This window comes from Osmerus eperlanus, chromosome 19 (genome assembly GCF_963692335.1).
Source record: "Osmerus eperlanus chromosome 19, fOsmEpe2.1, whole genome shotgun sequence".
Classification (NCBI taxonomy): domain Eukaryota; kingdom Metazoa; phylum Chordata; class Actinopteri; order Osmeriformes; family Osmeridae; genus Osmerus; species Osmerus eperlanus.
Genome location: NC_085036.1, coordinates 13,050,185 through 13,109,531, shown reverse-complemented (window position 1 = coordinate 13,109,531; position 59,347 = coordinate 13,050,185). Strand labels below are relative to the sequence as shown.

Below are 59,347 nucleotides of genomic sequence, written 5' to 3'. Positions count from 1 at the left end.
CCTTATCAAGCTTCACACTCAAGACATCAGGTAAAAATGATCAGGGCCTTTACAGTAAATGGCAACTTATTTTTCAGATTTGTTTTATTTATCTTACTTTCATGTCTATCTTGCAGTCAGATGAGCAACCATAAAGAAGATTATGCTTGTTTATTATAAATATTTGAAGACAAAACTCATAATAACGTGAGGCTAATAACATCCCTAAACATTCTTGTTCGTGTTTGCAGTGCATTTGTTGGTTGTGTCTAACAACATAACATCTAACAATGTCAATGTGTTTTCTTTCTTTCAGATGCAGCTGTGAGATGTCAAACGTAACACAACCCAAGGACAACATCACAATAGGTTTCACAACAAATTTAATCTCTGGACCTGTGTCGATACCACCATTATTAATCTTTCTTTATATCAATGGGGTTGTATTATTCACTTTAAGGAGCAAGCCAGTCTTTAGAGAAACACCTCGATACGTCTTGTTGTACAATCTTATTTTTTCTGACACCTTCCAGTTAGCAGTGGGACAATTACTGTACATACTGGCTTACGCCCGTGTGTATATGATTCGCTATCTCTGTTTCTTAATTCTCCAAATATCCTTCCTTACTACTGACATCTCCTCTTACAACCTGGCGGTGATGTCACTGGAGAGGTATGTGGCTGTGTGCTTCCCACTGAGGCACTCTGCCATCGTCACCGTCAAGAACACAGGTGTGTCTATTGCTGTGGTGTGGGCCATCTGCGGCATGTGCACCATCATCCGAATATTTATGTTGATCCTCCTCCCCTCTACGCCTCTAGATCAGTATATGCTGGATTTCTGTTCTAAAGAAACATTTTATGAACACAAAGTGTTATATGATTTTGATAAAGCCTTCACTGGTGTCACTTTCACATCTGTGGGAATCGTAATCTTGTACTCCTACTTTGGTGTGATGATAGCAGCCAGATCTGCTTCCTCAGGCAAAGCCTCGACCATCAAGGCTAAAAAAACAGTTCTGCTGCACATGATTCAGCTGCTTCTCATTCTCTCCTCCACTCTCGTCTCCCCTATTCTATCAGCCTTTGTTGGAAAAGTAGATCGAATAACATTTATAACTATCTATTATGCCCTGTTTGTTGCCCTTGTGAACTTTCCCAGGTGTCTGGGTGGTCTGATATTTGGCCTGAGAGACCAAACCATCAGACCCTTTCTTCTGTACAACCTCAGTTTTGGTCTCAGTCACCCAGTCATGGTATCTGGTAAATAGACTGCATCACCTGTTTTTGTCCCTCACCAGCACTCAAAGCACTTTACATTTTCACCACACACACACACACACACACACACACACACACACACACACACACAGACAGAGCTGCCATGCAATGCGCTGGCCTGCCCATCAGGGGTAACTTGGGCTTCAGCGTTTTGCTCAAGGACACTTTGACACACAGACAGGAGGAGGCGAGGATCGAAACACCAACCTTGTGATTACTGGATGATCCTCTCTACCTCCTGAGCCACTGCTGCCCCAATGCCCACTGTCATTTATGACCACTGTAACTTCTAATAAACACTAATTACAATGCTTTATACTAAAATATTATGTATTATGTCTTCTTGTGAATGAAACATTATTGTCTGGATACATTAATGCATGATAGCTGTATGTTGTTTGGTTTTAATTGTAATAGGGGACTGAGAATGTAAGTGTTATTGAGAATAGAAGACATCAGGTTGCATGTATTGCTCAATGCTTCATGAAATTGGCTACAAATTATCTTTATGTAATAGGCTATTGGTCTGGAGATGTGAGGTACAGTTTCTAAATGCCCTGTTTGTATGGCGCTAAGGATAAAAGCGATTGTTAAATAAATAAAATGTCAATGTCAATCTTTGGATTATAATGAAAGTTAAAGCTCACTTATAATAGTTTCAAACTGGAACATTGTAATTCCTGCATTTCTTTTACCACTCTGAGGAGCAAGTCAATATTTAGAGAGAGCCCTCAATACCTCCTGCTGTATAATCTGCTTTTCACTGACACCTTCCAGTTGGCAATGGGTCAACTGCTCTTGATCTTGTCTCTACCTCCAGTGTTTGTGACTCACTATACATGTGCAATAATGGTCTTGATAACTGTCACAGTGACTGCTGTGTCTCCCTTGATCCTGGCGGTGATGTCACTGGAGAGGTATGTGGCTGTGTGCTTCCCACTGAGGCACTCTGCCATCGTCACCGTCAACAACACAGGTGTGTCTATTGGTGTGATGCGGGCCTTGTGCACCACTGACCCATTGGCCCAATCACCTCCAGGGATGAATTAAATCCAGAGTGCCCAAATCTCATACCCCACACCAACACTTCCCCTCTCCTATCCCAACAACACCCTCTCTCTACCCGAATGATTGGTTGCACTGAATAAAAGTGTCAACCTGTCACCTCATTGTCTTGTCTCCTCTGCCTGGTTTTAGGACTCATTCCTGCATCACTTTATTTTATGTTGATGCCGTTGTTGACGTAAGCAAAAAATGGGGTGTCATTTTCCCCATTTGGATATATTTAAAACTTATCAGTCTCCAACCAAAAATGGCATTAAAAGCTATTATTTTGAGCCAGGTTTGAGAACAGATTTTTAAAAATTATTTATGGAGATATTTTTTGATATTTAGACTGGAGTTGATAAGAGAAAATGACTGGGACGAGCCAGGTGCCAAAACGGACATGCAATACCACCAAGATCCACCAGGGGACTTTGCTCCAAACTGAGCGGTTGGGCCTTGTACAAACCACAGTGAAACTTGCTTGTTATTGCACACTGATACGAAGCCTTGTCCCCTCATTAAAAATCATTAATATTTAATGTAATTTTCGACTTTAATTATTCCTTTAGGTCTTCATTAAAGTTCTGAGTAAACATTGACATCATTTATGTTATGTATGGTTTTGTTGACGAGGGATCAATGTTTCCTTGTGGACAGATGATGTAATCTAATCTGTGACAATAGAGAGTAAAGCATGTATGTGGCCTTCACCATGACATCACTGCGGTCCTCCTGATCTGACCACAAGACGAGAATTTATCTACAGTCAATCACAAACAACATATTAACTGTTTTGTGTCACAAGTGATAAGTTGGAGAAGACGTCAATTTCACAATCTAATATAATTTAACTTTGACCTCTAACTGTGCAACTGTTTATTCTGTATATTTTTTCAATAAAGTATATTATACAAATTATAAATGTTTGCAAAAAGGACTTCAGAGAAGCGATCCATGTCAGACAATCCTTTCTACTTTGATACAAACAATCCTACACCTACACAAACAGACACACTTTAGATATCCCTGGTGTACGCCACAGTTTGCGCCCAAACCACACACACACTGTCTCATACACACAGACACACACACACATACAGACATACACACACTGTCTCACACAAACAGACACACACATACACACACACACACTGTCTCACACAAACACTGTCTCTCTCTCTTTCTCTCTATCTCTCTTTTTCTCTCTCTCACACACACACACATTAGATTTCACTGATGATGCAATCAAATTGATGTCTATGTTATTGGTGGCCTCAATAAGGATATGAATGAATTTAAATAGGAGGATTTCATGCACGCCTCTCAGATCATCTGCTGTAATCCCAGCACCACCACCTTATCAAGCTTCACACTCAAGACATCAGGTAAAAATGATCAGGGCCTTTACAGTAAATGGCAACTTATTTTTCAGATTTGTTTTATTTATCTTACTTTCATGTCTATCTTGCAGTCAGATGAGCAACCATAAAGAAGATTATGCTTGTTTATTATAAATATTTGAAGACAAAACTCATAATAACGTGAGGCTAATAACATCCCTAAACATTCTTGTTCGTGTTTGCAGTGCATTTGTTGGTTGTGTCTAACAACATAACATCTAACAATGTCAATGTGTTTTCTTTCTTTCAGATGCAGCTGTGAGATGTCAAACGTAACACAACCCAAGGACAACATCACAATAGGTTTCACAACAAATTTAATCTCTGGACCTGTGTCGATACCACCATTATTAATCTTTCTTTATATCAATGGGGTTGTATTATTCACTTTAAGGAGCAAGCCAGTCTTTAGAGAAACACCTCGATACGTCTTGTTGTACAATCTTATTTTTTCTGACACCTTCCAGTTAGCAGTGGGACAATTACTGTACATACTGGCTTACGCCCGCGTGTATATGATTCGCTACCTCTGTTTCTTAATTCTCCTAATGACCTTCCTTACTACTGGCATATCCCCTTACAACCTGGCGGTGATGTCACTGGAGAGGTATGTGGCTGTGTGCTTCCCACTGAGGCACTCTGCCATCGTCACCGTCAAGAACACAGGTGTGTCTATTGCTGTGGTGTGGGCCATCTCCGGCATAAGCACCATCATCCGAATATTTATGTTGATCCTCCTGGAGTCTATGCCTCTAGATCAGTACATGCTGGATTTCTGTTCTAAAGAAGCACTTTATAAACACAAAGTGTTCTATGATTATGATAAAGCCTTCACTGGCGTCACTTTTGTATTTGTGGGAATCGTAATCTTGTGCTCCTACTTTGGTGTGATGATAGCAGCCAGATCTGCTTCCTCAGGCAAAGCCTCGACCAGCAAGGCTAAAAAAACAGTTGTGCTGCACATGATTCAGCTGCTTCTCATTCTCTCCTCCACCCTTGTCACCCCTATTCTATCAGCCTTTGTTGGAAAAGTAGATTGAATAACATTTATAAGTATTTATTATGCCCTGTTTGTTGCCCTTGTGAACTTGCCCAGGTGTCTGAGTGGTCTGATTTATGGCCTGAGAGACCAAACCATCAGACCCTTTCTTCTGTACAACCTCAGTTTTGGTCTCAGTCACCCAGTTATGGTATCTGGTAAATAGACTGCATCACCTGTTTTTGTCCCTCACCAGCACTCAAAGCACTTTACATTTTCACCACACACACACACACACACACACACACACACACACACACACACACACACACACACACACACACACACACACACACACACACACAGAGCTGCCATGCAATGCGCTGGCCTGCCCATCAGGGGTAACTTGGGCTTCAGTGTTTTGCTCAAGGACACTTTGACACACAGACAGGAGGAGGCGAGGATCGAAACACCAACCTTGTGATTACTGGATGATCCTCTCTACCTCCTGAGCCCTTGCTGCCCCGATGCCCACTGTCATTTATGACCACTGTAACTTCTAATGAACACTAATTACAATGCTTTATACTAAAATATTATGTATTATGTCTTCTTGTGAATGGATACATTATTGTCTGGATACATTACAGTTTTTGCCTATTGCTTACACACTTTTTGCAGAATTTGGCTCGTTATGTCAAAACTCTACACACAAGCCAATCAGACATAGCACTTGGAGATTAACAACTCACATCTATGCCAAAATGAAACACTGCAATCAAAACATAACACTCCTTTCTAAAAATCAAATTCTTGCAACAAATCCACACACACAAGCACCATTTGAATTACTCTTTCATGTCACCAGCAACGCACTGATGGGCTTCATATAAAACACTGCAGTCTTTGTGTTTCTATTTTTATTTTCATTTTCTCAGACTTAGTCTTCTGTAAAACTCAAAAGTAGAATTTATGCAGTAATCAAATAAGAGTTTTTACAAAAAACCTTCTTGCAGAAAGAAAAATTAAATCACAAATCAAATTTAGCAACAAAAAAGTAAAAAACATGTAATTACTGGATAAATTGCTATTGAAAAAAACCCATATACTTGTGTGCGTGTGTGTGTGGTTGGTGGCTGTGGAGGGGGGGGGGGCTGTGGAGGGGGGGGGGGGGGCTTATGGTTGCCACCTTCTGTTTGGATCTGGCCACAAGACCTCGTCAACATCCCAGGCAACGTCCTTGCGGGCATCGGGGAAAATATCGCCTTGTGTGCCGAATCCACCCTTGGATTGATCCCACCTCAATGTCTCCGCATGCCTTTTCCATTGCTTGCAGAAGAGGCATGCGGGCGTGTGGTTGCCGATCATAAACTTTCCACCGCCATGCTGAAAATAATTCCTCGATTGCATTTAGAAAGGGGCTGTAAGGGGACAAGTATAAAGGTGTGAAATGGTTATGGTTGTTGAACCAATCTCGGACCAGAGCAGCCTGGTGGAAACTAACATTATCCCAGATGACAACAAACCTGGGCTGCTCTGGTCTGTCCTGCACAACTGCATGCAGTGCATCTAAAAATGCTATGATCTGTCCTGTATTGTAGGGACCTAGAGTGGCATGGTGAAGCAGGGCTCCTTGGACACTAAGTGCAGCACACAAGGTGATATTTCCCCCACGCTGACCAGGGACATTTACAACGGCCCTTTGTCCAACTAAGTTACGACCCCGACGCCTGGTTTTGGCAAGATTGAAGCCTGCCTCATCCACGTAGATGAACTCATGTGGCAGTTTGGCGGCATCAAAATCCAGAACTCTCTGTAACAGAAAATATTGAAAAGTGTTACTGAAAACACATACACTAACTACAATGTCTATATTTTCAGTAGGGGGTGGGTTGGGTTGGGTCAGTATAGACAAAAACTACACTCTCATTGCCTCCATGCTTGCAAAGTTCTCAAGATGGCTTACCTGAGGCCTATTTGTAGTGCTAAGGCTCAGACCGATTGGTGTTCTGTTTTTAGTGCAAGCGTTTTCAGGTGTGTATGTAAGTGCCTACATATGCCAGATGAGTTTTGGATTTTGAACAGAGTGTTTTCCCAATGATAACAGGAGATTTTGTACAGTTTGTAAATGCCCTGTTTATATGGCATTTGTCACACACACACACACACACACACACACACACACACACACACACACATACAGACATACACACACTGTCTCACACAAACAGACACACACATACACACACACACTGTCTCACATAAACACTGTCTCTCTCTCTCTCTCTCTCTCTCTCTCTCTCTCTCTCTCTCTCTCTCTCTCTCTCTCTCTCTCTCTCTCTCTCTCTCTCACACACACACACATTAGATTTCACTGATGATGCAATCAAATTGATGTCTATGTTATTGGTGAGCTCAATAAGGATATGAATGAATTTAAATAGGAGGATTTCATGCACGCCTCTCAGATCATCTGCTGTAATCCCAGCACCACCACCTTATCAAGCTTCACACTCAAGACATCAGGTAAAACTGATCAGGGCCTTTACAGTAAATGGCAACTTCTTTTTATTTCAGATTTGTTTTATTTATCTTACTTTCATGTCTATCTTGCAGTCAGATGAGCAACCATAAAGAACATTATTCTCTAATGTAAAACTATTTTTTGTAAGATGCTTTAAGATTTGAAGACAAAACTCATAATAATGTTTGCAGTGCATTTGTTGGTTGTGTCTAACAACATAACATCTAACAATGTCAATGTGTTTTCTTTCTTTCAGATGCAGCTGTGAGATGTCAAACCTAACACAACCCAAGGACAACTTCACCCTCGCTTACAGAACGAGTATCCTCTTTGCAACGCTTTCTGTCACACCATTGTTAATCTTTCTTTATATCAACGGGGTCATATTATTCATTTTAAGAAACAAGCCAGTCTTTAGAGAGACACCCCGATACGTCTTGTTGTACAATCTTCTTTTTGCTGACACCTTCCAGTTACTAGTGGGACAATTTCTGTACATACTGGCTACAGCCCGCGTGTATATGATTCGCTACCTCTGTGCCATAATTGCCATGTTGGGCATCCTTACCAATGACATCTCCCCTTACAACCTGGCGGTGATGTCACTGGAGAGGTATGTGGCTGTGTGCTTCCCACTGAGGCACTCTGCCATCGTCACCGTCAAGAACACAGGTGTGTCTATTGCTGTGGTGTGGGCCATCTCCGGCATAAACACCATTATCCGAATATTTATGTTGATCCTCCTGGAATCTTTGCCTCTAGATCAGTATATGCTGGATTTCTGTGCTAAAGAAACACTTTTCAAACAGAAACTGTTCTATGATTTTGATAAAGCCTTCACTGGTGTCACTTTTGTATTTGTGGGAATTGTAATCTTGTGCTCCTATTTTGGTGTGATGATAGCAGCCAGATCTGCTTCCTCAGGCAAAGCCTCGACCACCAAGGCTAAAAAAACCGTTCTGCTGCACATGATTCAGCTGCTTCTCATTCTCTCCTCCACCCTCGTCTCCCCTATTCTAACAGCCTTCTATGGAAAAGTGGACAGAATCACACTTATAACTATTTATTATATTCTGTTTTTGTGCCTTGTGAACTTGCCCAGGTGTCTGAGTGGTCTGATATATGGCCTGAGAGACCAAACCATCAGACCCTTTCTTCTGTACCACCTCAGTTTTGGTCTCAGACATCCCAAACTGGGACAAACATCCACTGTGCCTTCTAACAAACATTAATTACACCCCTTTGTACCACTATATCATCTATTATGTCTTCTTGCAAATGTTTACATCATTGTCTGACTAAATGAATGCATGATAGCTGCTTTTTTTTCTTGTAGTAGGTTGCAGAATGTAAGTGTAATACAGAATAGAAGGTTGCATCAATTGCTGATTGTTTCACGTAATTGGCTACAAATAGGTTTGTAAACCTGTGGATTATATTGAAAGTAGAAGCTTGCTTAAAATAAATACTATCAAACCGTGACATTGTAATTCATGCGTTTCTTTTATCCCTCTGTGGAGTTTATCGAGAGTCTCCTCCTGCTGTATAAACTGAAACAAACCATTTCTGGTCTGGGAAATCAAGTAAATGACATTTGTTACTAAATAATGGATTTACTAACAGCTAAAAAAAAATCACCAACTGTACAAAATGTATGACATCATTGATGTACTATTGCATGGTTTTCTACACAACAGTAGTTCACCTGTTTGTTAGTTGGGGTCTTTTTGAATTTTAAATCTAAATTTAAATCTTGTCTAGTGAACAAGACAAACACTCTGATCCTGTCCCCTCATTAAAAATCATTAATATTTAATGTAATTTTGAATCATTAAAGTTTTGAGTAAACACTGACATCATTTATGTTGTGTATGGTTTAGGAGAAGTAAGCGTAAGGAGTTAATTAATATAACTTAACTTTGACCCCTAACTGTGCAACTATTTATTATTTTAACTTATTCAATAAATTATTTAATGCAAATTATAAATGTTGGCAAAAAGAACTTCAGAGAAGCCGTGCTCGTGTATCAGACCATCCTTTCCACTTTGATGCAAAGAATCCTACACCCACACAAACATGCACACTTTAGATATCCCTTATGTACGCCACAGTTGTCACCTAAGCCACACATACACTGTCTCACGCAAACACACACACACACTCACACATACAGAAATATACACACTGTCTCACACAAACAGATACACAGACACACACACAAACTGTCTCACACAAACACACACACATACACACACTGTCTCACATAAACTCTCTCTCTCTCTCTCTCTCTCTATCACACACATTAGATTTCACTAATGATGCAATCAAATTGATGTCTATGTTATTGGTGGCCTCAATAAGGATATGAATGGATTTAAATAGGAGGATTTCATGCAAGCCTCTCAGATCATCTGCTGTAATCCCAGCACCACCAATTTATCAAGCTTCACACTCAAGACATCAGGTAAAACTGATCAGGGCTTTTACAGTAAATGGCAACTTCTTTTTATTTCAGATTTGTTTTATTTATCTTACTTTCATGTCTATCTTGCAGTTAGATGAGCAACCATAAAGAAGATTATGCTCTCATGTGAATTATTTATTTACAAAGATGCTTGTTTATTATAAATATTTGAAGACAAAACTCATAATAATGTGAGGCTAATAACATCCCTAAACATTCTTGTTCGTGTTTGCAGTGCATTTGTTGGTTGTGTCTAACAACATAACATCTAACAATGTCAATGTGTTTTCTTTCTTTCAGATGCAGCTGTGAGATGTCAAACGTAACACAACCCGACGACAACTTCACCCTCGCTTACAAAGGGCTTTCTGTCACACCATTGTTAATCTTTCTTTATATCAACGGGGTCATATTATTCATTTTAAGAAACAAGCCAGTCTTTAGAGAGACACCCCGATACGTCTTGTTGTACAATCTTCTTTTTTCTGACACCTTCCAGTTACTAGTGGGACAACTTCTGTACATTCTGGCTACAGCCCGCGTGTATATGATTCGCTACCTCTGTGCCATAATTGCCATGTTGGGCATCCTTACCAATGACATCTCCCCTTACAACCTGGCGGTGATGTCACTGGAGAGGTATGTGGCTGTGTGCTTCCCACTGAGGCACTCTGCCATCGTCACCGTCAAGAACGCAGGTGTGTCTATTGCTGTGGTGTGGGCCATCTGCGGCATAAACACCATAATCCGAATATTTATGTTGATCCTCCTGGAATCTTTGCCTCTAGATCAGTATATGCTGGGTTTCTGTGCTAAAGAAACACTTTTCAAACAGAAACTGTTCTATGATTTTGATAAAGCCTTCACTGGTGTCACTTTTGTATTTGTGGGAATTGTAATCTTGTGCTCCTATTTTGGTGTGATGATAGCAGCCAGATCTGCTTCCTCAGGCAAAGCCTCGACCACCAAGGCTAAAAAAACCGTTCTGCTGCACATGATTCAGCTGCTTCTCATTCTCTCCTCCACCCTCATCTCCCCTATTATAACAGCCTTCAGTGACAAAGTGGACAGAATCACACTTTTAAGTATATATTATTTTCTGTTTTTGTGCCTTGTGAACTTGCCCAGGTGTCTGAGTGGTCTGATATATGGCCTGAGAGACCAAACCATCAGACCCTTTCTTCTGTACCACCTCAGTTTTGGTCTCAGACATCCCAAACCGGGACAAACATCCACTGTGCCTTCTAACAAACATTAATTTTGCCCCTTTGTACCACTATATCATTTATTATGTCTTCTTCGGAACATTTACATCATTGTCTGATTAAATGAATGCATAGCTGCATTTTTTTAAATTCTTGCAGTAGATTGCAGAATGTAAGTAATACAGAATATAAGGTTGCATCCATTGCTGATTGTTTCACGAAATTGGCTACACATAGGATTTATGAAATAGGCTGCTGTGCTGGTGATTTGAGGTACAGTTTGTAAATTGCCTGTTTGTATGCTATCGATGTATGCTATCGCTATGGATGAAAGCGTCTGCTAAAAAAATAAAATGTTTAATTGAATTATATTGAAAGTACAGACATGCTTAAAATAAATGTAATTCATGCGTTTCTTTGATCACTCTGTGGAGCTTGGTGAGAGGGTCCTCCGGCTGTATAAACTGACACAAAGAGCAGGGCTGTGTTTGTTCCTGTTCCTGATCCTGAACAGCTGCAAAATACCCGGTCAGGTGGGGTTATCAATATATAAAGACTGAGCCACAAAGGATAATCTGGAAATGCCCTGGTAAGCAGAACGCTTGCTTCAAGTGATACATCTTTTAATAACCACACAAGTAACTTTTAGCGTGTTTTTTCAATAACTGGGTCAAAGTCTGACACTGCTGCCTTATATCCTTTGCTATTTAAATTCGTAAATATGTTATATTCACAAAAAGGGGACATACATGTTGACAGAAATGACAGTAGGAGAGCTGGCAAGTAACAACTTTGTTTATTACAGACACACACACACACACACACACACACACACAAACAGTCACATCTAAGGCAGATAATGCAGCTCAACATCAAGTCCAGACACACAACACAAAACAACCAGTCAATGAAAAGACAAAGTTTACTATGTATGTACAACGTAGAGCATAACAGCCCTTCTGGCCTGATTACAAAATGTCTGGACGACTTCTGAAATCAACACCTTTGCTTGTGTAACATTCACAAACAGCCCTCAAATTCATTTAAAATCCAAATTGTTTATATTAAAATGCATCCACTAAACTGTGTTTAAACATTCCATGTTAGATAAGATGAAACACATTCCATGAGTATTAATGTTTGTTACTATTTACTGTAGTAAAATATTGTAAGTGTCTTGATTTATCATTAAGTTAATGATGTGGGCAGACTACCCAAGGCAGCACTGAGATGTGTTTATGAAAATACTTCACTGGTTCACATTTGAAAAAAATCATAATCACTGTGAATCTACACTGTTGCTTTAGCATGATTCATGATTCACGTGAATGACATGTCAGCGTCACAGGAAAGCTAAAACACTGTTGCCCTCTGGTGGTCACTCTAGAAAATTACATGTGGAAGATAAGAAGAAGATGATGTGACCTGTGGTATTAAGGCCTATCCTTCTTAGTCACACAATATTGTAACAAACACAGATCATAGCCAGAGAGCATTGTAATCCTCCTTTGACCCATTTCTGTATGAATGTGAACAGATGTGACAGTAAATTCATTTGTAATATCTGCTATAAATCCATGATCTTGTCATAGGCTTTGTTAGCTGGGCTTTTAGCCACACCATGCTAGCCAGTTAACTGTCAGTTAAGTTTAAATATCAGGGCAAACGGTTGAAACAATCAACCGACGGTTTAAACATCAACTTAAAAAAAAAAAATCTTAATTCTGAAACAAATTTACACCACTACACGACCAATTACAAATTTTGTAATTAAGAAAAAAAATGCATACATTGTCTTTGGAATATACAGTGTACATTTCATATGCAAAAATATATTGTGCATTTCAATAAATAATCTTTTTTCCATTCACAAAGAGGACAAAAAGATTTTGAAAGAGAACTACATCAATATGACAAACACCACGTCAAACATCCACAATAGCAGTTAAGAGCCTTGGGTTCATAAAAAAAAACTAAACACTAAAATAAGGGGATAAATTAAAGCATATTAAAACACACCGTTCTCATAATCTTCACAAAAATCACAAGATCATCCCCCCTGGCTCGACTAGGAAACACAAACACTCAATATACTGTGAAAAACGTAACTGTGGCACATTTGACACCCGATCACAACGTATACACTGCCCAAAAAGCGTTCTTCCATGCAGTGATGACCTGGGGCTGAGCCACTCTGAGGAGCCCTCTTCAGCAGACCCAGAAGGCTGCCTTGCGGTGCTGTGGCTGGACCTCGGGGGCGCTGGGGAGAAGCTTCTGCCCCTTCCGTCTCCTCCTCCCAGGGAGCCGCTGGCGAGGAGGCCTGGGGGCCGGACGCCTGCGTGGGGGCGGTCTGCAGCTCCGCCCAAGTGTCCAGGGGGTGGAGGGGTTGAACGGGGAGCGAGGGAGGCCACGGCGAGGCCGGTTGGAGGAGGGGGGAGCGCCACCAGGAGCCTGTGTCCTGGCGTTGTCGCGGCTGTTCAAGGCTCCGCCTGGTGGCGCCGGAGCAGCTTCCTGTGAGACTGTCTCCGGCTGAGCCTCCGATTGGGGGCAGAGGAAAGAGCCAAAATGGCTGCCGCTCCACTCCACCACCCCCACCGACACACTGTAGGAGGAGGACACTTTCACATCCGGGGACTCCTGTAGGATACATCCAAAACAAAATGTCAGTCACTGACTTAACATCAGATAAAAAGCTCATAACCAATCACTGGAACCGGGAAAAGAGTTACTGTACACAAATGATGACATGGTATGGGTTCAAATGTAACTGTTTCCGTGATAATGTTTGTGATGTACCCTACAGCAAGATGAGGGAGATGCAGAAATGTGATTGACCAAGTTCATTAACTGAAAACAGTTTCCCTTCTCCAAAAGTTGACTAGAGGAGGCTAGATTTTTTTTCTCGTAAATATATATATTTTTTTTACACCTTAAAATTTTCAACGGTTTCTGTCGATTTGGTGTACAGATGTCAATCATACGGGTGTGTTCGATATAGGATCAGTCACGGACTGGGCAGTCACCTCACTACCACTCCATGCAAGTCCAATCCTCCTCTTCAATAACATCATCCTCTTCACAAAACATGGCCTCCGGCTTCTGTCCCCAAAACAAAAGAAGAAGAACTTGGTAACAAGAGAAGAAGAACTTGGTAAACCAACACCTCTGTAGACCGCCGGCGTGACGCCTGGGTCACTGTGGCCGTCGGAATGGTTACGCTGCTCTACACAAGACGTCCGATTTCTAACATCTCCGTTTTCACGTGACCAAAATGAAATGAAACGTACGGATGACACGATTAAAAGGGACATTCCACTGCAATAAGAAAGAAAGGACAGAGCGTCCCATGCTGCTGTTCCACATGTCCTGTCCCAGCGTCACACTAACCAGCACAGTGCAGGTGTGGTAGGGAGGTCCAGGGAAGGGCACGTGATCCAGCCCCTTGTCCATGTCCACTATGATCTCGTTGTTGTGCATGGGGAGATCTTCCCCGCCCGGCTCCTGCAGAGCCAGCACGATGACGGTGGTGTTGTCGGCACGCAGCATGCGCTGTTTCCAAAACAGAAGGGCCGTGCATCCCAGCCGAGTGGCGCAGGACATCCCTTTAGGACCCTGCGGAGCACACAGAACCCCGGGTCAACCAGTAGAACTACCGTACAGACACACACAGCTCACAGGTGCTCTGGGTGAGGGGCTGAGGGGGAAGGGTATCACTCAGTGGTGGAGCAATTACCTGCAGATCTAGACCCTGCAAGTTTGAATGTTTGAGGAAGAGGCGAGCAAAATGATAACGAGAGATGGAGAGACTGGGGGAGAGACGGGGGGAGAGACGGGGGGAGAGACGGGGGGAGAGACGGGGGGAGAGACGGGGGGAGAGACGGGGGGAGAAACTGGGGGAGAGACGGGGGGAGAAACTGGGGGAGAGACGGGGGGAGAGACGGGGGGAGAGACGGGGGGAGAGACGGGGGGAGAGACGGGGGGAGAGACGGGGGATGGGCACCTACCACCATCTCGTCGTGGCTCTGACACATGCGCACAGCCTCCCTGGGGGGCACCATGTTCCACAGGCCGTCACTGCCCAGGATGACGTAGCGGTGGCGCTTAGGGTCGAGGGTCAACACCGCGGTGTCAGGCTCCGGTGACACTACGAACTCCCCGCTGTAGAAATCGTAGCTCCACAGATCCCCTGAGAAAGAGCAGACACCGACGTCAGTAAGCGCTGTGATTGGATGCGACGACACGCTGTGATTGGATGTGACGACGCGCTGTGATTGGATGTGACGACGCGCTGTGATTGGATGTGACGACGCGCTGTGATTGGATGTGACGACGCGCTGTGATTGGATGTGACGACGCGCTGTGATTGGATGTGACGACGCACTGTGATTGGATGTGGAAATGTTTGTGTGGCACACTCAAGGTCAGATTCTACACACGTATTAAAAGACGTGTGTGGAACATAAACGGACAGATTCTAGAGACAGCAGAGACAGAAACTGTAGTCAGCTGTACGTGTTAGGACAAATATGTGACATGCGTACCCAAGGCTCGAGCCACAGCCAGGAAGGGGATCTGGTCGATGACTGTGCTTCTCCTTACTGGCCCATTGTGGGTCAGTCTGGGTCTCTTCCACACCACACGGTTCACCCCAGACTTCTTAACTACACTGAAGTAAGAGGGAAAAAGCAGGACAGTTAGGACTGAGCTTCAGCTGGAACTTGGCTCCAGTTAGCTGGCTAGACAAAGGTTTCATACAGACAATTGCAGAGGAAAACCCTCTTGCTTGACACCACACTCACACCATCATCATCATCATCGTCATCGCCTGTGACTTCCTGGTAAACAGGACAGTCTCTCTCACCTGCCACCAAGTCGCTCTATCCTCTCTCTTTCTTTGGGGAGTTCAGGTTTGTGGTCTTGTGTGACTTCCAATGCCTCCATGGGCATTTTAGGATTTTCTTTCTCTCCGATCACCACCGCTGAATCCCCTACATGGGCCACATACATTTGCCTGCCCCGGATCACGACGACGCTCGCTGTTGTGCCTGACGTACTGGGTAAACCGGTGATGGTCTTCGGCCACTCAGCTTTGAGTAAAAGTAGCAATAAACTCGTCAGAGACTAGGTAGAGATGTGAAACCTGTACGATGTAATACTAGCCAATAAGATACTTACGTAGCTTTTTCCACATCGCATGATGACAAGCGATAAAGCCCTTGCGGAGGGCTGCACACACTTCTTCATGGTCTTTGGACCAAAAACTCCGTTGTCTCTTTAGAATATTCCACAGATTATTTTGCGCAAAATTTGCGGCTTCCCCACCTCCATGTCCATCAAATATAGCGAAAAACGCAACCGACTTCCGAGTGTCAACAGTGTGCTGTCCATGTTCCTGAAAGGATGGTGACACTCTGCCTTCGGCCACGGATTGACCGCCCTCTTCTTTATCTATGGTTTCTGTCCACATTGCAGTCACGGGGCCATCGGTTTGTGCGTTGTCGGTTTCACTGTTTTGAGTCCGCTCAGTAAAATCGACTTCAGAATCTCCATTTTCCGGTGTCGGCGAATCTGGAAGATTATCCTCCATCGTTGGAATCGGCTCGTACTCCACTTTAATCTCGAACAGATCCTCCATGTATCTCCTACCTCCACGCTCTGAGAATGCACTCATTCTAAAAGTTATTGCGTCGTCCATAGTAATGAAACTGTTGTAAAATTGATAAGATACTTCGAATGGGTTAATTAAATAGGCAGCTTGGCCATTTGAACAACAATTTTGCCGCGATGTCAGAGGTCGAATCGTTAGCGTTCCAGCTTTCTTCCTTTTTGTTTGTTTTCTACAATAACGTGCTGGCGTCGTACGTACTGACGTCAAGGTACGCGACAGAGGAAAAGGGTGGAGAGGAGCTGTCAAATTTTTTTGTGTATTTCCCTGCCTGGCGATGGCATGACAGATGGTGAATATTGGCTTCTTAACAGTTTAGCTGTTCAGCTACATGAGAAGGTACAAGGTAAGGCGATTCCAGCTTGACGAGGTGGCTAGCTAGCTACCATCGATCAAGAAGGGGGTATTTCTGCTAGCAAAGACCTGGTTGCTGGCCAGAAATCCAAGGAAAACAACATGGCTGCCTTGGAGCTCGAATGGATCCCGGAGACATTGTACAACACTGCAATATCTGCAGTAGTGGATAATTACAGTCGATCCAGAAGAGATATACGTTCCCTCCCAGAGAATATTCAGTTCGATGTTTACTACAAGGTATGTCCTCTGTGTGATCTTTCTCCACGCGCTGATGGCTTGAGACCATTTAAATATTGTGTGCTATTACCGTTAGCTTGCTAGCTACCGATGTCTTCGGACTGTGGCAGTTCTGACGTTCTGTGTTAGCTACGAGATATGATGGTATCGGTAGGTACAGCTATATAGACCAGGTGACTGACTGTCAACATGCATAGTTGCTTAAGTTTATTGACTACTGCTTAATGTTAACCCTTAATAATACGTGGTATGATAATCTGGCTACGTTGTGCTAAGGACAAACGGCGTCGCCGACCCTTAAACGATAGCTTATTAATTTATTGTTGACGTCTCTCGTTTTTATATGTATTCTTTATCTCCCTTCCACGTGTTCCAGCTCTACCAACAGGGCCGCCTTTGCCAGCTGGGAGGCGAGTTCTGCGAGCTGGAGGTTTTTGCCAAAGTTCTACGAGCGTCAGACAAAAGGTACTCGACTTATATCAAACTCAGGAATAACAATTCATAATATGAGGAGTAATGTGAGAGGATGTGAACTGAAATAACGAGAGTGAGCGAATCAACTTGTACAGAACCATGTTGAGAGGTTGCCTGCGACTTGATGTCTAAGACTCTTTTGCGACCGTTGTTTGAGAGTTGGCACTTCTGTTCATTCAAAATGGAACGTTGTGTAATTTATTTAAACTCTGCTTCCAGGCATCTCCTCCACCACTGTTTCCAGGCTCTCATGGATCACGGTGTGAAGGTAGCGTCAGTTCTGGCCAACTCCTTCAGCCGTCGGTGCTCCTATATCGCAGAGTCAGAAGCCCATGTGAAGGAGAAGGCCATCCAGTTCGGCTTTGTTTTAGGTGAGTCTCCTTCATGCCTCAGTGCGTTTGTGTCTGAACCTAAGAGAAGACGACCAATCAGATCATATACAGTGTGTGAGTTCAGTGGCACCTGTCACTTGCAGGTGACTTTAACCCCCCCTGCCTGCTACCAGCCACTTTGTCAAGCCTTCTTAGATCTAAGTTAAGAGGGGAAATCCCGCAAGATATGATTTTATACGTGTACGAGGAACGAGACCTTAGCCACAACGTTTGGTTGACTCTGTCGCAGGGGGCTTCCTCTCGGACGCTGGTTGGTATGGCGACGCGGAGAAGGTGTTCCTGTCCTGCCATCAGCTGTGTACGCTGCATGACGAGGTTTTACACTGGTACCGTGCCGTGGAGTGCTGCGTCAGGTCAGATATCAGACACTCATTTACATCTATTAATTTAGCAGACGCTTTTATCCAAAGCGACTTCCAAGAGAGAGCACTCATCAGTAGTCCACCATTGATTCAACTCCTAGATTATCGTCACAAACTCTATTTTCAGTGCCACACGGGCTCGGTCCGTGCCGTAATCACGACTGATTTGATTGGTCCTGTGCCCCCAGGTTGCTGCATGTCAGGAATGGGAATTGCAAGTATCATCTTGGCGAAGAGACGGTGAAGTTAGCCCAGTCGTACATGGACAAGCTCGCCACACACGGTCACCATGCCAACAAGGCTGCGCTGTACGGAGAGCTGTGCGCTCTTCTCTTCGCTAAGAGCCACTACGATGAGGTACGTGTGTCAGTCGTCATAGAAACACCAGAAAAAAACAAACATATTTTTTGTATTTTTTCTTGGAATTACGATTAATTTTAGCAGGCTTGCACTAAACAACTCATGTTTTCATGTATGCTTCGCCTCGTCTTTGCAGGCGTACCGCTGGTGTATAGAAGCTATGAAGGAGATCACAGCAGGTTTACCTGTGAAGGTTGTGGTGGATGTCCTCAGACAGTCTTCTAAGGTATGGTTGTTCCCCCTTGTTTCATGTGGGCCTCGTGTTTCTGGCACACCCAGGGAATATTCTGATCACTGGCCATTTAGGACATCACTTTTGTAAAGTAAGATGCGTTGCACATGGTGAAACCACAAGTTTGTGATATTTTCAGAGAATACTATGTCCTAAAAACCTCTTGAACATGATGAACTCTGTCTGAATTTTGACCCTTTTCTTGGCAGGCCTGCGTTGTCAAGAGGGAGTTCAGGAAAGCCGAACAGCTGATCAAACATGCCGTCTTTCTGGCACGGTGAGTTGTCATCAATTATATTTTCTCAGTTGTCGGATGTATTTCCTCTTGTGATTTCATGTCTTACGTTGTCTCAAACTGTTTCCATTTCCTGCTACAGGGAACATTTTGGACTCAAGCACCCAAAGTATTCAGACACACTCCTTGATTATGGATTTTATTTGCTGAATGTTGATAACATCTGCCAGTCCGTTGCAATATACCAGGTAAGTTAGCGTATGAGTCCCTTTAGGCTATACATGCCTTAAGGGCACATGCCTATAATCTCATGTTAAAAATTGTGTTTCTGTGGTTTCAGACCGCTTTAGATATCAGACAGTCTGTGTTCGGAGGGAAGAACATCCACGTAGCCACAGCACACGAGGACCTGGCCTACTCCTCCTATGTGCACCTGTACAGCTCCGGGAAATTTGACAATGCGCTGTGAGTACTCATTATTTGGAGCAGATATCTTGTTCTTGTCTATATTATTTTATTTTATATGTATTGTAACTTTATTTTGTATTTTTATATTATATTGTATAGCTCTGCCAGTAGTTTATTTTATATTGTTGTACATTTTCTTTTTGTTCATTATGTTTAAATGTTCACTGTTTGCACCTGCCCACCAAAGTAAATTCCTTGTTTGTGACCACTTACTTGGCGATTAAACTTAATTCTGATTCTGATTGTGTAATGTGTTTTGACCGTGTCCCAGTGTGATTTGATGTCCTAGGAAATGTTTGTGCTTTCACCCCTGACGTACTTTGTGTCACTGGGTGCAATCTTCTCCCTCCTGGTATCCCCCTCCAGATTCCACGCAGAGCGAGCGATAGACATCATCACCCACATTCTCCCAGAGGATCATCTGTTACTGGCCTCCTCCAAAAGGGTCAAAGGTACTGAACCACAAAAGCTGTTTCCTCCAAACCTACAGTTTGTTGTTGCTGTTGACATCAGAGCACTTGGGTGTATACTCACGGTTCTTGAAGGAAGGAAGTGTGTGTGTGCGTGCGTGCGTGCGTGCGTGCGTGGAGGAGGGGTGGGGACATGGCATCAAATGTCATTTTTCTGTAACTTTGCTGCTTCACGGTTGAGTTAGTGTCCCGTCCTAACGCCTGTGCTCCCTCAGCTCTGATCCTGGAGGAGATCGCCATCGACTGCCACAACAAGGAGACGGAGGAGCGACTCCTGCAGGAGGCTCACGACCTCCACCTCTCCTCCCTCCAGCTGGCCAAGAAGGCCTTCGGGGAGTTCAACGTCCAAACGGCCAAACACTACGGCAACCTGGGCCGGCTCTACCAGTCCATGCGGAAGTTTAAGGTCAGATCATCGTGTTTTCGTCCCCACACAAGAGATGAGCGTCCGTCTGAGAGGATATCGGTACAGAGTGTGTCCGCCCTGTGACACACTTTAGTCACTCTGCAATCTGTGTTGTTGTTCATTCATGTGTCCTACTGGCACAGGAAGGGGAGATACTGTACGCATGTGTAGCTCGGTGGTTAGTTTGACCGCAGATCAGAAAACCTCAGGTTCAAATCCCCTCCTTTACGTTGCTTTGGATACAAGCATCTACTAAGTGAAAATAAAGAGTATATTAGACTGTAGTTAGTCTACGTTAAAAGAAAGTCAATTAGACATAAGCCAGTCTACATTCAAAAGAAAAAGTCAACCTGAGGTTTCTGCACCAGGAGCGCTGGGAGCTTTGTCAACGTTAGGTGGCTTAGCGGTTAGGGAATCGGGCTATTAATCAGAAAGTTGCTGGTTTGATCACCGGCTGTGCCAAATTATGTTGTGTCCTTGGGCAAGGCACTTCACCCTACTTGCCTCAGGGGGAATGTCCCTGTACTTACTGTAAGTCTCTCTGGATAAGAGCGTCTGCTAAATGACTAAATGTAAATGTTGTGGTTGTGTTCCAGGAGGCAGAGGAGATGCACATCAAGGCGATCCAGATCAAGGAGCAGCTACTGGGGCAGGAGGACTATGAGGTGGCCCTGTCCGTGGGTCACCTGGCCTCCCTCTACAACTACGACATGAACCAGTACGAGGACGCAGAGAGGCTGTACCTGCGCTCCATCGCGATTGGTCAGTCTCTAGACCGGACGCCGCGGGGCCTATCCAGATACATCGTTTTTGTCTTCTCAATAATTCAATTTCTTATATTCTTCTGTCTCACGTCAGTTGTTTCTTCTTTGCTTTTCGTCACGTAGGTAAGAAGCTCTTCGGCGAAGGTTACAGCGGACTGGAATACGACTACCGAGGGCTAATTAAACTGTACAACTCTGTGGGAAACTATGAGAAAGTCTTTGAGTATCACAATATTTTATCTAACTGGAATCGCCTCAGGGACCGACAGTTTGCAGTGGCAGACGCCCTGGAAGACGTCAACACCAGCCCCCAGGACACTGAGGAGGTGGTTCAGGCCTTCCTGCTGTCACAGAGCCACAGGGCTGGACCTCCTGCATAGGAAAAACACACTCATGCACATCTAATACACACAGGTTTAAAAAAAAAAAAACGAAAGAAAAAAAACAAAGAAGAAGAAGAGAATGCATTAGTATTCACAGTACATGTATTAAATCTACATCCATATCAGAGTTTTACAACGGGAAACCCCCGGTATTGGAGAGAAGCGGTAGCATTCATGGAATGCTTTTGGATCCAAACTCTCAGTTCTGTCGCTGGACTGAGTTCCCCTGGGACTCAAACGGAGGATGGCGTTACGGAAGGAAGACACCTATGCCATGCACGTGGAGTCACTTCAAATTTTCATCGTCACCCTGTAAAAGTGGACACGAGAAGGGGAAAACCTATGTACATATGAGTCGTTTTAGAATATCAAATTTGTTTTATGGTTGCCTAATAGGATGCCCCCTCGCAACTGATTATGCTATGGTTTGCCACAGATTCAGATGGTCTAAGCTTTTACTGCGTGCACCTGCAGATGTTACTCATGTATACTTTTTAGCGGAAGTCACATATTTGATGTTCAATGTTACAAAGGAGTTTTAAAAAGGAGCTTCAGTTCATCGACACATTTTATTTTTAATTTTTTCCTCCTTCAGAGTGGCTGCTTCAGCCCCAGTCCAAAGTCTTTAATGTTTATAACTTTTAGTTGTTTTTATTTAGAAAATACAACACAGCCGTTCAATTGGAACATTATCCTACTCAAATTATGTTTTTATAAGACTTGCTGATTTGAGGGATTTTAAGATCCTTTTATTACACCCTAAAACGACAAGGTACAATGGGAAATGCCAAGTGTTCTTAAGGAATTTCACATGCCTAAACCAAAAACAAGAAAGCTGAACATGGCATCTACATTACTTCCCCCTCTTCAGTATGTACACTTCTGGCCTGCAAACACAATTGGCTCTACTTTATTTTTGGCCTTGTGTTAGCCTCCAATGCAATGTTGTCTAGCTGTGAAAGTAGAAGTTGTTGTGTAGTAAATGGGTATGTTAACTTGTCCAGTCATAACTAACGTGACCCCTGTTTTAACTGACTACTGTAGGTGCATTTGATTTCTTGCCTTGCTTTTGAACAAATGCATGTCGGTCACATGGGTGTTGATGTTACTTGTGCTGTAATGTTCCAACTGAAGTCCAAGCCTTAGTCTTAAAGGACGCTCAGCACACTGCTCTTGAGTCTTGATCTGGTTGTCACAGACAACGTTTGCTCTCCACACCTCCACCAAGAGAGTGAAGCCTAGCCATGCTGTCTCCCTCACTAGGACGCCTGTTCTATCTGTTGAACAACCAGCTGCCCGTTTTTACAACTAGCCGAACAGGCATCGTTTTTAGGAGTTAGAGGAATTAATACTGTGTCAAGGGGTGGGTTAATTTTGAGGCAGTTGAAAATGTTTGGTGATTGGTGAGAAACTTTTTAATAATTATTTAAAAAAAAGACGACTTTGTAAAAGCTAAAGTGAAGCTCATAGATTTCTGTACATTGTGATGATGTGATTCCCCCCCCCCTCTTCTCGTTTCAACCCTTTTATCCACATGCGCTTTGTGTACATACACCTGGCAATAGTATAAGAGGATCTAGGAAATTAGATGTGCATCAAGTTAATCCACCTACTTTTTTTTTTTTTTTAACAGGCCGCGTGGCCAATGTGTTACTTGTTTTGTTTACATTTCTAATCTAATTGTTACTGGTGAATGTGGCGGTAAGGGCTCCCCTTGGACACGGATTGTGTTTGATGGGTGCCGAATATGATGGAGATATATCATCCCGGGTCCTGCTCATCAAAATGTTGTATCACTATCACCCGTGATTCAGTGCAGGTGTCTCTGTAATGTCTATATATATATATATATATATATATATATATATATATATATATATATATATATATATATATATATATATATATATATACTTTCTATTAGTGCTAACCTTTGATTAAAATATATCAAAGGTTAGCACTAATAGAAAGTCGCTCCTGCAAGTAAAATTTATGTACAGAACAATCCTATTCACAGTATCATCAGTTAAGCCATTGGTCACTCTTAAATCCAGTTAGATTTTACGCAAGGGGATTTAGAAACCCGGAGTAAGCCTATTGTTGGACTGAAGTACACTTCTAGTGAAGACTGTCCCGTCCAAGCTGATGTGTATGGATGGATAAGGTGATGATGAGGAAGAACATAATTCTTTTATTGGATCCTTGGCAACAACATTTTAAACCAAAAACTTTTGCAACAATTGGACTGTGTCTGTAAATTGTACCACGTGTCTCCTGGTTACATCTGAAAACATAGGCTTTACATTGATAGAAAGATGCAATATTTTAAGCTATGTTTTTAGATGTAGCTAATATTTTAGGAGGGAACCATTAAAGAATGTGGCGTTCATTGAAGTGATAACTTAATAATGGACTTAATACTGCAATATTATTGCTACCAGCATATAACATGCAGCTGTTGAAATGTGAACAAGATTGTATTGGATTGCGCTTTATTAATACTATGTACACGGATTGGGAGAATGACAGGATCCATGATATGAACTATCTCTGTCGCTGTACAGTTTTGTTCTATATTTCCCACGAAGACTATACATATGGATCGTGTGTTCTGAAAATCTTAAAATATTTGGTCAGCTCTAAAGTATGAGAAAAAAAAAGAGAAAGTGCATTGTTTATGACATTGACTATACGACCCGCAATTGTAACATTTGCCACCTCCCTGTTCCAGCACCTCCGTTACATTAAACTGGTTTATACATCATGTAGTACATTTTCCAAGTTTTCTTTATTACGTTATCTGTAACTGTGCAAAGGTAATTTTGTACATGTGGATGAAAATTATGTAAATATATAGTGTCATTATTTGAATGTGCAAACTGGTAGGTCGAGAGGCCTAATTTTGACAGCTCTACTGTCACATGACAGGTCGGTAGAGGAGGCGTCAGTGTTGAGCATCCAGCTAGTGCTAGCAGGGTCAGTTTGACAGCTAGTTTGCTCGCAAAAGAAACAAAGCAGACCGCGCCAGCTGATGACATTCGTTCGTGTTGCAGCTATCATGAAATGAAGACAGCATGGGAGCCAAAGAGTCGAGGATAGGGTTTCTCTCGTATGACGAGGCCATTAAAAGAGGTAAACAAAGCGAAAGTATGAGACCTGCCTAGTTAGCTCGTACTCTCTGCTAAACCAGCTAGACGGCTAACCAGCTAGTGACAGCTAGCTAGCCGTAAGCTAAGTTAACAATAACTGGCGTTGAGTGTTAAGTGTGCAGCGGTGTAACGTTACCAGTACAATAACAGAGTTGCATTACGTTAACAGCAAACTAAAGTTGCCATTAACTAGCTAGCTGGCAACCTATGATGATCAGGGATCTTGCAAGGTAGTGGCTTAGTAAAACTAAAAAATCTAGTCTGGTTGCGAGGAACCAACACATTGCACTGTTGCCCTCTGTGTCACTGTCAACTAGCAAGTGCTAGCTCGCTTAACGGTATTACGAGCTAGCCACCTCACATAACCCTATACCATGGCATTACTGGGTCTGTGAATGCTTAGCTATGTTATGATCACTTAATTGACGCCAGTTACCCATCTATGTAGCTCATCTCGCCAGATAACTAGGTTGGGCAAGCATTAGCTATACATATGAACTGCTAAGGACGACAAAAATATAGCTAGCAAGTTAACCAGTTAGCTAGCTAGCTAACTACCTGGAACCTGGACGTAGCGACGGCATATTGTCAATATACGTACAATTGATGCTGATCAGCAACACTTGCTGATCAGCATCAATTGTAGTTGGCGGGTTTATAAGTATATATGATAACAACGTATTTCGGCCCATATTATTGTTACAGGGAGCCTATTTTGCTTGATAACTCTGGTCCTGTGTTAGAATCAAGGAAGCTATTATGGTAATAAACTGTCAGTGATGTTGACGCCCGCTAGTCCAGCTTTGTTTTTTTACGTTTGTTAAACTTGCGGCTGCCACTTCGTTTGGGCGGTGTGGTGTTTAAAGTATGTTTACGTACGTCTTTGAGTGTCTGTTTCTAAACCCTGTTTCATCCCCCCCCCCCCCCCCCCCAGTCACAGATGTAGAACTCCAGCGTCTGAAAGATGCCTTTCGCAGGACAAGTGGACTGTCCTATTACATGAGCCAGCAGTGCTTCCTAAGGGAGGTGCTTGGAGATGTTGTGCCGCCCAGGGTTGCTGAGGTGAGCGTTTTGTGAACACTTTGGGGTAATGTGAGGTCTGGTGAGAGAATTGTGTTGCAGTTAGACACTACGCCCCGGTTATTTGATATTCTGAATGCACAGTCACAATGCAGAGGGTGCTTGATTTGATAGTTAAGAAGCGTTCTGTTATGCAAGTCACAGCTTGTGCCAATTGAGTTTCCCTTTCTTTGACCTGTAATTTCAACTCCTACGATGGATCTTTGGTCAAGATGTTTGTCGAAAGGAGAAGCAAGCCTATGTGCAGTACACCCAAGTATTTCGAAAGATGCCAATGTGCAAAATAAGCATGGACATCTTCCACCTTGCATCTTGTCTAGGTAATTTACAGCTCATTCGGCGGTAATTCAAAAGGACTACACTTCAACAATCTCATTGTTGGATTGGTCCTCCTGACCAGAGGAAGAGATGAGGAGAAAGCTAAATGTGAGTCTACGAAACAACCGCTCGTGTTTATGTCATTCGTTTGCTGTACAACATTCTGCATCTGACCCACACTGGTCCCCCCACCCCCCCCCACCCCAGACATTTTCAGCCTCTTCGCCAGTGATTCGGGCAGCCATGCAACCCGAGAGGATATGGAGAGCATGCTGCAGGCAGTGGATGGAGAGATCCCTCTCTCTCTCAGGAAGTGTTTTTCCGAGGTTAGTTGACATGGACCAATCAGTGTCCCTCTCCGTCACCAGCTTCCTGTTAAGGTTCTTTTGTTTCTCTCCCAACTATCATATGCGTTATCCACCATGTCTCATGTGCTATCGAGCTGCGAGCTAGCGATTACCCCATTTGTTTGACCAGGTGTCCTGCCTGTTTGTCTGATTTATTTAGTTTCATTTTCAGACGTTGAGTGAGGTTGGGATCGCCCCAGAATTAAGGTCATATCTCTGTTTGTTTGGGTCTCTGCCAGGGAGAGAAGGTGAACTATGAGAAGTTTAAGAGTTGGCTCCTCCAGAACAAAGAAGCCTTCACGTTCTCCCGCTGGCTCCTGTCCAGCGGGGTGTGTGTCACTCTGACAGATGACAGCGACATGCCCACCTTCTACCAGACCCTCGCTGGAGTCACACACTGTGAGTGACGAGCACGGACACCGTCCGGATTAGGGGGCGTTCAGCAGTGGCTGGTGACTCAAAGAATTGGGGATGACAGGAAGAAAAACACAGCTACGTAGCGTAACATGTTCGAGTTAGTTCTCATGTTCATCCTCCTCTTCCTCCCCCGAGGAGCCTCTACTGTGGCAGTCTTTCCTAATTAGATGTGTAATTCGATATCTGACCTTGTTGAATCAGGTCTCGCAGATTAAAGTGCTTGATGCAGTGATCTGGGTGTAACGCAGATTGCTTACTGCACATTGCACAAGATGTGACCAACAAGAAACGGGTGTGTCGTTATGAAGTCAATAAAAGCATTGAGTTTAGACTGAAGCTTTGTTCCTGGAAAGTTGTCGGTAATGTTCTTGGTACGCTTCCTGTGTGGTTTTTCTCAGTGGAGGAGTCTGACATCATTGACCTGGAGAAGCGGTATTGGCTGTTGAAGGCCCAGTCTCGGACCGGCAGATTTGACCTGGAGACCTTCGGCCCTCTGGTTTCTCCTCCTATTCATTCCTCCCTGAGTGAGGGTAAGAGAAGAGATGACACGTTTAGTCACCCTGTTCACCTGTTTGGGGGTCAGATTGCTGAGCAGTTAGGGAGTTGGGATATTAATCAGAAGGTTGCCAGCTGTGCAAAATTACGTTGTGTCCTTGGGCAAGGTACTTCACCCTACTTGCCTCGGGGAGAATGTCCCTGTACTTACTGTAAGTCGCTCTGGATAAGAGCATCTGCTAAATGACTAAAATTACTTAGCCGGCTGTGTTGAGTTTTAAGACCAATACAGTTTTTTTTTTGCTTGTTTTGGTATCGCATTCTTGTGTTTGACTCTGAAATGCTGTTCTCTCAGGATTGTTTCACGCCTTCGATGAGAACAGGGACAATCACATCGACTTCAAGGAGATCTCGTGTGGCCTCTCTGCTTGCTGTCGGGGCCCACTGGCAGAAAGGCAGAAGTGTAAGCCGGAGTCTGTTCCCTCTGTTGTGATCAGACCTTCCTGTTATTAAAGAATATAAAGTGACTCTGATTTGCCCTTGTGTCCCCCTTCCTCAAGTCTGCTTCAAAGTGTTTGACGTCGACCACGACGGCGTTCTCTCTCGTGAAGAAGTCTGTGACATGATTGGGGCGTTGCTCGAGGTTTGGCGAGACAACCGCACGGACCCTCTCCCTGTAAGCAGTGCTCCTCGGAAACCTAACAATCCCCAGAATGCCATTCAGTTTGCACACGTTAACATGAATCTCATGTGGATGCAAGATGTAACAAACAAATATACATTTACGACTTTTTGTTAAAACCGTCATGTCTGTTTTGTCAGGAAGCGCAGAGTAATGTCTCTGACATCGTGGAGGACATTCTGACAGAGCACGACACCACTAAGGTAGGACATTCTGAAAGAGCACGACACCTCTAAGGTAGGACATTCTGAAAGAGCACAACACCACTAAGGTAGGACATTCTGAAAGAGCACAACACCACTAAGGTAGGACATTCTGAAAGAGCACGACACCACTAAGGTAGGACATTCTGAAAGAGCACGACACCACTAAGGTAGGACATTCTGACAGAGCACGACACCACTAAGGTAGGACATTCTGAAAGAGCACGACACCAGTAAGGTAGGACATTCTGAAAGAGCACGACACCAGTAAGGTAGGACATTCTGACAGAGCACGACACCACTAAGGTAGGACATTCTGACAGAGCACGACACCAGTAAGGTAGGACATTCTGACAGAGCACGACACCAGTAAGGTAGGACATTCTGACAGAGCACGACACCAGTAAGGTAGGACATTCTGACAGAGCACGACACCAGTAAGGTAGGACATTCTGACAGAGCACGACACCAGTAAGGTAGGACTCGAGTGTGCGCACGGTCTAGCAACTGTACACAACCCAGGACTCCGATTCACACGGGAATATAATCTCCTGTTTTGTCTTGCATTCCTCAGCAAGGCCATTTGACCCTCGAGGATTACCAGATATGGAGTGTGAAGAGTGCCCTTGCCAATGAGTTTCTCAACCTGCTGTTTCAGGTGATCACCGGTGTCTGAATACCTGCTGTGTCGTGCTGTTACGGTTCTCCTGGAATACAATCTTATGTGTTTAATCTGTGTTAATCTTCACCCCAGGTGTGCCATATTGTTCTTGGACTGCGACCCGCCACTCCAGAGGAGGAAGGCCAGATTATCAGGTGTGTGTCATCATACACAGTGTACACACACACACACACACACAAGATGATGTACCCCTGACTTGTTTCTGAGTGTGGCTGGGTCTCTGTCCTGCAGGGGCTGGCTGGAGAGAGAGAGCAGACGCGGCCTGCAGCCTGGAGACTACTGGTTCCTCATCGCCGTGTCCTGGTGGCGACAATGGAGAGACTACGTCAAATATGTACGCAGCTCCCTGTTTCTGCTTCGTAGCTGCTCGCTTCTGCCAGCATGAGTGGTAGATAGTTTGCTTTCCACCTCCTAACCCTAACCCCTTAGCTGTCACCTTAGCTCAGAGTTATGTTTTTGTCTTAGAGGTCATGACCTTAGCAACCCCTTCCATGTTCGGGTTAGGGGTTAGATGTGCTCCTGTTGTGGAGGTCATGACCTTAGCGACCCTTTTCCATGTTGGCGCATGAGCTTACACTTCGCAGCTGTCTTCCTGTGCCGGAGGTCATGACCTCAGTGCTGTGACGTGTGTGTCGTCAGGACGACAGGCGGATCGTGGTGGAGCAGCCGTCGGCGTTCGGCGGGGGGCGGAGCTTGGGGGGAGGCGCGGAGGCGGGGCCAGGCAGGGAGGGAACCCCCGGCTCACACACATCGTCCGACGACAAGTTCTCCGACAACGTCTCCAGCGCCTCCGAAGCCTCAGAGACCGCCAGCCCCAGTGAGTCTCACCGGGGGGGCAGCTCAGTGGTTAGAGCATTTGATTGTACGTCGAGGTCGCAGGTTATAAATGCAACAATCGTCCTCCGCGAGGGCGCCGGGTGACTGAAGTCCGTTCCCTCCTCAGATGTTCTCCCGCTCAGCTCCACGGACATCTGCTTCCCCCGACAGCAGGACACTCCGGACTCAGACCGCCAGTGTGTCCTGGGGGCCGATGGGGCCACGGCGGTGTCGAGGCCAGGGGCCATAGACAACCAGCCTCTGGTCACTACAGAGCCTCTGAAGGTAGAGAGGCCAGAAGATAGAAAATGGAACATGGATTGTGCTACACTATCCATGTGACAAGATACTCTGTGTGTGTGTGTGTGTGTGTGTGTGTGTGCATGTATACTGCCTTTGCTGTATGGGAGAGGATGGATATAGACTGCAGAACTGTATCAGAGTGTAATATAATGAAAGCAGCTGCCTGGTCCTCGTGTTGCACTGCTGTCTGTTTCACCAGAGGGAGCTTGTCGTGTTGCAGTCTAGCCTAATGTTGTGATGTCACGCTCCCACCCCCTCCCCCCCCTCCCCCAGGCTCCCACCCTCACCATGGAGGGAGCTCTGCTCCGACGCTTCCCCTCTCTCACCCTGGGGAGGGATTTCGAGCTGGTCCCAGAGCCGGTGTGGAGGGCGCTGTACCACTGGTACGGTGCCAACCTCAGCCTGCCTAGACCGGTACGTACACACGGCCATGACACACAGGGTCCGTTTGTTACGAAAAGCGACACACTCCCAATCCTTCTTCTTCTGCTGCTGTGCTTCATATAAGACACTGTTTGTTTGTTTGTGGCTTTGGGTAAAAGAGTCTTAGTGAATAAAGCGTGTCCTCCTGTGAAGGATACATGTGACTCTTGTGTTTACATCGTACATCATCCAAAGCGCGTACAGATACTGCATGTAGTAGACCCAGCAGCAGGTGGAGGATCAGGCAGGCGTGGTTCTAACAGAATCTCAGCGGTACTGATCATCTGAACGCCTTGATGGTGGTCCCCAGGTGATCAGGAACTCCAGGACGGAGGGAGCTGAGATGGAGCTGTTCCCCAGACACCTGCTGTTCCTGAGGCAACAGCTGCCTGCACGCACCCCTCAGTCCACCGCCTGGGTTAACATGGGTAGGAGCCGCATGCCCCCCTCTCCTCCACACAGCCCTGGGTGCTAGCACAGCCAAGACACCCCCCTCTCCTCCACACAGCCCTGGGTGCTAGCACAGCCAAGACACCCCCCTCTCCTCCACACAGCCCTGGGTGCTAGCACAGCCAAGACACCCCCCTCTCCTCCACACAGCCCTGGGTGCTAGCACAGCCAAGACGCCCCCCTCTCCTCCACACAGCCCTGGGTGCTAGCACAGCCAAGACGCCCCCCTCTCCTCCACACAGCCCTGGGTGCTAGCACAGCCAAGACGCCCCCCTCTCCTCCAAACAGCCCTGCACATAGATGTTCCTTCTTGTTCCTGTTCCCCCTCCAGGTAACGGGCCACCCCCCAGTGCCCCCCTGAAGCGTGTGCTGGTGTACACAGGCTGCTTCAGCAGGGTGGGAACCATCAAGGACATCCATGAGTACCTGGCTCAGAGACTCCGCATCAAGGAGGAAGACATGAGACTGTGGATCTACAACAGTGAGGTGAACCATCCTCTAACTCTATCTATGTCTGTCTCTCTCTGTCTCTGTCTGTCTGTCTCTCTCTCTGTCTGTCTGTCTCTCTCTCGCTCTCTCTCTCTCTCCCCCCCTCTTTCCTCTCTCTCCATCTCTCATACAGTACAAGTGAGTTGACCCCCCCCCCCCCCCAGATCTTGACACCATATACAAACTGGCGACTGAATCCTTCCGAGATATGGCTCTGTTTGTTCCTCAGAACTATCTGACCCTGCTGGACGATGAGGACCACACCTTGGAGGGGCTTAAGGTCCCAGATGAGCAGTACATGGTCATTGAAGGTACTCACATGGTCCAAACGTCAAAGTCATGTCACAGCTACAGAATGGCCAGTCTTGTGTGTCGTCACGCCGGGTGACTGACTGTGTGGGTCTCGTCCTCAGTGCGGAACAAGGACATGAGCTGGCCCGAGGAGATGTCCTTCATCGCTAACAGCAACAGGATGAGCCGTCACAACGGTGAGACTGGCACCGCTGCCGACACGGTGCCCTTTCAGCCGGAGCACACGCAGTCTCACGCCGGCTAACACACACACACACACAGCTGAGATTACAGCCACATTTTCAAAGCCACAAATGAATAGTTTCAAGTCTATTTGGCATTTGTAACCAGTACAAGTATACCCTGTGTACAAAAACAGAAATGAATAGCTTCAAGGTCATTTGGTATTTGTAACCGGTACAAGTAGACCTTGTGGGGTTGTTGTGGGTGATTGTGGGGGTCGGGCAGCACCGTGAGCAGTTTTTCCGCTGGGTCCTACAGTCCCCACGGAGAAGGGAGCCACAGGCCTCAGTAACCTTGGAAACAGCTGCTTCATGAACTCCAGCATCCAGTGTGTGAGCAACACCAAGCCTCTCACCGACTACTTCACCTCAGGGACACATCTCTACGAGCTCAACAGGTGTGTGTGTGTGGGGGGGGGGGGGGGAGTGAAGGTGTGTGTATGCCAGTCTGTGTCTGTGCACTGCTCTGCATCCACTTGTGTAAACTCACCATGGTATTGGTTGCATGGTGCCCGCGGCAGGACCAATCCTATCGGGATGAAGGGTCACATGGCCAAGTGCTACGGTGACCTGGTGCAGGAGCTGTGGAGCGGAACGCAGAAGAACCTGGCGCCCCTGAAACTCAGAGTACGTACAGCTCACCAATCAGCAGTCAATATTCCTTCCTGCCTCTGAATCACCCCCACCAATCAGCTGTCACGACTGGCATACTAACGAAACCATAACATGATAACAAGATGACGTATCTGTGCCCGGTCTTCCCTGCGTGCTCAGTGGACGATAGCGAAGTACGCTCCTCGCTTCAACGGCTTCCAGCAGCAGGACTCCCAGGAGCTGCTGGCCTTCCTGCTGGACGGCCTTCACGAGGACCTGAACCGCGTCCATGACAAGCCCTACGTGGAGCTGAAGGACAGCGACGGACGACCTGACTGGAAGGTGGCCTCTGAGGTCAGAGTTCAACCTCCCTCCCACCCCTCACCCCTCCCACCCCTCACCCCTCCCACCCCTCACCCCTTCCATCCCTCACCCCCCTCAACCCAGTTTGTGTTGTGGTGGTGTTGATGGGGGCGTTGTGGTGTTGAGCCCATATCGTCTCCACTGTTGATGTTTTCGTTTGCTGAATTTGCTGGCGCCTCGATGTTGACGACAGTTGGTGGTGGTGTGTGTGTTTACGTGTGTGTGTGTGTGTATCCCCAGGCCTGGGAGAACCACCTGCGGAGGAACCGTTCCATCGTGGTGGACCTGTTCCACGGGCAGCTCCGGTCCCAGGTCAAGTGCAAGACCTGCGGCCACGTCAGTGCTCGCTTCGACCCCTTCAACTTCCTGTCCCTGCCCCTGCCCATGGACAACTCCATGCACATGGAGATCATAGGTTGAGCTCCATAAACACTGTCTACTTAGAGGGGGGGGGTGGGGGGAGGGAGGGGAGGGAGGGAGGGGGGTTAGGGTATCATGTGTACAGTATCATGTGTTCTGGTTATTGCCGTGAACTGAATAAAGTGATACAAGTGATTTTCTCCCGTTTGAAGTCATCAAGCTGGACGGCTCGGCGCCGGTGCGCTACGGCCTGCGTCTCAACGCCGACGACAAGTACACGGGTCTCAAGAGACTTCTGAGCGAGCTGTGTGGCCTGAGGCAAGAGCAGATCCTACTCTCTGAGGTCCACGCTTCCAACATCAAGGTAACCCGAGACTTCCTTGTCATTCAGACGCTCTGACACTGAGCTATCCCCATCCCTGCTGACAGGAAGCTGATGTGCAGTTGATGTCAGGGTTGTCACGGTGCTGTAGTGTGTGATGACAGGAAAGCCCTGGTTTGAAAGCTTGTTCTACAGTCACCACCACAGAGGCACAACATGTTATCCATGTTGCGACACACAGCATATCCCCATCGCTAGGCCGTGCTTCACGCCCCGAACCCTACATCCTCCTACACCCAGCAGTTTAAAAACAGCTTTTGTCTGTCTTGTCTTCCAGAACTTTCCGTCAGATAACCAGAAGGTGCGCCGGGCGGTGAGCGGTTTCCTCTGCGCGTTCGAGATCCCTGTTCCGGGCTCGTCCACGGCCATCCCCCCCGCCACAGACCCAGACCTGGACGGTAGGCCAGACTCCTCACTGTCACGCCCCGGAGCTTTCCAGAACATTTACATTTAGTCATTTAGCTGGCGCTTTTATCCAGAGTGACTGACAGTAATTACAGGGACATTCCCCCAGAGGCAAGTAGGGTAAAGTGCCTTGCCCAAGGACACAACGTCATTTTGCACGGCCGGGAATCGAACTGGCAACCTTCTGATTAATAGCCCAATTTCCTAACCGCTCAGCCATCTGACCCCAGAAGCTTTGTATCGTAAACACATCAGTAGTAGCGTTCCTCCTGGCTAGTGGGACCTTGACTCTCCTGCTGGGTGAGGGAGGGTAGTAGCGTTCCTCCACACACCAGCTGTGTTTGTGTCCCCAGCAGAGCGAGCGGCTCCGGGCCTGGTGAACGGTGGCGTGGCCATGGCGGAGGGCGACTCTCCCGGGGTGGGGCTGGTGACTGAGGGCATGCCCAGCACTGTGGTGCCCTGTGGGACGGAGGCCAGCCTCGCCCCCAGCCTCTCCAACGGACAGACGCCGGCCTCCCCCAACAGCCCCTTCATCGGGTACATCATCGCCATCCACAGGAAGATGGTGGGTACTGCAGGAGATGACGACAACGCTGTAGGAATAATACTGTCAGGGGTGCAGGTCAACACATGTAGATTTCATTATGCGTTATGAAAACGGCTTCTTGCTGTCTCCGGGACACGTACTGGTTGCTGACACGGCTGTGTGTGTGTGTCTGTGTTCTTCCTCCCAGATGCGGGCCGAGCTGTACTTCCTGTCGTCCCAGAAGAACCGCCCCAGTCTGTTCGGGATGCCCCTCATCGTGCCGTGCACGGTGCGCACGCGCGCCCGCGACCTGTACGACGCCGTGTGGACGCAGGTGTCCCGGCTGGCCAGCCCCCTGCCCCCCCAGGAGGCCAGCAACCACGCCCTGGACTGGTCAGTGTCAGCCTGCCTCGCCTTGACATCCTGCTGCCTCACCACGTACCTCTGCCTCTGCATCCTGCTGCCTCACTGCGTACCTGACACACCTCACAGACTACACAGGTAGACCATGAGTAACCATGTGTGTTTGTGTGTGTGTGTGTTTCTCCTGTGGGCCCTGACACAGTGATGACAGCATGGGTTACCAGTACCCCTTCACCCTGCGGGTGGTGCAGAAGGATGGAAATGCCTGTGCCTGCTGCCCCTGGTACAGGTATGGAGCACAGGACACACAACCATCCTGTAGGAGCTGGTTTGACCTCCGTACGGCTGGCTGATCAGTCCACGGGTTACCTCCTCTCCTCCAGGTTCTGCAGAGGCTGTCCAGTGGAGTGTAATGACGACAAGGCGGCAGTAGGAAGCTCCTTCCTGGCGGTGGACTGGGACCCCACAGCCCTCCACCTGCGCTACCAGACGTCCCAGGAGAGGGTGAGTCTGCTGCCGCTGGCCTCCCTGCTCTCCTCTGACCCTGGCCTCCCTGCTCTCCTCTGACCCTGGCCTCCCTGCTCTCCTCTGACCCTGGCCTCCCTGCTCTCCTCTGACCCTGGCCTCCCTGCTCTCCTCTGACCCTGGCCTCCACAAGTCATGCTACAGCGGTTATACCACGTCTTCTGTTCATGGAAAGTGTTTTAACTGTGTGTATCTTTCTGTGTGTGTGTGTGTGTGTGTGTGTGTGTGTGCAGATCGTGGAGGAGCACAGCAGCGTGGAGCAGAGTCGGAGGGCCCAGGCCGAGCCCATCAGCCTGGACAGCTGCCTGCAGGCGTTCACGAGCGAGGAGGAGCTGGGCGAGGACGAGCTGTACTACTGCTCCAAGTGCAGCACCCACCGCCTGGCCACCAAGAAGCTGGATCTGTGGAGGCTGCCTCCCATCCTGGTCAGTCCCCTGCCCTCCCTGCCTCCCATCCTGGTCAGTCCCCTGCCCTCCCTGCCTCCCATCCTGGTCAGTCCCCTGCCCTCCCTGCCTCCCATCCTGGTCAGTCCCCTGCCCTCCCTGCCTCCCATCCTGGTCAGTCCCCTGCCCTCCCTGCCTCCCATCCTGGTCAGTCCCCTGCCCTCCCTGCCTCCCATCCTGGTCAGTCCCCTGCCCTCCCTGCCTCCCATCCTGGTCAGTCCCCTGCCCTCCCTGCCTCCCATCCTGGTCAGTCCCCTGCCCTCCCTGCCTCCCATCCTGGTCAGTCCCCTGCCCTCCCTGCCTCCCATCCTGGTCAGTCCCCTGCCCTCCCTGCCTTCCTCGCTCACCCCGCCCACCTCGCTCACCTCAGATACAGTGTTATGAGCTAAAAACTGTCTAATTGCAGATAGTCCATTTAAAGCGATTCCAGTTCATGAATGGGCGGTGGATCAAATCTCAGAAGATCGTGAGGTTCCCCAGAGATCAGTTTGACCCCAGTGCGTTCCTGACCCCGAGAGACCCCGAAGACGGCCAATCAGAGTGGAAGGAGGCGGTGGGGGAGGAGCTTGACTCCATGGGAGGAGCTAGAAGAGCTGGAGGCGGAGACACAAGCTCGAACACCGCCTTGAATGTCAACAACGAGAAAGGTCTGGAAAGATTCATCGAGACACATTCAGATGTTGTGTGATAAAATCCTCATCCATTAGAGGGACTAATATGTTATATATTCTGTGTTTGGGTGTAGTTCCACCGTTTTTATCACAACATTCAGATTTGCCTGTCATCCTTTTAGCGAGACCAACATGTCCTGTGTTTGTGTGCAGATCCTCTGTGTTCAAGCAGGATGACCAGCACCCCCAGCAGGGAGTCCAGCCCCTCCTCCAGCCCAGGGAGGGAGGCCAGGAGGCAGGGCCGCGCCCGAGGCTTCCCCCTGGGCAGCAAGCTCCAACTGTCCCTCAGCAAGGAGAGCCTGGACAGTGGCAGGGAGAGCCCACTGGACCTGGGGCCCAGCTCCCTGGACCTGGGGCCCAGCTCCCTGGACCTGGGGCCCAGCCCCCTGGACCTGGGGCCCAGCCCCCTGGACCTGGGGCCCAGCCCCCTGGACCTGGGGCCCAGCCGGACGGGCAGCGACGCCAAGGGCCCCGGCCTGGACTCCACCTCAGGGGAGGACACTGCCAGGGACGTCACCACGTCCGTCTCGGAGATGGAAAGCAACGGCTTCACGGAGGACAGCATGGACCTGGACGCGCCTCACCACCACAGAGACCACATCAGCCTGGAGCCCATTTACAACTTGTATGCAATTTCAGTGAGTGTCTTGTCGCCAGCGCCGGTACCAGAGACACACAGCTGCCTCGGGTATCATTCAGCTTCCTCCGAATGAAACGTCTCATACAGATCTCACCTGTCTCCTTCGTCCACAGTGTCACTCAGGAATCCTTGGAGGAGGCCACTATGTCACCTATGCCAAAAACCCCAACGACAAATGGTACTGTTACAATGACAGCAGCTGTAAGGTAAGCTCTCAGCTAGAAGCAGTAGCTTCTTGTCAGGAAAATCTTTTATCAAATAGTGCAGTTTATTTTCATGCAGCAAGGAGACAAGTCTATGGTGGTACAAAGTTGTCTGAAGTCTGAGGAACTGTCAGTCTCCTTTTATCCTAAAGTTCTTGCACGCGCGTGTGTGTGTGTGCGTCTTGGAGTGGAAAACTTCATCTTCAGTTTGAAGTGGAAAGTTACAATATGGAGTTTGAACCTGGTTCCAACACAATATGGAGTTTGACAGCTGTTTAGCTTACTTGCTCAGTAAAAAAACTTTACATGCTTAGGAAAGGTAACAGTCAGCTTGTTTGAGGGAGCTTGCGGTTGCAATTATGAGGGCTTCCTCTTTCTGAACAGCCTGCATAACGCATATAGAAATATTTCTAACACTTACATTTAGTCATTTAGCAGACGCTTTTATCCAGAGCGACTTACAGCAAGTACAGCTTTGACTTCTCGTTGCGTTGTGTGCTTTCAGGAAGTGAGGTCAGAAGAAGTCGACAAAGACTCGGCCTATATCCTCTTCTATGAGCAGCAGGGGGTCGATCATTCTCTGTTCATGCCGAAAACCGATGGCAAAAAGATGGCCGACACAAGCAGCATGGATGAGGACTTTGAGTCGGACTACAAGAAATACTGTGTTCTCCAGTAACCTGTGTCTGTGCTTCTCCACGCGCCAACATCTCATCAACATGCTTGTGCTATAGCAACATATGTAATCTCTCAGGTAGAGAAGTATTGAAGCGTAGAAATCTTCCCGGGGGGTTCACTTGTTTCCTTGTCAAAGTGGATGGACGAGCAAATGGTACTCAATATTTACAACTACCACATGTACATCTTACAAAGTAGCACGCTGTATTTTAGGGTGACTATGCTTTGGCCAGAATTCAGTGTGTGTGTGTGCGCGTGCTCATAGACCAATGCCACTTGCATTTGCCATTGATTCAGACCTACGTAGGTACTGTTGTTGTAAGACGCCCTTATGTGACAACCTCCACTGAACAAACACAGATGTTTTGCAGTAGAAACAAGTGTATTCTACCTCATGCTTTGGACTATGGTTACAGTTATATGCCACACATCTATAATTGCTCCCAAATGTTCCCATTTGTTTGTGTGTCTTTGTCCCACTAAATGTAATTAAGTTTATGACGATAATTGTGGAATATGTTTAGTTTGTATTATGCAATGTACATGTACAGTACTTCCTTTGCTAAAGTGTTAGCGTCAGAGAACAAAGTCTCCCTTGTTCATCCAAGAAGAACAAGAATGATTGTGCCATTTAGAAAAGTCAGCCCCAACCACATATCACTGCTGTTGATGCGTTGCAAAAACGGCTTAGTGTCTCCACAGTTCATGCCACAGGATTAATTTAGTAACTCAGTCTAACTTTGCTCTGTGCTTGTATTGAAATCACATTTTGAAATGTCATGTTATTTGCTTTGGATACGTTTGACATTTTTGCAATTGGAGAAGTTGCATCTTGTCAATTCGTGCCGAGTTTAAAAACACTTGTCTTGAGTCTAAGGTGGCTAGACTGTATGTAGAGACAGACATGTGTCTGTGTGTGTAAAATCAGATCAGAAAACAATGTTACCTTACCTCGCTTATGATGGTAGAATGTTAATCATACCCCAGCTTTCTTTTATTACTTTTTTTAACATTTAGCAACCTTATTGTAATTTTCTTCAGTATTGTACCCCTGAAAGCTTGATATTGTGATTACTACTGAATGTTTGAAGTCTTGTCTTGTTTCTCTCTTTCATAATTCATTAATTTAATGGACATGTACTTTTGTAAAATTTTGTTTAAAGTCTAAATTACTTTGCACTGACCTTTTTGAGGGAAAAAACTGTATATAGATACTTTTGAAACCAACAAAAACATTAAATGAGCTGTAAAGATATGTCTTGTATATGGGATGGATTCGTTTATCTGTATTAAAGCAGCCAGTGACACAGCGTCTGTTGGATTGCATCGTTTATTCAAAGAAAATATCAGTGAGACCACCTCACACAAGAAACAAAAACCAACCACAAGTGAGACGCTACCGGAAGTGGTGAGAGCTTCTCACTAAAAAGAGTGTTCGTGGAAATAGAACATCTAACGAGGATGTTGACCTGATCGCTGCGGACGCTTAAATGCACATTTTGAAATATAGATTTGGACTCATAATGATTATCAATTGCACGATAGTGGATCTGAATGCAACATGCAAGCAGTCAAGTGTTCCTGGCTGTGTAGCAGGTAAAGTATTATAGAGTACAAATACTGTTTTCTGTTACCTATACTAAAACCTGCGATTCATGTGGAGCCCACAGTAGGCCAACATTGCTACTGTGCTGTAACGTGTGATATAGCAGTATGCTGGAAAACGCTTTTTTGTTTGGTTTTTGTTTGTTTGTTGTTTTTTTTAGCAGATGGTGCCATCCTGAAAATGTTAATCGCTATCTCAGTGATTAGTGTGCTCTTGATATTTTTACTGGCTGTTACATGGGCAAGAAAGTAAGTGTAAAATGTTATCTCTATCACGTAACATTTATAAAAGCCGGTATAAGATTATGTTAAATACAATCAAATACAATACAGTTCTGAGATACTGTTCCCTGGCAAGGTACCGCACTTTGACTTACACAATACGAGAGCTGCATGGCACCGGGAATCTATTGACCAGACGTCCACCGTCCACACCTCCAGTGTCCCCCTTTCTACACCCGTTATCTGTATTAGTCGCACGTGACTCCCAGGATCCCATCTCAACTGACAGCCTGCATGGACGCCCCGGACGCTCAGCCGCGAGTAGGACGAACGCAGCAACTGTCACCGTACAGGTAAATCTACAGCGACGCTCTTTTGTCACTGTTCATCGCGTCAACGCTGCGTGATCTCGCATGTAGACTTAATTGTGTGATCTTGTTCCAGGGTTCTTTCTTCAATAAGCATGAACTGTGCATGCAGGTGCTCCTCAAAGCGGGCAGAGAGGGAGTGTACTATAAGGCCAAAATGTTACATAGTACGTGTAAGGGATACACTAACGTAACCTGCAAATTAATAAAGGAAGGTAAGGCAAATATCATGAATGTTTCTGACGCGTATAAGTATCGGTAACAATAAGTCACTTTTGTTCAGAATAAACTCAGCCATCTGCCATGCACTGTGAATGTGTTTTTTTATTATTATTATTTTGATAGCTGTACCAAAGAAGAAGATCGAGAGAGAGGTGAAGATCTTGAGGACGTTGGGAACACACAAGAACCTGCTTCAACTGTTGGACTGGAATATCACTGACAGTATGAGCCACTTCTATCATGCTCTCAGATGACACAAGGAAGGCCGTAGCCTTGGATTCAACATTGGGGGGGACAAATTAATTTTTCTAATTATCATTTCGGACAACTTGCGTGTTTGCCTGTACCACATTTATATTTGTATTTTGATGTCAATATATTGGGGGGGACATTTTGACCAGATTTGAATATTGGGAGGGGGATGTGTGTCCCCCAATATATATCATGACTACGGCCTTGCAAGGAAGGAAGGTGGAAGGCAGATGTTTGAAATCTGTACAGTAGATGTTTTATATCTGCATGTTAGATGTTTTATATCTGCATGTTAGATGTTTTATATCTGCATGTTAGATGTTTACTTTGTGTATGTTTTTCTTGTTTTCCTCTAGCTCCATACACATTGATCATGGAGTCAGTGAACTGTGGGACCTTGCGCAGCTTCCTCCAAGTCAACAAGGAGCGGCTGAAGAGAGAGAGTAACCTGCAGACCCTCCTGACCACAGTAGCGTATCACATCGCCCATGCCATGCTTCACCTGAGCTCCAAACTGGTACAGTCAAAACAGAATCGACATCGTAACATCCCACGAACAGTCAGAATGCAGCTGATTCAGTTCATGGCTGTCGTCCAGGTTGTTTTCTCCTGGCCTCTCCTCCTTCTCCTCTCCTGACCTACTGTATGTCGCTTTGGATGAAAGACAACGAAACGAACACATTTGCATCTGTGCTCACCAGGTGATCCACTGTGACCTGGCCCTGAGGAACATCATGGTCAACAGTTTCCCCTCTGAGGTGAAACTGACAGAGTTTGGCCTGGCCAGAGACCTCACCTACATGAGGAGCCGTCGTGGGATTCAAAAAGGCGTCGACAAGGTGAGGAGAACTGTGAGGGTCGAGCAGAAATCCCCAAGAGATGCCATCTACGGTGCGCTTACTACGACAAAGTTGCGTTGCTGTGGTTTTCACCATGAATGAAAGCACAGAAAGAGCACTTTCTTTGACCCCAGTCGCTCCGTTTTGTATTTACAGAACAAAGTACCTCTACGCTGGTATCCTCCTGAGTTCTTCCAACACAAAACCTACAGCTTCAAAGGAGATGTCTGGTCCTATGGAATTCTTCTGTGGGAGATGGAAACTTTTGGTACGGTCAAAACAAAGAGTATTACAACATCCGTTCGATGTGAAATGTACTGTGATGCTGGATTCTATGATATATTTTTAATCCGTGTGTCTGAATTAGGTACCTTGCCGTATCCAGATATGGCCACTCCTGATGAAGTGATACGTAACGTCTGCTCAGGATACAGGAACATAGATCCAGAGTCTTGCAGGCCAGAAATGTGAGTGTCCCTGCTCATCAACCTCTGCGTCCCACTCATGAACAGCCTACGCCAGGGGTCTCTAACCCTGTTCCTGGAGGCCTACCTGCCTGTAGGTTTTCAGTCCGATGCTAATCCAGCACACCTGATTCTACATTTAGTCATTTAGCAGACACTCTTATCCAGAGCGACGTACAGTAAGTACAGGGACATTCTAATAATGAGCTGGTTGATTAGGCAACTCGTTTTGAATCCGGTCAAATTAGTATGGTTGGAGCAGACACCAACTGGCAGGGAGCTCTCCAGGAGCAGGATTGGAGACCGCTGGCCTATGCTAAGTTGTTTCAACTGTTGTCAAATCAAGCTTTATTCGTACAGCCCTTTTTATAAGCAATGTCACAGAGGGCTTCACATATGCCCATAGAACTGCCCTTCAACCAACCTCAACCCTTAAGGAAGACAAGGAAAAACTCCCAGAAAAAATCACTAGAGGAGAAAAAATTTATGAAACCTTGGGAGGAGCAATTCAGTGAGGGATCCCCTCCTCCAGAGACGGTTGGTGAAAGAGAGAGCTGTTCTAATGACGTTTGTTTTTTGCTTCTGGATGATTCCGTCCATACAGATGCCAATTGATGAGATCTTGCTGGCTGGATCCCTTCAGTCTTAGGCCCTCTTTTAAAGACATTGTCAGGGTCCTGGAGAACATTCTGGAAGATGATCATGTTAGTGTGTCTCCGTTTGTGCAAGAAGTTTCCTTTAATTAACCCTTTCCGTACTCTAAGTGAATCTGGTAGAATGATTGAGATGGATTTTTAACACATTTTTTTTCCCACTTTCAGGATTATGTGAAACTGGAAAGCATTGACCAGGCCTTTTTTGTGAGGGGTGATCGGTGAATGTTTTTGTCCAAGCTTGCACTTATTTAAGGAAAATGTACTGATAGGCTACAGTAGATTACCTTAAGTGCACACTTGCAAATGCTTTCACTAATATATTAATTTTTTATAATATCTATTTTATTTCCTAAATAAATCTGTAATGGACACCGTTTGTTTAGTTATTGATTACTTAATGGGGAACGATTACATTGCTGAACTTAATTTTACCCCATAATTATTGAGTAAAAAAGTCTCATGCAGTCTCTGCTGCTGTAGACCCATTTGTTCAAGCTTCAAAAATTCAAATTGAATAAAATTCAGGCTGCTGAAATTGGAATGGGGAAATTCAGATCCCCAAAACATTCTAGGCCAAAAATATTTAGGCGAAAAAAATTGGGCCCAAAAAAAATGGAGCCGTAAAAGTTCTAGCCCAAAACATTTGAGGGGGAAAAATTCTAGCCAAAAGAACTTGAGGATGATTTGGTGAATTCAAAACCAACAAATTCGATGGTGTTTAAATTTCAATATCAAGTATTCAACGCCTTTTAAAATTCAAAACATTTTCACTTTTTTTGCTTCCATACCCATCGCTGCTGGTGAGACTTCCGGTCTGACGTATACACCATGACGTCTGTTCTCCTGCTGCGCCCACAAACTATCATTTGGTTCAAGGCGTCTTCAATGTTGCATACGTTTACATGTATATATTTAGCCATCGACGCAGAGCCTGCAAGGCAAATAAAGAGTTACTAACATTTTAAAGGTGAGTTAATGTGTCCTTACGTTATGGAAAGTGCAGTTCGTGATTAAGCGTATTTAGGGAGTTGCAGTGTCTGCGCTAGCCTAGCTTGGCTAGCTGGCTAACGTGAGCTAGCTAGAAAGCTAACTTGTTTCTGCCAGTTGTGCCAGCTACATAAGTACTAAGTTAAAATGTATTAGCTAGGCTTGGCGAAAGGCTCTCATCTACCATTGTAGTATCTAGATAGTTTTACCAGTAATAAGCTGCTAGTTGACCAATAATATAGCTAGTGCTGTCTAGCTAATACTAGTTTAACAGTCGCTAGGTACCTAGCAACTGGTGTCGTACTCTAAGATTGAAAGCAAAATATGGGGATTAGAAACATCAGGCTAACCAGGTACTACTGGGTAGGTCGTTAGTTGGAATATTTAGCTACCTACTTGACGATATCTTTGTCAGTAATCTACCTACCTAACGTGGAGATGCGGCTTGGGGTGTAACGCCGTCTGGTAACGTTTAGCACCAGCGAGATAGACTTAGTTAGCTACCAACAATGACTTTAATTGTCTCATCTCACAGATCACTGCCATGTCTTTGGAGAAAACGTCTGACCTGGTTAATGAAAACACTTGCGTGTCCTCAACTTTAACCTTAGATCTCCGGTCCCCACATAGCGCTCTTCTTGACGCTGACCTGTGTAAAAATGGCAAAGGCACAACCACGTCCTCTAAAAAGCGCCATAATTATGCCACATCCACACCTTTGGACCTGTTGAACGGCACGATGGTGGACATGGACGACGGCGAGTTGAGCCGTCGCGAGGAGGAACGGGTTCGGAACCACGAGAACGAACAGGGGCAGAGCGAAACTGGAAGCAACGCCAAGTGGGTCAAAGAAGGTCAGAATCAACTGCGAAAGGTGGCGGAGAGGCAACAGGACCATAACCGCAACCACAACGGGAGTCCCGATGACAACCCCAACCAGAATTCTCAGGACGTGGAGTTTCAGGAGGACAAGAGTACCTTGAAGACCCTTCGGTCTCTGTGCTCTGAGGTCAGTGAGGCTCTTCTGATCGACACCTCCACTGCTCCTCAGGAGGAGGAGGAGGAGGAGGGGGAAGAGTCTCTGCTCCTGCCCGGCGGGGAGAGAGACACAGACTCGTCGGAGGCTCAGAGCAGCAGTGAGTCCAGGAGAGAGGAGAGTGCGGACGGACGGACCTCGTGCCCGACGTCTCAGGGGGGGCGAAACGGAGCCCCCAGCGACGAAGACTCCAGCTGCATGTCGCTGTCCCAAGGCAGCACGGCCAACAGCAGTCCTGATGCTGACCCAGGTAGGAGAGGCTAGAGCAGCCAGGCTACGCTGTCAGCCCTGAACCTTTTCTAGTTGAACTCAAAACACGGCTGACGTTGGGCAGCCCGATAGGTCATCTGATAAGTGTGCATACTGAGGCCTTATCGCACCGCCCTGGGTTAGGATCCGGCCCTTTGCTGCATGCCTTCCCCTCTCCCTGTTTCTCCTCCTGCCATCACCTGATTTGAAAAAACAAATCGGCTTTATATGATGATCTTTCATGTTTTCCCTGTATGACTGTCTGTGTCGCTGCCTGTCGTAGAGTCGTACTGGGACCGCAGTGCGTTTGAGACGGATGCAGACCTTCCAGCGGGCTGGATGAGGGTGAGGGACACCTCGGGGACCTACTACTGGCACATCCCCACAGGCACCACCCAGTGGGAGCCCCCGTCCCCCGCAGAGGAGGGGGAGCCCCAGGAGAGGCCCTCCAGCACGTCCCCCGCCGTCTCCCCCAGCGAGGAGCCACAGGTGAGGGACGGGAGGGGAGGCCGGGAGGAGAGGCCGGGAGGGGAGGCCTGGATGGGAGTTCCTCCCTGAAGGAACCCAAACTCCTGTGGGAACCTCGTTTGACAATTAAGATGGTCAACATGATGATTTTTAACGATTAACTAACTTAGCCAGTGTTGTTTCAGTCACCGTCTCCCCATTCTGATGCCCACAGACGTTCTAGAGTCATTGTACATATATACACATTGTACACTGTTTCTGTCCCGTGCAACCTTGTTGTCCTGTCTCTAACTGACCTGTCTGTTTTTAGTTGACATGGAGTGGGGTGTCTCCCCGCCCGAACAAGTTCAACGATGAGGACTTATGGAAGGTGAGTGAGCGCCACCAAAGCCAGCTACACTTCAGACTCCACTTCCACTTGCAATCTCACATTTACAGATGACATTTACTCCTAGCTTCACTAATTGGCTTCAATGTTCTTTGTACCAGGAGGAAGATGTGAACTCTGACCAGAGCCTGAAGGAGTTTGAAGGAGCCACTCTGCGCTACGCCTCCATCAACCTCAGGTGGGACGAGAGGACGTCTCTCTAGGTGAGGTCTCACCAGGTAGTCTTGGTCTGTTTAGATGTTTCATCCTGTGTCTTCACTGTTGCCCCCAGCTGCTCCCAGTCTGAGGGCAGAGAGAAGCTGGATTCTCTCATCAACGACCCAGACACCAAGGTAAGTACTCATGCATGTGGGGGTTTTTATAGTTTGACCTTGTTACCTCCATACGCATCTCACCATGTCTCTCTCTACCCCCCCCCCCCTCCCATCAGGTGTTTGCGGTGCGCTCCCTGGGCTGGGTGGAGATATCCGAGGAGGAGATGGCCCCAGGAAAGAGCAGCGTCGCCGTGAACAACTGCATCCGCCAGCTGTCCTACCACAAGCACAACCTGCATGACACAGCCGGGATCTGGGGAGAGGTGAGGGGGGGGGGGAGTCTGGGGGTCAGCCAGCCCTCCAGGGGGCGCTGTGCTGTATGATGGCTGGACAGAGGGGATGTTTGATGGGGTGTTTCTTCTCCCCCACAGGGCAAAGACATGCTCCTGGTTCTCGAGAATGAGACGCTGAATTTGATTGACCCTCTGGGCCAGACTGTGCTGCACTCTCAGCCTATCGTCAGCATTCGAGTGTGGGGCGTGGGGAGGGACAATGGCAGGTCAGCATCTAGGCAGATTAGCCAAATCATCTTTGCTTGTGCATCTCTTGAAACGTTCACAACGCAGACTAAAAACGAACAGGTTATTAGTTATTCCTTCAAAGTCCTGCTCTGTTTCCCTTGTTTGTTGGTTTTGAGTTGATTGATTGATTTGTCATGCTTGATTTGCTTTCTCTCCGACCCGCTGCCCTCGGCCTATCAGGGACAGGTAGTGTATGATTGACACACCCATCATCTCTCATCCCATGGCCCCTTGATGTGTAGTGACTCTAGTGCTGGTAGTCTCACTGGCAGTCCACGCCCCCTGTCTGTACAGGCCACGCCCCCCTGTCTGTACAGGCCACTCCCCTCTGCTGCGGCCTGTCCACTGTCTCCCCTTGTAGTGTCAGTAGATACATTCACCCACGTCAGATAATGACCACTAACACTCAAAAGCTCCCCAACGTTTTTTTGACCGTAGAACCGTCAACCTTGTTTTCATCCCTAGAGGCCATCCGTGGCATGTCTCATTGTTAGAGTGAGAGAGTGACAGAGTGAGAGAGTGACAGAGTGAGAGAGTGAGAGAGTGAGAGAGTGAGAGAGTGAGAGAGTGAGAGAGTGAGAGAGTGAGAGAGTGAGAGAGTGGGAGAGTGGGAGAGTGAGAGAGTGAGAGAGTGAGAGTGTGTGAGAGAGAGAGTTTGAGAGAGAGTGAGAGTGTGTACTGCTGTACTGACATCAGTTCTGGTCTGTGTTTCTTCCAGGGACTTTGCCTACGTGGCCAGAGACAAACTGAGCCATGTGCTGAAGTGTCATGTGTTCCGGTGTGACACCCCGGCTAAGAACATAGCCACCAGTATGCACGACATCTGCTCCAAGGTAAGAACATAGCCACCAGTATGCACGACATCTGCTCCAAGGTAAGAACATAGCCACCAGTATGCACGACATCTGCTCCAAGGTAAGAACAGAAAGCCTTAATTCGGAGTTCAATTATTTACATTAGGCCACAGATATTCTTCGTGGAAACATCTAGAACAGGGCAGGGGGGCACGAGGACCAGGGTTGAGAGGGGCTGATTCAACCCACCTAACTCATCCTGAATGTGTTCTTGTTTGCCGTCCTCTTCAGATCATGGCCCAGAGGAAGACTTCTAAGACGTCTGTGAGCAAACTCAACATGGACCCTTCCAGACTAGCTGACATTCCTTTCCAGGGTAAGAACCAGTGACCTGTGAGCTCATCCTGAACCCCCAAGCTCCTGCATCGAAAACCCAAACTAGTCTTTCCTCCTCAATCTCATCTCCTCCCTTCATCATCTCTCCTCTAAACCACAGAATTCCCAGCACCAAAAAACGAGCTGGTCCAGCGTTTCCAGGTGTGTTACCTGGGTAACGTTCCTGTGGCCAAACCTGCAGGTAAGGAAGGCTTTGGTAAGGAATGCTCTTTTTTCTTCTCTTTATTAGCTGCAGTGGGGACAGTTTGTAGTCCTGTGTTGGGCAGTGGTAGTGTGATTTGATGGGGTCTATAGATGACTTGGTGTGTTTGCATGGTTTCTGTCCAACTCGGATCAGGAAAATGCACCCGTAGACTGCGCTGGTTGTCTCAGATTATCAACCCTGTACTTTCAAAGCTTATGAAAGCCTTGAAAGGTGGCCCTTCCTGTCAGAACCAAAACCAACATATCTTTTTATAGTTGGCTGTGGTTTCAGTTAAAGATCCTGTAAAGTGGAATTGAAAATGAGGTTTAAGTTCACCACACCACAGAAGAATGTGTTGTTTACTACCCATCCAAATTCGAATGAAAAAACCCACAGGCAAGTATGTTAAATTAGGCTTTGAAACCGTGAGAAAATCAGCAGTCTTCTCTGCTTGAGACTGGGGGGGGGCGTGTCGCCTGAAGGAGCTGAATCTCCGCCCGTTCGAATTTATTGAATTTAGCAACAACAGCAACACTAGCTAAATCAATTGCAGATATCAGAACAGAGCTACCTGCAGTCTGAGTGTTTTATGTGTTAATTACTTTGTCTTTGCATCGTAGCAGCTGAGTAACAGAATGCAATGTAGATAGGTCGCTGTGATGTAGATCAGTCGGGTTTTGGCTCCACCTATACAAAACCTGAGCTGAAAACGGAAGAGAAACTGTTAAATGGTCTAACTCCACAGTGCGACAAAGTTTTTGCGCTTTGCACATGCTTTCAGGAACTAGTTTTTGCACTTTGCCCATGCTTTCAGGAACTCGTTTTTGCACTTTGCACATGCTTTCAGGAACTCATTTTCACACGTATATAATGTACTGAGAAGCAAATCATGGAATTTGCTTTACAGGATCTTTAAGGTTTCAGGTCCTGTACTTACACCATCCTCTGCCCTCCCTCCCTCCAAGTGTTGATAATCATTAATCTTGAGTGACAGCTGAAACTGGTTCATCATCCCTCCCGTTCATCATTTGTCTCTTCTCCCTGCCTGTTCCAGGGATGGACCTAGTGAACGTTGCCCTGGAAACCGCGTTGAACTCCAAGTTGAAGGACGAGTGGCCGTCTGTGACCGTTAACGTGGCCTCCGCCACCCTGACTATCATCGCTGCCGAGGTGGGCCCAGTCTCTGTCTGTCTCTCTCTTACTCTGTCTCTCTCACTCTCTGTCTCTCTCTCTCTCTCTCTCTCTCTCTCTCTCTCTCTCTCTCTCTCTCTCTCTCTCTCTCTCTCTCTCTGTCTCTCTGTCTCTCTCTCTCTGTGTCTCTCTGTCTCTCTCTCTGTATCTCTCTCTGTCTGTCTCTCTCTCCCCTCCAGCCAGCCATCCAGCATCAAAAGGTCACCAAAGAACCCGGGTCACCATGGAAGGTGTGTGTGTGTCTCTCTTGTCTCCACAGACGCAGGAAGTGATGTCGGAGTGCCGCGTGCGTTTCCTGTCCTTCATGGGCGTGGGGAAGGACGTCCACACCTTCGCCTTCATCATGGCCGACGGCCCCGGAGACTTTGTGTGTCACATGTTCTGGTGCGAGCCCAACGCTGCCAGCCTGAGTGAGGCTGTACAGGCCGCCTGCATGGTGAGGCACCAGGGACACCACACATTTACATTTAGCAGACGCTCTTATCCAGAGAGACTTACAGGAAGTACAGGGACATTCCCCCCGAGGCAAGTAGGGTGAAGTGCCTTGCCCAAGGACACAACGTCATTTTGCACAGCCGGGAATCGAAACGGTAACCTAACCGATAGATTCAGATTACTAGCCCGACTCCCTAACCGCTCAGCCATCTGACCCCCAACCAACACCAACCCTAACTTAGCCCTTATATCCAAACTCACCCATGAACTTTCCTGTGTATTGATGGTGTGTGTGTGTGTGTGTGTGTTGACTGACAGCTGCGCTACCAGAAGGTTCTAGATGCCCGGCCGCCCAGCTCCTGCCTGCCGGGGCCCCAGGCTGACTCTGTGGCCCGCCGCGTGGGCTCCAGCATGAAGAAGGGAGTCCAGAACCTCCTGGGCAGCTTCAAGAGGTCCGGGGCCCAGACGCCCTGACTGCCGCCAGCCAGACAATCGGACGCCCTGACCACCGCCAGCCAGCCAATCAGCTCCTCTGTGACAGTCCTGCTGTCTCTCCACACCCCTCTCAGACCCCCCCCCCTCCCCTCCAGTCTTTCCTGGTTGGCTGGCAGAGCTGTGGGCAGGGATGGTTGCTATGGAGACGACGACCAACTGCCACCAACTGCCCCTGCACTGGCCACTGCTGCTTCCTGTTCTGACTTCCTAACGCCACTGCCTGATTGGACGAGATCTGCCATCTCCGTTCACTTGGGAACCCATTTCACCTTTAGTTTCCTGTTTTTCTTTTTATTATTTTCTTTTTGTTGTTGAAGTGACGTGTTGTTGGGCCCAAGCAGCACATGGTCGTGACGGGAGGCAGCAGTGAAGGGTTTTTCTTTCGTTAGAAAGGTTTTATTACACTTCAAGGAAGAGAGTGCTGCTCACAAACCAAGATGTCTGCTGTTTGACTGATCTAGTGACTGATCTGTTTATAAAGATTGAAATGGAAAAAGGTGCAATTGAATTGTGAATGTTGACGTCATCTGATTAACTTTGGCTCTTTGGTTTGGAAAAAGTTAGAAAGGAACAGCAAGGAATGGAAAAAAGCCAAATATCAAAAGTAGTCTGTAAACAAAATGTTAAATATCTAAATATCAGAGCTGAAAGAACACACTAATGTAGCACTGTCAGGAATGAAAATGAGAATGTTTTGGGACTTAGTTTGTATACTGATACAGTTTGTATTATCATGACCCCATGCTTGTCTTGATAAACACTTGATTCAGTTAGGGAGCTGAGGAACCAACGAGGGCTTCGACTTTGTTTGAATTTGTTTAGCAAATTGCAGTGAAACAAGTGCATCTCGCCAATGTAGAGAATCTTTCTGACCGAGAGAGAGGCTGAGTTTACTGTAGAGAGCAGCTAAGCCTTCACGGAGGCTTTCTAGATCAAAAGAAGAACGTGTCTATTTGCGTACCGGCGTCACAGTACCCCCTCACTGTGAGGAGGCGGAGGAAACCGTTTTAAATGTCAATGCTGTTCCTGTGTCTTGTGTCAACGCCTCCAAGTCCAGCAGTTGTGTGTAATTCTGTTTTCATATCGGTCTTCAATATTCATATTTTTTATTTTCGTACATATGTTTTACACAAATTGTCTGTCAGATTTTGTATGTTACGTTTTTTTGTTTTTCTTGACGGCCAGTTTGTGGAGTTACTGGAAATGCAATATAGAAAACCTTTTGTTTTGTAATTTCTCTTTTTTTATTTGTGTTCCACCTTTTGTCTGGTCTTAAGTGTTTCTGTAGAGGGCGTCTTCCATAGCTGTAGATTCTGTTACACTTATCTCACCAGGATGCGTGAGGACACTGTCTCTTGGCAATAGAAGCTATGCCTGCCATCTTTAGTTTTGACACTACAGTACTACTAACATTACACACTTACATACACTACATGTATGTTACATACACTATTAAATACATACACTACTTACAAAACACGTTGTTAAACTTTGTTACTCTTTGTTTTGTAGAATTTCATTGTGTTATGTTTAGCTAACTCATTAGTGTTTTCCGTTATTAAGTGTGACACTAAAATACAATTACAATTGGTGCCATGTCACTTAAGATGTGTGGTCCCTAACTCATCCTGGTTGCGTGTTGCTTGATCACTATGCTTGATTGTTGACGTACAGTACTGTGTAAAAGCCTTGGGCACCTAAGATTTATTTTTTATTGTTACATGATTATTGTCTTCAATATTTTTGATGTGTGTTCCGTATTTGTTCTTTCAGTATGAAAGGACAGCGTTGAGAGAATTTTCATTTCATTAAGTCTTTTAATTTCATTTTCTTTTTCAAAATGTGTGTTTGTGCCTAAGGCTTTTGCACAGTACTGCAGATGTAACCTGACATGAGATCTGTTGGCCAGCCCCACCCTTCCAGTCAGGCCGTGTGTGTCACAACACTGTCTCCTTTCAATCTGACGGCCCCGTTTCCCAGACATGGATTCATCCTGGTCCTAAAGTAAGAGAGAAATTCAATGAAGATTTCCATTGAGAAGTATTTTTAGCCTAAGAGCAGGCTTAATCCATGTCTGGGAAACGAGGCCTACATTTTCTTAAAGGGAGATAGAGGTTGTAAATGTTCACTGTAGTATGATATAATATGAAACATCAATAAATGATTTCTCAGCGTGTACCTTCAGGGCCAGATAGTGACCCCAACGTACAGCTTCTCCCATGGTGTGATACCCAGAAAAGCCAAGGAAATATATTCTAACTGTGTAAATCTCAAGCAACATGATCTTTTATCTGATGAATGTTGCACACAGTGTTACTGATTATTCTCCTGTGTGAGATATTTATTAAGCCTTATTTAGCAAACGACACTGGTCTGTTCAAAGTCGTATCACACTATGATTGGATATCAACTGATCGCTAGAGTGCAAGAAAGACTTTTGTTTTTTATCCTTATTTAAATAAGATGAATCAGATGGTATGGATATATATATAGGTATATCACCTGTCACGTTGTAAAATTAAAAAAACTTTTAACCTGATAGTTTTTCTTTGTTGATTCTGTATTACATAGGGATGTCCAAGATTCGCAGTTTGCATTCAAATCAAATTTATTTGTATAGCCCTTTTTACACGCAAGCATGTCACAGAGGGCTTCACATACGCCCATAGAACTGCCCCTCAACCAACCTAAACCCTCAAGGAAGACAAGGAAAAACTCCCCAAAAAATGCTCCCAAAAAGCATTCTGGCTGGCAACAAGCAGTTGGATGAAGGCTTGTGTTATCAGCTTCCACCCTGGGTCTTGTTAATAGCTGTTCACGTTCCCAAAGGGGCAAGAGCAGATGGTTTACTCTCTCCCTAATTTAATGACTTGGACATGTTTGTTCTACCAGCAGTATTAGTTCCTCTGTTCAGCAGACAGACACAAGCAGATCCTGCTCTCAGCTTGGCACTGTCTCTCCTCTGAGAGGATGATCCCACCCTCCTGAATATTCATGAGGACCTGTCAATAAAAACAAGGTCTATTTCGACATTTTATCCCTTTGTCGCTCGGATTCCAAAGTTTTTTTTGTTCCACCCAGTAAGGGGGAAATATAATCACATGTAAATATGCTGCGCTGCAGTTGACACAGTGGATTAACATCTCTGCATCTCACCATCCCCGTGTTTGTTTGCATCTGGTTTGTCTGATCACACAGAGCCGGCAAGGCAGCAGATCTGCTCACAGTCACACTACAGCAACCAAGCCCCTCTGATCACTCTGGAAAGTTGGACTCGTTTGAAAGGCAGAGAAAGTCACCATGGTAACAGCTGGGTAGGTTGATCAAGTCTGTCAGCTGTCAATCATGAGGTGATGTCACTGAGATACACCTCATCACACTGTGTTTCATTTCCTGTCTACTGTAGATGGAGGTGTTGGTTTGGTTGAAGGATAAGGGACTCTGGAGAAGTGTGGATTATCATGTACGACCACTAAGGAGAGGTGAGTCATTCTCTAATTGGAAGTGCATCCTTGATTCGCAGTCGTAGATATCCTTCATGCTGTTTGTCCCTAAGTTATGAAGTTAAATGCTTTACATTAGGACCCAGGATAATGAATAATTAGAAATGTTTTAAGTGGTGAAAATGACATGCAATTAAAAACGGTTGGGATGCTCCAGTAATTATTCCACTAGGGCTTATTAAAAACGTGTGAAATATTGTAATCAAGCAAGATTGATATTCCCTAAATGAAGATCATTAATATATGCTAATATAATTTAGTGGGCTGGTATGAATAGTTAATTATGCAAATAATTTAATTAGATATCATGGTTCAGGAAATGACACGGTCTCTGACCTTTCAAGTATCACACTAGTCCAGATACAAGGGCTCGCGCAGGGAAGGGTAAATCTCAGTGGTAGAACGTTTGACAGCAGATCAAGAGAATCCTGGTTCAATTCCCCACATTACGTCGCTCAAATGAATACATTATTACTATACGGCGTTGTTGTGGTTAATTCCCATAAAACACATATTTAACAGCTGAACGTGAGGCACGCTTTCGCTGCGCAGAGCTCGCGCTGAGCAGAGCTCACGCTGTTGTCAATCGCACCGAAGCCTGAAGAAGAAATACACATGTTGATGTTAGCTCGTGCCGGCTCACAGCGGGACTTCTCCCGTTGTAATCCTCCAAACAGGATGTTCTCTCGCTGCGACGGGATGAAAGACGAGCGCGGGGCGGGAAGCTGACTACGTCTCGAGATGAGACGACACAAATTGGTGCTTCTCTGAACCCTCTTTTCACTTTAGCGTGAGCTGACACCCGCCTCTAAACCCATCATGCAATGGTGCCGTTGTGCTTCATTCCGCTCTCAATCATCGGTGACAGCTTGCATAAATAAGAATCACCCCAACCACATAGCCGAGCATCCATTGAGAATGATAAAATAACTATTACGTCTTTGTGCCAAACATTAGTCCGGTGGTCCTCTGTAAAACTTATTTGCTCCGACTTAATATCCTGCCTCCTATTTCCGACCCATCCGTCATACTGCAGCTTTTACCTGTCAGAAGCTGTGATTACTCTGTTGAGTGCCGACGTGTGTGTGATGAGTGTGGTGGTGATGGTGAGTGTGTGTGTGTGGGGGGGTTAATGGTGATGGGAGGGGGGGGGGCGATCAGGGCCTCACCAACCTGACTCTACAGATGACTGCCTCCTCTGGGACGTTTCATGGCCGGCAATCTGCCTGAACGGCACCAGATGAGACGTCCAATACGAGCCTGAACACCAGACAAGTCATCCAGTGATCACTCTCTCTCCCTCCCCTCCTGTACCTCTCTCTGCTCCCTTCATGCTTTCTGACATGACTCAAGACCTTCATCACTTCATCCTCCTCTTTGATCTTGATTAGGGCTGAACCATTTTGAGTACACCCTCTGCCGATTCCTTTTTTTAAGTGTTTGTGACTCCACATGACAACAACTCTTCTCTGAACGGTCTGTAAACACGACTCATGGAATATGAGAAACAGGATATTATGCAGAGAGAAACATACAAAATCAATATAGTGTAGGTGTTGGGCCCTGTCTGTGTTTGGTTCTGTCAGGGTGAAATATGGCCCCTGCCTCTTGGCAGAGGCGCAGTCGTTCCTGGGGGACTCGCTAATTGCAAATAAATGTGTGTTTATTAAAACGAGGAAACTCGGCTAATGAGGATTTATTGTGAGACTGAAGATGATGTGTGTCTCTGACAGCCGAGGGAAGGGACTAGAATACTGACAGGAGTTTCTGTTCGACACTCACCGCAATTTGAGGCAAACAAAATTCTAGCCAAAAAAATTTGAGGCCAAAATTATTTTGAATTTGAGCAGCCTGAATTTTGTTGTATTTGAATTTCTTTTTTTTGGGGGGGGGGGATCTGAATTTTACTGTTCGAATTTGAGCAACCTGAATGTTGTGCTATTTAAATCACAGCTATTTAAATCAGATATATAGTACTGTGCAAAAGTCTCACCTATCCAACATCTTTTACATGAATATTATCTTAAACATTTATTCTCGTCTTTCGTAAATCATAAACGTAAACATCTACACATCCCGGTAGCTGTAGGATGCTGGAGTCTTTCTGCTGATGGGAGACCCAGTCATGCAGAGTCGCTGTCCTTGTTCTAACGCTTGTCTCAGGTGTTCTGTACTGCAGTCATTAGTCTTCACTGATCTCCCCTGTGAGACCCAACCAGCCTTCATTAATCAGCCGTTAGCCAAGAGCGTTATGAGTGCCTTCTGACACACACTCACACGGACACACACTTTCACATGTGTACGGGATCATTCACACATACACACACATGCTCACACACCCTCACACACATTCATGGTCACACATTTACACACACACACACACACACATACACACACATGCTCACGTGCACACACACCCTCACACACATATTCATGGTCACACATTTACACACACACACACACACACACACACACACACACAGGTTCACAAAATCACACAAAGGGAAAGGGAGTTTCCGTTATACACGAAAATAAATGCCCGACAGCAGAACAAAAATGTTGGATTGTTTGTCAAGGTCCCTACATCTCACCTGCTCGGCCCCGTCACCTTAAAGACCACTTCATCCCCCTGACGGATGTCCTCCTTCAGAGGCAGAGGTTAGGAGGAGTTCACCTGCAATATCTCACCTTGTGGCTCCCCCCCTCCTCCAGGCCCTCCTCCTCTGCCCTGGTTTCCTCATTCCTTCCTGCTGGTTTGCCGTCAGCAGAATAGGGTTCTGTTTGACTTAAACGTGGGGGACCGGATTCCAGATCAGGTGGTCTTTGAGAGTTGAAGCTCTGAGTGAAGCGTCTTTAAGGAGGAAGAGAGTTGAAGGGTTCTTCAAACACAGGAACTCAAGTCATCAGTTGGGGTTTTGATCCATTCATTTAGAACCTGGTCTTGGAGTGGCATGTGCCATGGTTTACACTCCAAATCCAGATTGCCTACTTCAAAACAGACGATTAGAGAGGACTTAGCGATAAGACAGAAGGATTGTGTTCACAGTGAGGTGAAGCTAACTGAATCCCTGGGCCATGGTTTCATGGCTGCTGTCTCGATTCCCATTTAAATTTCAAAATGTTCAACCTGGCTTTAAAAGTGTCTGTCTGTGACAGTTGCGTTTGTGCCTACATTCACCAACAGAGGGCAGTCATGCCCCTTTCCACCAGGAACTTGAAGTCAGTACACCTGATAACTTGCAGACCATTTCACAAATGGATTAGCTACACCACAGCCCTGATCCTATGGGCAATAAAGTGTGTTATACATGGCTCTTTAATGTGTTTTAAGGTTATTCTCTGTGACATGCTGGACCATGTTCATGGCTCTTGTGACTTGTGTGTAACAAAATACAAACAAATTGCTGATTCACTCTTTGATTCAATCCTCTCCGGTATTTATCTGGCCGTTACTAAACGACATCTTGGTTTCAGTGTGACGTTACTTTGCATTTGTCCTTGTCTGTTGTCCTGTCGACACGGCCTGGTTCAGAAGAGCACAGCACACCAGAACAGACCGGACCAGGGGAAGGAGGGGCAGAGGGATGGGTCAGAGATGGGGGTGGAGAGGGGAGGGGGGAGGGGGAGTGGCAGGGGGGGGGCAGGGGGGCTGGGGGTGTGACTGCCAGGACCCCACTGGGGGACTGGGTTGGTCTGTTAGCTCGCTAATCCCTGCTGTGGATGTAGGTCCACACAGAGGCTGAGCAGACAGCTGTCCCAGCAGATGCTGAGAGCAGATACACACACACACACACACACATATACACACACCCACCTGCACGCACGCATGCATGCAAACCGACACTCACAGTCTTACATAAACACACACAAGCACACACACTTACACACACAGAGGAGCTGTCCTTTGTGCTCAGTCCTGGGCGGATGGACATGTGTCTGTGTCTGTGCAAAACCAGCATTCAGTGCCCTCATCACTGACAGATTCACAGGGAAGGCATTTGAAGGAACAGTGAGAAGATATATTATTTCCAATACTGTTCTGTAAAGAGGATGTTGTACCAACCTGTGTGGCCAGCTCTGCAGCAGATCTCCTTTGTTCACATGAGAGAGAAGAAGAGGGAGAGAGGGGGAGGAATGGGGGGAGAGAGAGGGAGTAATGGGGAGAGGGAGAGGGAGAAAGAGGGAGAAATGGGGGAGGGAGAGAGGGGGAGAAATGGGGGGAGCGAGACGGAGACCGAGGTAGAGAGAGAGTGGGAGAGGGGGAGGAAGGGGGAGAGAGAGAGTTAGAGAGAGTGGGAGAGGGGGAGAAAGGGGGGGAGAGAGAGGTAGAGAGAGTAGGAGAGGGGGAGGAAGGGGGGTTGCTGCAGGGTTGGCTGAGACAAGTGTACCACACTAAACCACTGAGAGACAGAAGAGAGAAAAGCACGTCTCTTTGGGCAGTTCTAGATCAAAGCAAGACCATCACACGGCTTGTTAGAAGTAACCACCCCCGACCGCCCCCCCACACACACACTCACATGTTCACACACCTACACACACGCTCGCGCACACACAACACACACTCACACATTCACACGCGCTCGCACACACAACTCACACGCGCATACACAGAGCCAAACATCCCCCTAACAGACACACACATACGCTCAAACTCTGTGTCCACGGCACAGTTACAGACTCACCACGTGTGTCCGGCAGGGCAATCGAAGGCCACAGCTACCCCAACACTCACCACATGAGACCACACTACAGCTGACAGCTTCACAACAAGACTCTCTCCCTAATCACAGACAGTCCAGCTTCAGCACACTCAGGCTGGGCCATGCCCCTCAGTAGAGACAGAGCCATAATGAACACACTCATTAAAAATGTTTACTTGGACTCCACCCCACCCCTGCAGCAGGAATGTACCAGTCAGGTACCGTGCTCCGAAACCAATACACCCCCACACTCACTTCCTGGGAATTTCAGAAGTGTTCGGTCAATAATGTTTTTACACAGTTTTAAGCATCAATAAAAGTCTGAGAGAGATTTAATTGTCTCCGTGAGTGTGTGTTGGGTGAGACGGACAGCGCGTCGGGTTATTGAACAAGGAAAAAAAGGTCGGACCATCACAATTCAGAATCAATGGTGAATGGTGTAGCCAGTCATTGATCCCATTGACTGATTAGTTGTGCCCCAATTACACTGATGATGTTTCACACTCGGATGAACAGGCGATGGTTTTTTGGGGAAGGTCGTTTTGGGGCAATAAATTCTTCTCCACTGCCATAAGGCTCTTCAGCACAGCGTGTGTTGAAACTTGGTTTTAAATGTCAATTTATGGCCTTTCATCAGCGTGTGGATTCTGTTGTAGCCATTGTATAGATTGTGTGTAGACTGGGCACTGTATCCATTGTATCAATTTTGTATAACATGAATTGTATAGTGTCTGTGTAGAGTATATATTAGTCTGTGTAGAGTGTATATTAGTCTGTGTAGAGTATTTATTGGATAGTCAGAGTTGCAGGTAGGACAGTGGGGTGAGTTGCTG

At 46.3% G+C, this 59,347-nt stretch overlaps 8 protein-coding genes and 1 long non-coding RNA gene across 13 annotated transcripts; 8 read left to right on the top strand and 1 right to left on the bottom strand.

Annotated features, from left to right (window-relative positions):
• The first annotated feature begins 3,890 nt into the window (after window positions 1-3,890).
• LOC134039645 (odorant receptor 131-2-like) lies at window positions 3,891-5,001 on the top strand. Its single transcript, XM_062485641.1, has one exon. It carries the CDS (start codon window positions 3,932-3,934, stop codon window positions 4,745-4,747), a length of 816 nt encoding a protein of 271 aa, XP_062341625.1. The 5' UTR covers window positions 3,891-3,931; the 3' UTR covers window positions 4,748-5,001.
• A 2,478-nt stretch (window positions 5,002-7,479) lies between these two features.
• On the top strand, window positions 7,480-8,509 carry LOC134040070 (odorant receptor 131-2-like). The gene has a single exon (XM_062486295.1). It carries the CDS (start codon window positions 7,480-7,482, stop codon window positions 8,440-8,442), a length of 963 nt encoding a protein of 320 aa, XP_062342279.1. The 3' UTR covers window positions 8,443-8,509.
• A 1,479-nt stretch (window positions 8,510-9,988) lies between these two features.
• LOC134040069 (odorant receptor 131-2-like) lies at window positions 9,989-10,933 on the top strand. Its single transcript, XM_062486292.1, has one exon. The coding sequence runs from the start codon at window positions 9,989-9,991 to the stop codon at window positions 10,931-10,933; it is 945 nt and encodes a 314-aa protein (XP_062342276.1).
• A 1,725-nt stretch (window positions 10,934-12,658) lies between these two features.
• On the bottom strand, window positions 12,659-16,738 carry LOC134039919 (protein phosphatase 1D-like). 2 transcript variants are annotated; one of them, XR_009932838.1, is made up of 7 exons: window positions 16,056-16,738; window positions 15,742-15,967; window positions 15,422-15,546; window positions 14,885-15,066; window positions 14,268-14,492; window positions 13,810-13,979; window positions 12,659-13,517 (listed from the first exon to the last, which is right to left on the bottom strand). XR_009932838.1 is itself a non-coding variant. In XM_062486113.1 (7 exons), the coding sequence occupies exons 1-6, from the start codon at window positions 16,573-16,575 to the stop codon at window positions 13,908-13,910; spliced, it is 1,350 nt and encodes a 449-aa protein (XP_062342097.1). In that variant the 5' UTR covers window positions 16,576-16,737; the 3' UTR covers window positions 12,659-13,517; window positions 13,904-13,907. The 2 variants fall into 2 exon arrangements, 1 of the variants encoding a protein (XP_062342097.1); XM_062486113.1 differs by having other exon boundaries at window positions 13,904-13,979; window positions 16,056-16,737.
• A 44-nt stretch (window positions 16,739-16,782) lies between these two features.
• LOC134039916 (amyloid protein-binding protein 2-like) lies at window positions 16,783-23,107 on the top strand. The gene is made up of 13 exons (XM_062486108.1): window positions 16,783-17,139; window positions 17,516-17,604; window positions 17,833-17,984; window positions 18,235-18,358; window positions 18,556-18,724; window positions 18,864-18,953; window positions 19,169-19,236; window positions 19,337-19,442; window positions 19,535-19,659; window positions 20,029-20,114; window positions 20,348-20,538; window positions 21,135-21,300; window positions 21,426-23,107. The coding sequence occupies exons 1-13, from the start codon at window positions 17,002-17,004 to the stop codon at window positions 21,680-21,682; spliced, it is 1,761 nt and encodes a 586-aa protein (XP_062342092.1). The 5' UTR covers window positions 16,783-17,001; the 3' UTR covers window positions 21,683-23,107.
• A 1,526-nt stretch (window positions 23,108-24,633) lies between these two features.
• LOC134039463 (ubiquitin carboxyl-terminal hydrolase 32-like) lies at window positions 24,634-39,537 on the top strand. Of its 2 annotated transcripts, none has more exons than XM_062485347.1 (34): window positions 24,634-24,817; window positions 25,769-25,896; window positions 26,235-26,340; window positions 26,440-26,558; window positions 26,819-26,978; window positions 27,395-27,526; window positions 27,847-27,954; window positions 28,052-28,167; window positions 28,314-28,376; window positions 28,951-29,034; window positions 29,131-29,192; window positions 29,290-29,392; window positions 29,698-29,875; window positions 30,002-30,159; window positions 30,451-30,591; window positions 30,911-31,028; window positions 31,382-31,536; window positions 31,769-31,850; window positions 31,953-32,027; window positions 32,332-32,470; window positions 32,594-32,699; window positions 32,847-33,020; window positions 33,270-33,444; window positions 33,602-33,753; window positions 34,049-34,169; window positions 34,533-34,741; window positions 34,911-35,095; window positions 35,268-35,354; window positions 35,449-35,569; window positions 35,824-36,015; window positions 36,440-36,680; window positions 36,858-37,342; window positions 37,458-37,550; window positions 38,053-39,537. In XM_062485347.1, exons 1-34 carry the CDS (start codon window positions 24,760-24,762, stop codon window positions 38,224-38,226), a joined length of 4,800 nt encoding a protein of 1,599 aa, XP_062341331.1. In that variant the 5' UTR covers window positions 24,634-24,759; the 3' UTR covers window positions 38,227-39,537. The 2 variants fall into 2 exon arrangements, with proteins under 2 accessions (XP_062341331.1, XP_062341330.1); XM_062485346.1 differs by having other exon boundaries at window positions 34,530-34,741.
• A 246-nt stretch (window positions 39,538-39,783) lies between these two features.
• Window positions 39,784-40,396, top strand: LOC134039464 (uncharacterized). 2 transcript variants are annotated; one of them, XR_009932780.1, is made up of 3 exons: window positions 39,784-39,821; window positions 39,995-40,079; window positions 40,189-40,396. It is a non-coding gene; the product is annotated as an uncharacterized LOC134039464 (long non-coding RNA). The 2 variants fall into 2 exon arrangements; XR_009932779.1 differs by having other exon boundaries at window positions 39,795-39,821; window positions 39,992-40,079.
• A 103-nt stretch (window positions 40,397-40,499) lies between these two features.
• Window positions 40,500-43,296, top strand: LOC134039396 (tyrosine kinase receptor Cad96Ca-like). Its single transcript, XM_062485237.1, has 8 exons — window positions 40,500-40,635; window positions 40,766-40,864; window positions 41,251-41,411; window positions 41,596-41,733; window positions 41,890-42,001; window positions 42,101-42,200; window positions 42,802-42,901; window positions 43,019-43,296. Exons 1-8 carry the CDS (start codon window positions 40,527-40,529, stop codon window positions 43,073-43,075), a joined length of 876 nt encoding a protein of 291 aa, XP_062341221.1. The 5' UTR covers window positions 40,500-40,526; the 3' UTR covers window positions 43,076-43,296.
• Window positions 43,297-43,649: 353 nt separating this feature from the next.
• Window positions 43,650-52,850, top strand: LOC134039395 (amyloid beta precursor protein binding family B member 1-like). Of its 2 annotated transcripts, none has more exons than XM_062485236.1 (14): window positions 43,650-43,820; window positions 44,376-45,126; window positions 45,409-45,614; window positions 45,904-45,963; window positions 46,083-46,159; window positions 46,253-46,313; window positions 46,412-46,558; window positions 46,667-46,794; window positions 47,535-47,649; window positions 47,902-47,986; window positions 48,107-48,187; window positions 49,245-49,360; window positions 49,641-49,817; window positions 50,135-52,850. In XM_062485236.1, the coding sequence occupies exons 2-14, from the start codon at window positions 44,385-44,387 to the stop codon at window positions 50,288-50,290; spliced, it is 2,151 nt and encodes a 716-aa protein (XP_062341220.1). In that variant the 5' UTR covers window positions 43,650-43,820; window positions 44,376-44,384; the 3' UTR covers window positions 50,291-52,850. The 2 variants fall into 2 exon arrangements, with proteins under 2 accessions (XP_062341220.1, XP_062341219.1); XM_062485235.1 differs by having other exon boundaries at window positions 48,107-48,202.
• The last annotated feature ends 6,497 nt before the right edge of the window (window positions 52,851-59,347 follow it).

What these genes read in the sequence shown, in the direction of transcription:
- LOC134039645 (XM_062485641.1), top strand. Translation starts at nt 3,932, where the DNA reads ATGTCAATGTGTTTTCTTTCTTTCAGATGCAGCTGTGAGATGTCAAAC.
- LOC134040070 (XM_062486295.1), top strand. Translation starts at nt 7,480, where the DNA reads ATGTCAAACCTAACACAACCCAAGGACAACTTCACCCTCGCTTACAGA.
- LOC134040069 (XM_062486292.1), top strand. Translation starts at nt 9,989, where the DNA reads ATGTCAAACGTAACACAACCCGACGACAACTTCACCCTCGCTTACAAA.
- LOC134039919 (XM_062486113.1), bottom strand. Translation starts at nt 16,575, where the DNA reads ATGGACGACGCAATAACTTTTAGAATGAGTGCATTCTCAGAGCGTGGA. An exon ending in ATAGAGCGACTTGGTGGCAG is followed by an intron (nt 15,547 to 15,741) that starts GTGAGAGAGACT and finishes CTCTTACTTCAG; the next exon opens with TGTAGTTAAGAAGTCTGGGG. An exon ending in ACCACACCTGCACTGTGCTG is followed by an intron (nt 13,980 to 14,267) that starts GTTAGTGTGACG and finishes TTTTGGGGACAG; the next exon opens with AAGCCGGAGGCCATGTTTTG.
- LOC134039916 (XM_062486108.1), top strand. Translation starts at nt 17,002, where the DNA reads ATGGCTGCCTTGGAGCTCGAATGGATCCCGGAGACATTGTACAACACT. An exon ending in AGTTCGATGTTTACTACAAG is followed by an intron (nt 17,140 to 17,515) that starts GTATGTCCTCTG and finishes CACGTGTTCCAG; the next exon opens with CTCTACCAACAGGGCCGCCT. An exon ending in CATGCCGTCTTTCTGGCACG is followed by an intron (nt 19,237 to 19,336) that starts GTGAGTTGTCAT and finishes TTCCTGCTACAG; the next exon opens with GGAACATTTTGGACTCAAGC.
- LOC134039463 (XM_062485346.1), top strand. Translation starts at nt 24,760, where the DNA reads ATGGGAGCCAAAGAGTCGAGGATAGGGTTTCTCTCGTATGACGAGGCC. An exon ending in GCCTGCTGCCCCTGGTACAG is followed by an intron (nt 35,355 to 35,448) that starts GTATGGAGCACA and finishes CCTCTCCTCCAG; the next exon opens with GTTCTGCAGAGGCTGTCCAG. An exon ending in ACAACTTGTATGCAATTTCA is followed by an intron (nt 37,343 to 37,457) that starts GTGAGTGTCTTG and finishes CTTCGTCCACAG; the next exon opens with TGTCACTCAGGAATCCTTGG.
- LOC134039396 (XM_062485237.1), top strand. Translation starts at nt 40,527, where the DNA reads ATGCAGGTGCTCCTCAAAGCGGGCAGAGAGGGAGTGTACTATAAGGCC. An exon ending in TTCAAAAAGGCGTCGACAAG is followed by an intron (nt 41,734 to 41,889) that starts GTGAGGAGAACT and finishes TTGTATTTACAG; the next exon opens with AACAAAGTACCTCTACGCTG. An exon ending in ACATTCTGGAAGATGATCAT is followed by an intron (nt 42,902 to 43,018) that starts GTTAGTGTGTCT and finishes TCCCACTTTCAG; the next exon opens with GATTATGTGAAACTGGAAAG.
- LOC134039395 (XM_062485235.1), top strand. Translation starts at nt 44,385, where the DNA reads ATGTCTTTGGAGAAAACGTCTGACCTGGTTAATGAAAACACTTGCGTG. An exon ending in TGCACGACATCTGCTCCAAG is followed by an intron (nt 47,650 to 47,901) that starts GTAAGAACATAG and finishes CGTCCTCTTCAG; the next exon opens with ATCATGGCCCAGAGGAAGAC. An exon ending in CTGTACAGGCCGCCTGCATG is followed by an intron (nt 49,818 to 50,134) that starts GTGAGGCACCAG and finishes GTTGACTGACAG; the next exon opens with CTGCGCTACCAGAAGGTTCT.